The sequence below is a fragment of the Rhinoderma darwinii genome, chromosome 4 (genome assembly GCF_050947455.1).
Source record: "Rhinoderma darwinii isolate aRhiDar2 chromosome 4, aRhiDar2.hap1, whole genome shotgun sequence".
NCBI classification, from domain to species: domain Eukaryota; kingdom Metazoa; phylum Chordata; class Amphibia; order Anura; family Rhinodermatidae; genus Rhinoderma; species Rhinoderma darwinii.
Window position 1 is genome coordinate 22,120,134 of NC_134690.1, and position 72,089 is coordinate 22,192,222.

At 42.3% G+C, this 72,089-nt stretch overlaps 1 protein-coding gene across 1 annotated transcript; it reads right to left on the reverse strand.

The window, feature by feature from the left end:
* Positions 1-14,280: 14,280 nt before the first annotated feature.
* On the reverse strand, positions 14,281-30,116 carry LOC142760629 (cysteine-rich secretory protein 1-like). Its single transcript, XM_075863820.1, has 4 exons — positions 30,014-30,116; positions 21,035-21,129; positions 16,867-16,958; positions 14,281-14,469 (listed from the first exon to the last, which is right to left on the reverse strand). Exons 1-4 carry the CDS (start codon positions 30,035-30,037, stop codon positions 14,342-14,344), a joined length of 339 nt encoding a protein of 112 aa, XP_075719935.1. The 5' UTR covers positions 30,038-30,116; the 3' UTR covers positions 14,281-14,341.
* Between the last annotated feature and the right edge of the window lie 41,973 nt (positions 30,117-72,089).

Genomic DNA, 72,089 nt, shown 5'->3' on the forward strand with positions numbered 1-72,089 from the left:
AAACAAGACTTAATACTTGGTGGCAAAACCCTTGTTGGCAAGCACAGCAGTCAGACGTTTTTTGTAGTTGATTACGAGGTTTGCACACATGTTAGATGGAATTTTGGCCACTCCTCTGCAGATCATCTGTAAATCATTAGGATTTCGAGGCTGTCGCTTGGCAACTCGGATCTTCAGCTCCCTCCATAAGTTTTCGATGGGATTAAGGTCTGGAGACTGGCTAGGCCACTCCATGACCTTAATGTGCTTCTTTTTGAGCCACTCCTTTGTTGCCTTGGCTGTATGTTTCAGGTCATTGTCGTGCTGGAAGACCCAGCCACGAGCCATTTTTAATGTCCTGGTGGAGGGAAGGAGGTTGTCACTCAGGATTTGACGGTACATGGCTCCATCCATTCTCCCATTGATGCGGTGAAGTAGTCCTGTGCCCTTAGCAGAGAAACACCCCCAAAACGTAATGTTTCCACCTCCATGCTTGACAGTGGGGACGGTGTTATTTGGGTCATAGGCAGCATTTCTCTTCCTCCAAACACGGCGAGTTGAGTTAATGCCAAAGAGCTCAATTTTAGTCTCATCTGACCACAGCACCTTCTCCCAATCACTCTCAGAATCATCCAGATGTTCATTTGCAAACTTCAGACGGGCCTGTACATGTGCCTTCTTGAGCAGGGGGACCTTGCGGGCACTGCAGGATTTTAATCCATTACGGCGTAATGTGTTACAAATGGTTTTCTTGGTGTCTGTGGTCCCAGCTGCCTTGAAATCATTAACAAGTTCCCCCCGTGTAGTTTTTGGCTGAGCTCTCACCTTCCTCAGGATAAAGGCTACCCCACGAGGTGAGATTTTGCATGGAGCCCCAGATCGATGTCAATTGACAGTCATTTTGTATGTCTTCCATTTTCTTACTATTGCACCAACAGTTGTCTCCTTCTCACCCAGCGTCTTACTTATGGTTTTGTAGCCCATTCCAGCCTTGTGCAGGTCTATGATCTTGTCCCTGACATCCTTAGAAAGCTCTTTGGTCTTGCCCATGTTGTAGAGGTTAGAGTCAGACTGATTAATTGAGTCTGTGGACAGGAGTCTTTTATACAGGTGACCATGTAAGAGCTGTCTTTAATGCAGGCACCAAGTTGATTTGGAGCGTGTAACTGGTCTGGAGGAGGCTGAACTCTTAATGGTTGGTAGGGGATCAAATACTTATTTCTCTGTGCACAATGCAAATAAATATATATAATTTTGACAATGTGATTTTCTTTTTTTCTTTTTTTATATAATCTATCTCTCACTGGTAAAATTAACCTAGCCTAAAAATTCTAGACTGTTCATGTCTTTGACAGTGGGCAAACTTACAAAATCAGCAAGGGATCAAATACTTATTTCCTCCACTGTATATATATATATATATATATATATATATATATATATATATATGTATATATATATATATATATATATATATATATATATATATATATATATATATATATATATATATATATATTGTCGGTTACCAATTTAAGAAAATGTCTATAGCTGCTTGCTTACTTATCTACTTTTACACAAATAAAACAAATCTAAAAACCATTCTAAAAAATGTAACACATTAATAAAACAGGAATAAATAAGATTAATTAATTAATTAATTAATTAATATGAAATAAACCCAAGCATCTTAGATTTGTAACTCCAGTACTGTTGACTGGTGAGGTTCTCCTGAGAAATCATTGGTGGACATACGTTATCTATACCTATCAGCAGCACTTCTGTAGACTGGCAATTGATAATGCCAGTTAGTCTCCGCTCACATCTGCGTTGGATTCCGTCGGATCTGTCAAAACGATGGACAACATGACGGAACCCAACGGCCCCTATTATATGGATCTGTCATACAATGGATTCAGCAATGTGCCGTGCCGTCCGTTATAATTGGAAGTCATGACGCAGATGTGAATAGAGCCTTACCCAGGTGTTGGGTACTCCGGCATTGTCTCTTACTTTCTTCTGTGCTGGCTGCTTGATAGGAGCCCAAATATTTTTGACACATTTTCTAGCAAAGAATTATTCATAATGGAGTCCATATTTATTTTCCTGGAGTTCCCCCTTAAGGGTGCTTGGTAGTGAACTGACAAGAGTGAGTGTGCATCAATATCTAACATGTTTACAGTTTGATTGTGAATCATTGCAAAATGTATGGAAGGCCAATATTAATCGTATATGTTCAGTATCGGAATTATAGATGGAGGAGTCGAGAGAGTTGCAGCATTCCACGTTCACTTTTGGCCTGCCACAGTCTACAAGTTGTAGTCCCACTAGAAAATGTTCTCTTTTGCTTCCCCAAATATTAAAATAGCGTCAATGGTAATAAACTGGGCTAATCTGGGATTTTCTCCTTTAAGAAGATTTCCACGTGGTCCCTAAAGGGCAAAAAGGGGGATAATGTAAGTCCACTTTTGGATTGGGGACATAGACAACTTAAGGCCCACGTGCAGGAAAAACATGTGGGCCTCGTGTGTCTACTAACAAAATGCTTCTCATTCCTTCTCATCAACCCGTATGCAATAGGGAGGAGATGTAGTCCTGCATGCGCGCCGTACAACTCTACGGAAGATAAAGAAACAGACGATTTCTCTCACCGTAACTCCCGTAGAACGCCACGCCATACAAACTTCCCCTCACCACAAAAGTGGCTGGTGATAAGAAAGAGGGGACTTGGAAGCCCAGCACTGGGTAATCAATACATGTTTTTTTGGGGAAGCCCCTTTAAACTATTCTTCGGCACATAATTTGTGTGTTTTTTTTTAAGTACATACATATTTGAATTTACTTTCTAGCAAATTACTCATTATATTTTCTTTAAATATAAGAACCAAACTTGGACAATAGGAACAGGGGAAAGTTACATGTTGAATTATCTTCTACTTTCGCTTGTATTGAATTTTAGGTGATTACCATTAAGGTCGGGGGAGTTGGAAACATTTAGAATATGCCAGGAAAGGTATAGTGGACATCATTATTGTACTCAGCACCTCCAAACCTATCGTCCCTCGTGAACTGTCCAAAGGAGAATCCCATACGTAGGGAGAGATCAGTAAATGCGAATAGATAATGATTTCTTGTATTTGCGGTGAACCAGATGGAAGCTTAGTATTGCTAGCTATAAATATTTGCCTACATGTATAATGAATTGCTTGAGTAACAATTTGCTAATATACTTAAACCACTTAAAGGGGTTCTCTAGTTTAGAGAGCCCACTTTCCAATACCCTAAAGGGGTCCTCTGTTCAGGATCCTCATCTTTTGGCCAGAGTAGAGAGCGGTAACAAAGAGTATCTGTCTCCCTAGAGGACCTGTCATGTCCTGCATTACACAGAAATCTTATAGATTTGAATGGGCACTGTGTAACGCTTCATTTCTCCTGTGGGGGCGCTGCAGGAAAATTAAACGCTTATTGGCAGGTTTTTTACATAAATTACAGCTAAACGCTAGAAATCCCAGCAAGTGGACACTTTGCGATCAGCTTTTTTTTAAAGGGACCTTTGTAACAAGTAGGGACTGTCGAAAGTGGACAACCCTTTTAAGGACTGAGCCTATTTTTGCATTAAGGATCACAACAATTTTTCAGTTTTTGCCTTATGTGTTCCGTCGGCATGAGTTTAGGATTTTTTAGGTGCCATTTTGCGGAATTAATAAATTGGCATTTAATACAGAATATAAGGCAAAATGCATAAAGAAAGCAATTCAACAAAAATTTTTTTATTTTTTTATGAATTTCACTGTAGCTGGGCTTTTGGCTCAGCTTCTTTGCCCGCGAGCTTACTTTGACTTACATGTACTGTATGTAGGAGAGGTAGACCTTAGCTGACTTGGTCCCCAGAGAAAACAGTAAGGGGGGATGTTTCTGCTATTTCCCTAAGACTCTCCCATTGTGGGCTGCCTGCCAGTCATCAAAAAGTAGTCTAAACCCTATAGTTTTGCAATAGTCTTCAAGAGGAAGAATCCTAGGATACACGTGTATATATAAAACATTATTAATTTTCTAATGCCAAATATTCTCTAATAGGGTATATAAAAATGGGTTTTCTAAACTGAACAACCCTTTAAGGAAATGTTATTAACATACGGCTGGCCCTAAGTTGTTACAATGTAGAAACCATACTGTAATAGTGAATACAGGAAGCCAAAAGCTTTATAATGAACATCTAGAGAAGTCACACATACGCTGCATGAGAGGTGATTACTGTACTTACAGAATAGGAGGTTGCTCCGAACCCCCTTTATCATTAGTACAGGGGAGTCCCTCATTCCTTCTCATCAACCCGTATGTAATAGGGAGGAGATGTAGTCCTGCATGCGCGCCGTACAACTCTATGGCAGATAAAGAAGCAGCCGATTTCTCTCACCGTAACTCCCATAGAACGACACCCCATACAAACTTTTCCTCATCACAAAAGTGGCTGGTGATAAGGAAGAGGGGACTTGGAAGCCCAGCACTGGGTAAGCAATACATGTTTTTTGGGGGTAGCCCCTTTAAACTATTCTTCAGCACATAATTTGCGATTTATACATATTTTAATTTTCTTTGTAGTAAACTCATTATATTTTCATTAAATATAAGAACCAAACTTGGACAATAGGATGAGGAGAAAGTTACATGTTGAATTATCTTCTACTTTCCCGGAACATAAACCTGAGTTACAATGATTTTTTTTTTTTTCTCTTTGCCTCAGGCTCCAAAATGTTTGTCATCACACTGGAGCAAGGATTAGCTGAATCCTTAAAAATATACTGTCATTTGCTTCTGCATTTAATGGCTTATGACCTAACAACCAAACAAATTGTGCTGGTTATTTGACCATAGAGTTTTCTCTGTTTAATGCCTTTTTACAGTGTGTTTTATGTGCTTTTTATGGCTTTGTTTTATGATTTTTCTTCTATAGCGATTATAAAGTCTGTGCATTTTTTTTATATCAAACATCAGATTAAAATGTTATATTTTGACAACAGAAATATTTAAACATGAACATTGTGTTACGGAATTCATTTTGGAATTTACATTTGTCATATTCCTATTTTATTAATGGGTTCAAAGATGTATGCACGATTTTGTCAAGGGGGAGGTTTCATGGACGCATATGTGGCACAAAAAATACCAATGCCCTCATTATAAAGTGAATAAATAATATCTGCATACAGTGTATGTATTATATGCTGCCATACTGTACAAATAAATAATGCCACTATATATAGTGAAAATACATAACACTGCCATATTGTACACATGACTAATGTCACCATACAGTACTCATAAATAATGGTGTCATATTGTACATATAACTAATGCCACCATACAGTACATATAAATAATGCTGTCATATTGTACATATAACTAATGCCACCACACAGTACACATATATAATGCTGTCATATTGTACATATAACTAATGCCACCATACAGTACTCATAAATAATGCTGTCATATTGTACATATAACTAATGCCACCATACAGTACACATAAATAATGCTGTCATATTGTACATATAACTAATGCCACCATACAGTACACATAAATAATGGTGTCATATTGTACACATGACTAATGCCACCATACAGTACTCATAAATAATGCTGTCATATTGTACATATAACTAATGCCACCATACAGTACTCATAAATAATGCTGTCATATTGTACATATAACTAATGCCACCATACAGTACACATAAATAATGCTGTCATATTGTACATATAACTAATGCCACCATACAGTACACATAAATAATGCTGTCATATTGTACATATAACTAATGCCACCATACAGTACACATAAATAATGGTGTCATATTGTACACATGACTAATGCCACCATACAGTACTCATAAATAATGCTGTCATATTGTACATATAACTAATGCCACCATACAGTACACATAAATAATGCTGTCATATTGTACATATAACTAATGCCACCACACAGTACACATATATAATGCTGTCATATTGTACATATAACTAATGCCACCATACAGTACACATAAATAATGGTGTCATATTGTACATATAACTAATGCCACCATACAGTACATATAAATAATGGTGTCATATTGTACATATAACTAATGCCACCATACAGTACACATAAATAATGCTGTCATATTGTACATATAACTAATGCCACCACACAGTACACATATATAATGCTGTCATATTGTACATATAACTAATGCCACCATACAGTACACATAAATAATGCTGTCATATTGTACACATAACTAATGCCACCACACAGTACACATAAATAATGGTGTCATATTGTACATATAACTAATGCCACCATACAGTACACATACATAATGCTGTCATATTGTACATATAACTAATGCCACCACACAGTACACATACATAATGCTGTCATATTGTACATATAACTAATGCCACCACACAGTACACATAAATAATGGTGTCATATTGTACACATAACTAATGCCACCATACAGTATACATAAATAATGCTGTCATATTGTACATATAACTAATGCCACCATACAGTATACATAAATAATGGTGTCATATTGTACATATAACTAATGCCACCATACAGTACACATAAATAATGGTGTCATATTGTACATATAACTAATGCCACCATACAGTACACATAAATAATGGTGTCATATTGTACATATAACTAATGCCACCATACAGTACATATAAATAATGGTGTCATATTGTACATATAACTAATGCCACCATACAGTACACATACATAATGCTGTCATATTGTACACATAACTAATGCCACCACACAGTACACATGAATAATGCTGTCATATTGTACACATAACTAATGCCACCACACAGTACACATAAATAATGGTGTCATATTGTACATATAACTAATGCCACCATACAGTACATATAAATAATGGTGTCATATTGTACATATAACTAATGCCACCATACAGTACACATAAATAATGCTTCCATATTGTACATATAACTAATGCCACCATACAGTACCCATAACGAATGGTGTCATATTGTACATATAACTAATGCCACCATACAGTACATATAAATAATGGTGTCATATTGTACATATAACTAATGTCACCATACAGTACACATAAATAATGCTGTCATATTGTACATATACCTAATGCCACCATACAGTACTCATAAATAATGGTGTCATATTGTACATATAACTAATGCCACCATACAGTACACATACATAATGCTGTCATATTGTACATATAACTAATGCCACCATACAGTACACATAAATAATGGTGTCATATTGTACATATAACTAATGCCACCATACAGTACATATAAATAATGGTGTCATATTGTACATATAACTAATGCCACCATACAGTACACATACATAATGCTGTCATATTGTACACATAACTAATGCCACCACACAGTACACATAAATAATGCTGTCATATTGTACACATAACTAATGCCACCATACAGTATACATAAATAATGGTGTCATATTGTACATATAACTAATGCCACCATACAGTACACATAAATAATGCTGTCATATTGTACATATAACTAATGCCACCATACAGTACACATAAATAATGCTGTCATATTGTACATATAACTAATGCCACCATACAGTATACATAAATAATGCTGTCATATTGTACATATAACTAATGCCACCATACAGTACACATAAATAATGCTGTCATATTGTACATATAACTAATGCCACCATACAGTATACATAAATAATGCTGTCATATTGTACATATAACTAATGCCACCATACAGTACACATAAATAATGCTGTCATATTGTACATATAACTAATGCCACCACACAGTACACATATATAATGCTGTCATATTGTACATATAACTAATGCCACCACACAGTACACATAAATAATGCTGTCATATTGTACATAGAACGAATGCCACCATACAGTACACATAAATAATGCTGTCATATTGTACATATAACTAATGCCACCATACAGTACACATAAATAATGCTGTCATATTGTACATATAACTAATGCCACCATACAGTACACATAAATAATGCTGTCATATTGTATATATAACTAATGCCACCATACAGTACACATAAATAATGCTGTCATATTGTACATATAACTAATGCCACCATACAGTACACATAAATAATGCTGTCATATTGTACATATAACTAATGCCACCATACAGTATACATAAATAATGCTGTCATATTGTACATATAACTAATGCCACCATACAGTACACATAAATAATGCTGTCATATTGTACATATAACTAATGCCACCATACAGTATACATAAATAATGCTGTCATATTGTACATATAACTAATGCCACCATACAGTACACATAAATAATGCTGTCATATTGTACATATAACTAATGCCACCACAAAGTACACATATATAATGCTGTCATATTGTACATATAACTAATGCCACCACACAGTACACATAAATAATGCTGTCATATTGTACATAGAACTAATGCCACCATACAGTACACATAAATAATGCTGTCATATTGTACATATAACTAATGCCACCATACAGTACACATAAATAATGCTGTCATATTGTACATATAACTAATGCCACCATACAGTACACATAAATAATGCTGTCATATTGTATATATAACTAATGCCACCATACAGTACACATAAATAATGCTGTCATATTGTACATATAACTAATGCCACCATACAGTACCCATAAATAATGCTGTCATATTGTACATATAACTAATGCCACCACACAGTACAAATAAATAATGTTGTCCTATTATACACATAAATAATGCAACCATGCAGTACACATACATAATGCTGTCATATTGTACACATAACAAATGCCACCATACAGAACCCATAAAAAATGCTGTCATATCGTACACATAACTAATGCCACTATACAATACACAAATAAAGTTGTCATTTTATACACATAACTTTTGCTACTATTCAGTACATATAAATAATGCTGTCATATTGTGCTCTCTATTGTGCTTTCTATTGTACACATAGCTAATGCAACCATACAGTACACATAATTAATGCTTTCTATTGTACACATAGCTAATGGTGTCATATTGTACATATAACTAATACCACCATACAGTACACATAAATAATGATATCATATTGTACACATAACTAAAATAACCATACAGTACACATAAATAATGCCGCCATATTGTAATAATAAATACTGCCTCTATACAGTACACAAGTAACCCTTGATAATTAACCATTGACGGTCTCACAGAAGACTTAATTAATAGTGCCATTAGTCAGTAATTTCCCCCAAATAAATGGTTCTAAGTGCCATTCCTACAGAAAAGTGCCAACCTACAGTAGCAGTATAATCTCAGGTATTTGGGGCAGTAAAATGGTTAATGGGTACATCCCTGGTGGTCTAGAATACTGGGGATGTGGTTAGCATGATAAAGCCAAAATTTTTTGCTAATAAGTCTTATGAAATATCTTTATAGAGGTTACAGATATCTACAAATATCTTTTTTTCTTTACACAACTGGACATTCTTGCTGTTTACAGCTACCATTAGAGCATACTTGCCAACTTTTCTGAAAAGGGGCAGGCAGATTTTTTCCTGATTTACCCAAAACTACAGTATTTAAATCACAAATAGTGAATATCACCCCCTGCATCACACCCCAAAATGAATACAAACCCCCGACCCTCTTTACTATTACAGACCTCAGACAATACAAACTACCTAAATACAGACACCAGACCAGACCAACTAAATAACTACAGATCCCAGAACAGACCCCCTAAATAGAGACCATTGACCAAATGTGCAGATACTCACCTCTCCCCGTTCCTGCAAACCCTTCCACTCCCGGGCACAGCTGCAGATAACATGCTGATGCCCGTCCCGGGAGTTCATAAGGCTAAGAGTCAAGGAGAAGAAATGCTGTAAAAGTATTAAGCAACCTCATAATCACCACCTTGGAAACGCCCATAAATGGAGTTGACCCCATTGGGCAACCTCTATACCTGTGGCTGATCCCATAGCGTACAGCTGAATGTGGGGGTTCCCATTTCTGGGTTATCGTCCACTATGAATACATTGGTGCTTCCGTGAAAATGGAGCATTACACAACACTAAAGTTATTGGACTATCTTTGCAATGAATGGCTGTATTGGGTCTTCCCGAGTATGGGTCACCCATCAGTTTTTAGTTAATTACTATCAGGTTTTAAAGTTGGAGTCCAGGTGACGTTCTCCTCATGACACCTTATTCTTCTCTGTGCGCTGGTATATGACAGTATAAGCATTAATAAAGGGACCTCGTGTGGATCCAAATCACCATCCACATCAATGTAAAAACATATACACAAATCAGCACGGTGGCTCAGTGGTCAGCAGTGCTTCTTTGCAGCGCCGGAGTCCTGGGCTGCAAGGAGTTTGTATGTTCCCCCTGTGTTTGCTTGGGTTTCCTACCACACTCCTTATGATGCTTCCTATGATATTGACCCTAGTTCGTCTTACATCGGGAAATTTTAGCGAGAGCCCCATTGGGGTCAGGATTTGATGTGTACGATGACAATCTCGGTACAGTGCTGCGGAATATGTTGACACCATTAGGATGTTGTTATTGATGTGGATAGTGATTTTAGGGCACAGGGCTGAATGTGTTGTCATGGGCGCACAATGCCGGTAGAGCTACAAGCATTGAACATGTAGATTCGAGCACTGGTGGTCGGAAAGAAATATTATTTTACAACCACATTAACAGGGATTTAAGATCTCCTTTAAATTCTACCTGCAGTTTCGTGAAAGCCAGAGAAGCAGCCGTAGTGTGGTCTATAGTGTATTTAATAATGCACAGTACATGACATCCAGGCAGCCAGGACTGTATACACACAGAGACCTGTAGGCACATGACCTTTGGAGCCACAGATTTTCCCATAGGTTATTTTCTAGTTTTTCCTCTTTTTTTTTTTAGATTTTTAGCTGCAGAAAATGTCACAAACGGTGAAAATGATGTGAATGATGTATGACTTCTTTTTATAGGAAATTTCTTTTACGATTTAATTTTTTTTCTGTACAGATGTAGCCAAGTTTATCTTGACTCTGATAACTTGCTGCAGCGTGATACCGCACAACAAAAGCCATCGAAAAGTCATTGAAAAAGTCAAGTTAATGTTTCTTGTCACTGTGTATTTAGTGAGTTAAAAGTCAAGATAAAGATGGCTGCATCTGTACATGTTTCATGGGGTTATTTGAGCTGCTGCTCTGAGCTGTGCACAAAATCTGCAAAGATTTGCGTTACAGCGGAACTAAGACATAAAAAACCTCTGTCAGAAAACATTTTTCTATGGGAGAGTGTAGTGAGCATGCTCGGTGACGTGCTGAAGTCACTGTGCAGGGAGAGGGAGGAGAAACGAAGCTGTCCCCAATACAAATGATCAATAGTGTGATCCAGTATTATCTGCCTCCAGCTTTATAATAGTTACCTTTCATTGTAATCCCACCTATGAAGATAATGACATGGCTACTGACTCTGCCCCCAGTGTACACAGCGCAAGCCGAAGTGGCAGGAAGAGCTCCGTAGGCACCATCGTTTTTGGAACTTCTTTTGTGATTTTCTGTCCTATTACTATATTAGGGGATACAAAACTGCCGTAATAATCTAGATCATTCCTCACAGGGCTGTAGTAAGGTTTATGTTATTTCGCTTGTACTTAAATGTACACCATTGTGGATGATGCAGAGCCCGCAGTGTACTACATTGCTCCGACAAACTTGTACGGTTTATTTGCAATGCTTGAATTTGCCTTATGTATCTTTTTTGCCTTCTAATGCCTGAAAGTTTGGATTAAGATGACTCATTTTGTCTCCACTGTGGATAATGTGTAATCAGTAGATATTCTAGGTCCTGTAAATTGCAAGGAGGGGCCTTCATTAATCAGATCTGGGGAATTGGGAGGTCAAGTGTCAAGTCAACACCTTAAAGGGTTATCTGTTATTTGTTGCTAAATGGTGCAGTTCAAACCTGGTGAATTGTTCCCGGAAGTCCTGGAGCTTTTCTAATATTGATGACACGCCACCACGTGACTGAGGGCCTGCTGTTTGTGTCGGAGTGTTATCAATGGCATGACGGCAAGGGACAGTCACATTACCTATTGCTGGAGTCCCCGAGCAGAGCATCAGCTAATACTTCTCCCGACATCAGCTGATGCTCTGCTCGGGGACTCCAGCGATAGGAAACCCCTGAAGTCACTGTCCATATATGGACAGTGACGTCGGCAGCAGTAGTGAAGTCCCCGAGCAGAACATCAGCTGATGCTCGACTCGGGGACTCCAGTGATGGGTAAACCCTGAAGTCACTGACCAAATGTGGGGAGCAGTGCTGGAGTCCTGAGCACAGCGCTCGCTGATGCTTTGCTCGGGGACTCCAGCAATAGGCAGTGTGACAGCCCCCTGCAGTCATGTCATTGATAACACGCCGACACGAACAGCACAGGAAGCAAGCCCTCAGTCACGTGGGGCCGTGTCAGCGCGTCATCAATATTAGAAATGCTCAAGGACTTCCGGAAATAGTTCACCGGGTTTGAACGGCACCATTCAATACAGAATTTTTAATTAAAGTATATTAGTAGGTGACTTCTTTTTACATAAAAATATGAATGCAAAGCAATTTTTGACATTTTTGGTTCCCGGATAACCCCTTTAAACTCTTTGTGATTTTCCTCAAAACATTCCTGAAAACTTTCAGCATTGTGGCATGGGCATTATCCTGCTGAAAAAAATCCATTGTCTAGGAAAATAGATATGGGATTTATAGATAGATGGATGGATGGATGGATGGATAGATAGATAGATAGATAGATAGATAGATAGATAGATAGATAGATAGATAGATAGATAGATAGATAGATAGATAGATAGATAGATAGATAGATAGATAGATATGAGATAGATAGATAGATAGATAGATAGATAGATAGATAGATAGATAGATAGATAGATAGATAGATAGATAGATAGATAGATAGATAGATAGATAGATATGAGATAGATAGATAGATAGATAGATAGATAGATAGATAGATAGATAGATAGATAGATAGATAGATAGATAGATAGATAGATAGATAGATAGATAGATATGAGATAGATAGATATGAGATAGATAGATAGATAGATAGATAGATAGATAGATAGATAGATAGATAGATAGATAGATAGATAGATAGATAGATAGATAGATAGATAGATATGAGATAGATATGAGATAGATATGAGATAGATATGAGATAGATATGAGATAGATATGAGATAGATATGAGATAGATAGATAGATAGATAGATAGATAGATAGATAGATAGATAGATAGATAGATAGATAGATAGATAGATATGAGATTGATAGATAGATAGATAGATAGATAGATAGATAGATAGATAGATAGATAGATAGATAGATAGATAGATAGATAGATAGATAGATAGATAGATAGATAGATAGATAGATAGATAGATAGATATGAGATAGATGATAGATAGATAGATAGATAGATAGATAGATAGATAGATAGATAGATAGATAGATAGATAGATAGATAGATAGATAGATAGATAGATAGATAGATAGATATGAGATTGATAGATAGATAGATAGATAGATAGATAGATAGATAGATAGATAGATAGATAGATAGATAGATAGATAGATAGATAGATAGATATGAGATAGATATGAGATAGATATGAGATAGATATGAGATAGATATGAGATAGATAGATAGATAGATAGATAGATAGATAGATAGATAGATAGATAGATGATAGATAGATAGATAGATAGATAGATAGATAGATAGATAGATAGATAGATAGATAGATAGATAGATATGAGATTGATAGATAGATAGATAGATATGAGATTGATAGATAGATAGATAGATAGATAGATAGATAGATAGATAGATAGATAGATAGATAGATAGATAGATAGATAGATAGATAGATATGAGATAGATAGATAGATAGATAGATAGATAGATAGATAGATAGATAGATAGATAGATAGATAGATAGATAGATAGATAGATAGATAGATAGATAGATAGATAGATAGATAGATAGATAGATAGATCTAAGTACACAACTGAGCAGGAGGAAAGAAGTATACGCCATGACTACTGTGACCTTCAGTTAGAATATATACATCTTTATTCAGCAATATACAGTATGTCTCATCGTTGGCTGATCAGCTACAGACAAATCGCTTCAGATGCTAAACACAGAATATCAGAACCACGAGGAATGAAGAAAGTCGAACATTGGGGTTAAAAAATTTGATTAACACATTCACAGGTAGCTCTACACAACAATTTTACTCGAGGATGAGGACATAAATTGTAATATTTCGCTTTCAGACAGTTTATTGCTCGATCTGCATGTGGACAATAATTCACTGTGGGGAAAAAAGAGAGATCCATATCAGGATTTATAAATGAATCCACATCATAGAGCTTTGTACAATGTCTGACATACGATAGGGTCACCACCGGGCGCCCCCAGAGGGCTCTTTAACATGTCGCTTCCCACTCAGATATTACGGAATCGCATAGACAGCATTTTCCTAATATGATGTCATTTGACACCTTTGAAAGGGATCTGTTTTTGTAAAATGAACTTGTTGACGGGAATCCTTCATTCGTTAGCTGCCCTGTAGGATATTTTCAGAACACTTCAGATATTAAGGGAAGTGATTTTTCTAATAGAACTAAAATATGGAATTTCTGCTTATTAAATAAAAGATATAAAATATTTGCTTCGGTTTCGGTAGACGTTGACCTTCGCTTTAAAAGGGTTTTCTCATGAAGACAGCCCTTTTTAAAATGGAAGCCAACGCGACAGGTCAAGCTCCTCTAACCCCTGGTGATTAGCTGTTATCACTGGAGGAATCCGCCACTGGTCATACAAGTTCCCTGCAGCGCCCACTTCTGGGTAAATGTAACATTACATGAAACCAATTTAAATGAATTGTCGTCCATGTAATACATGGACGGAACAGGCACTTACAGCGAAGCTCTCTGTTCTGGCTCAATGAGGGGGATCTCAAGCAAGAGCATATGGACAGGGATCGTCTGCTTAAGACAACCTCTCTAATACATGTGAAGAATGAGATCTTCTCACTTACTGGTCCATCACAGAAAACGTTCTAAAAAGAATGTATCACTTTACTTTTGTTACTAATTAAAAATACTGTACATACTGGAATATACTTTAATGATACTTTTTTCCTAATTCATTTTTATTTTCTCACTGAGCTCTACTGGACGACCTAGACTACTACTAATGTGTACCTATGGAGAGTGCATAACTGTGTGATTGATTTTATGCAACTGTTTTTAATGGGTCTGGCTGACATAATTTGGGAGTATCCACATACTTTTGGCCATAGAGTGTAGATAGACAGACAGACAGACAGACAGACAGACAGACAGATAGATAGATAGATAGATAGATAGATAGATAGATAGATAGATAGATAGATAGATAGATAGATAGATAGATAGATAGATAGATAGATAGATAGATAGATATGAGATAGATAGATAGATAGATAGATAGATAGATAGATAGATAGATAGATAGATAGATAGATAGATAGATAGATAGATAGATAGATAGATAGATAGATAGATAGATAGATAGATAGATATGTGTTGTTCAAACTTTTGTGTTTATGTGATTCATACATGTGGGGTTGGTGACTGCCTCCACTTTTGATCTTGCACTCCTCCCATTCTGCCCTGGGTGATTTTATTAGTTTAATGCTGGTTCCTACCATCCCCAGATATATGTAGGCTTAGCCCCAGTTCTGGGTGTATGTGCAGCGTAGGTTCCTACCTCATAGAGGTCGCCTTGTCGTGGCAGGTGGGCTCCCACAATTTGATCAAAATGTGCGTTAAGAACCTCCCTTTTTTATGTAGACTTAGCAGTAATGCATATTTATTTATATTTAGTGGCTTAGGTGGCATTAGTGTTCACAGTGTGCTGTCACCATTTTTTGTGTGATAGATAGATGATAGATAGATAGATAGATAGATAGATAGATAGATAGATAGATAGATAGATAGATAGATAGATAGATAGATAGATAGATAGATAGATAGATAGATAGATAAATTTACACACCAGGGTTCATGCCTTGAGCTTACCAGAAAAGGCACATGTAGCTGGGACTAAGGCTACTACAGTATTAATTCCACCGCTGAGTTCTGTTACACAGTTCGTTTATGGTGTACACAAGGTGCATGCTGACAATTATTTTCATTGTGTAGCATATACCCTGGTCGGTTGTTCAGCGGACATTTTTATATTAATAAGGACATTGGATTTAAAGGTGGCAATTTTTTATGATTTTTTTCTTTGTTCTTGCATGTCTGTAAAGCTCGGCCCACAAATAAAATATGTGATGTCCTACCCCATGTACTACCATTACAAACCCAGCCGCTATGAAAACAAATAGTATTGAGTTCTACTTGTCCAATTGTATCTGTTTTCAGCACTAATTCATGTGATCGTTTTGACTCGCAGCACACCATGTGTTCAGGCATGGTATTGCAACAAAAACTTAGTGGGTTTTGTGTTGGTGTCCTCTGTTTCTGCACATTATGTCACTGTGGTTTGCACTAAAATAAAAGTTGGCTTTAGATTTTTGCTGTCTTTCCTGTCGAGGTACCAACTCAATCCCACAAAATCATCACCTGCTTTGCTGAGTCCAGAGAGCCAGCACTCACATTTTTGTCTAAATTGAACATTGATAAATCATAAGGAGGAGTGGGCAGGATGTAATACTTACAGCAGAGCTTTTGTCCATCACAGGCAGCTTTACATTTGCGGCATGGTTTCCCTTGAATATATGGCGTGTACAATGATGCAGCTGCATTTCCTCTAAAAAAAGAAGAAAGGGTTCAAATGATACAACTATTATTGTATAAATACATTGTAATATTATAGACTATACACCATCCAGCCATAACATTAAAACCAGCGACAGGTGAAGTGAAATACACTGATGATCTGGTTACAATGGCGTCTGACATATGGCGTCTGACACGGGGGGAGGGGGTATATTACGCAGCAAGTGATAAGTCAGTTTTTGAAGTTGATGTTGGAAGCTGAAACATTTTTTCAAGTGTAAGGCCGGGTTCACACAGAGTTTTTTGCAGGAGGGAATTCTGCCTCAAAATTCCATTTTCATTGCGTTTTTCGCCCCGCGGCCATTGAGCGCCGCGGGCATAAAACGCTGCAAAATACGCTTTCTCTTTCTCCCATTGATGTCAATGGGAGGCATTTTCGGCCGCCAAAAAACTCGTCAAAATACTTTGTGTAAACTCACCCTAAGAATCTGAGTGACTTTGTCAAGGGCCAAATTGTAATGCCTAGATGACTGGGTCAGAGGAACTCCAAAATGGCCGGTCTTCTAGGGTGTTTCTGGTTTGCAGGGGTTAGTACTTACCAAAAATGGCCCATGAAAGGACAACCGGTGAATGATAGACAAGGTCATGGGTGTCCAAGGCTCATTGATGCGAGGGGGGAACAAAGGCTAGTCTGTCTGGTCCAATCCAACAGAAGAGATACTGTAGCCCAAATTGTGAAAAAGTTACTGCTGGCTATGGTGGAAAGGTGTCAGAATATACAGAGCATCGCAGCTTGCTGCATATGGGGCTGCATAGCCGCTGACCGTTGTCACCGCCAAATCTGCCTAGAACCGGACCTAGGAGCTATGGAAGAAGGTAAAAACACCGAAAAAGGCCATACTTACAAATGGACACAGCCAGGTCAGAAACGCTGATGAAGGCGAGTGAGCAGGTGCTTTAAATAATAATAGCCACTCCCACTAGTCTTGAGGGGAGTGGTATGTGGTGCATGGGATGTGTAGTAAGAAATAATAAATGAATAGTGTATGTGCAAGTGTAATAATGTAAGTGAAATATAGGGGGCAGTAATGAGTAAAGTGCCTAAAAAATAAATGAATAATGGGATGCAAGTGTGTGAAACATGGAGGGATAGTGTGTACGTCATGAGGCGCAACGTGACTAGCCAGGTAGAAGCCTATTTGTGATGCCTTGATAATTCATAGAGCGGGCTACCCTGCTTGCTAGGCCAAACAACAACACACCATGCTCTCCCAGCATCAAAGACCTGGCTGTGTCCAAAAGAAGCGAATATACATAATAATGAAAAATACCTGGGGTATTAGTGATCATTTTGGCCAAAAGGACGCAAGCTCGCAATCCACGACAAGGATCCCCAGACTTGCGAGGGCGTCACAAATAGGCTTCTACCTGGCTAGTCACGTTGCGCCTCATGACTTACACACTATCCCTCCATGTTTCACACACTTGCATCCCATTATTCATTTATTTTTTAGGCACTTTACTCATTACTGCCCCCTATATTTCACTTACATTATTACACTTGCACATACACTATTCATTTATTATTTCTTACTACACATCCCATGCACCACATACCACTCCCCTCAAGACTAGTGGGAGTGGCTATTATTATTTAAAGCACCTGCTCGCCCTTTCATCAGCGTTTCTGACCTGGCTGTGTCCATTTGTAAGTATGGCCTTTTTCGGTGTTTTTGCATAAATGTCCTTGTTTTTATCTGCTATGGAAGAAGGTGCCTGGTCTCCTGAATCACGTTTTCTTTTACATCATGTGGATGACCGGATGCACGTCATGTACCTGGAAAAGAGATGGCACCAGGATGCACTATGGGTAGATGACAAGCCGGCGGAGGCAGTGCGATGCTCTGGACAATGTTCTGCTAGGAAACCTTGGGTCCTGGCATTCATGTGGCTGTGACACGTACCACCGACCCAAACATTGCTGGAGACCAAGTACAACCCTTTATGGTAACAGTATTCCCTAACGGCCGTGGCCTCTTCCAGTAGGATAATGCCCCTGCCACACTGCAAACATTGTTCAGGAATGGTCTGAGAAATATGTCAAATAGTTCAAGATGTTGACTTGGTGTCCAAATTCTCCAGATCTCAATCTGTTCGAGCATCTGTGGGATGTACTGAAGAAACAAGTCCAATCCTTGGAGGCCCCATCCACAAATTACGATAAGACCCTTACCACAGGACACCTTCTGTGGTCTTGTGGAGTCCATGCCTCAACGGGTCAGAGCCGTTTTGGCCGCATGAGGTCAAACTATACAATATTATCTTGTATGCTTACATGGTTTTAATGTTATGATTGTATGGTGCATAAAGATGTGTCCTTTCTTACCCTTTATCTCATCTCAAAATATCCTAAGATGTGTTGCACTAGATGACTGGCGTTTAGAACAAAAGTGATTTTGCAGTCACGAGATGGCTATGCTATATTTGTTTATGTGTGTTTTGCTAGTATGTCACGATAATGTATAGTCCTTAACCAAATTCAAGAAAACGTAATGGCGGACACATCTGTTTTTGCCTTCCAAACTTTTGCTTTAAACAGGTAGACACATTTTTTTTAAAGGGGTAGTCTAGTTGGATTTCCCATTTTTATATACTCTATTAGAGAATTCTTAGGTAATAGAGAGGGAGGTACCCCAATCAGGACCTTCATCAATTTGCCAGAATGAATAGAAGCTTCAAAGAACATCTCACTCTGGAGGACCGTGGATGTCCATGCTTTACTTGATCTGAATGGGCACAGTGTAATGTTTCATTTCCCCTGTGGTGGCGCTGCAGGAAAATTGAACAGTTGCTGTCAGGTTCCTCCACTGATTAGCACTGATCACTGGGATCTGTGCAGCAGTGTGAACTCATCAGCTTAACATCGGGGGACCCTTCTAACAAAAATGGAATGTACAATGCAGACAACCCCTTTAAAGTGTAGCTAAATGTTTGACAAACTTCTGACATGTCACAGTGACATGTCAGAAGTTTGGATTGGTGGGGGTCCGAGCACTGAGACCCCCACCAATCGCTAGAACGAAGCAACTGAAGGTCTCGTGTGAGCGCTTAGCCGATTCGTGTCTGTTCGGCTTTTTCCGGAAAGCCGATGTATCGGAGTACGGGCTCATAGACTTTCTATTGATTTCGTACACCGATACATTTATTTCCGGAAAAAGCCGAACAGACACGAAGAGGCTGAGCGCTCACACGAGCGCTTCAGCTACTTCGTTCCAGCGATTGGTGGGGGGCACGGTGCTCGGACCCCCACCAATCCAAACTTCTGACATGTCACTATGGCATGTCAGAAGTTTGTCAAATGTTTAGCTACACTTTAAATATTGTGGGTCCCAGCCTGGGGTGGAAACTATACATGGGAAGGGACCATAATCCATCCACCAATAACCTCATATGATGATATCAAATAATATAAGATCTAGGGATGCAGGAGTTATCCTCTAAATGTTTTTCACAGACAGGAAGTGCAACTTCCCAAATGACACTGGAACAATTCAATTTTATTGGTCTTATGAGCAAAAAAATAGTGAGGAAAGACACAAGAACATAAGATCATTGACCAGCACATCACAATATCATATGAGCTGGCCCATAAAGTCTATAAAAATCTTATCTAATCATCCAAGCCAGTAGTGAGCAATCACAGGGATTTTCCCACTAAAATCTTGGGTGCTGGCCCTTTAAATCTATAGAACGTTTGTCAAGTCATCTAAGCCAGTAGTGGTCTAATGGAGAAGTTTTTCCCACTACAATATATCAATATAATCTGAAATAAATTTTTGATGGATTAGAGACCTGCAGAGAATGCTGGGACTCTCAACAATCATAAAACAAAAGCCCTTTCATATACATCTAAGAAAAAGTATACTAAGATATATCAGTCCGGCGGATGACAAAATGACTCTTTCAGCATCCGCTGGACCAATCGATGTCTATGGATCCATTAGGCTTACGCACCAAAAGCATTTTACAGCAGTGTTCAGTGTGAACCGTGCAATAAGGTGTACAAAAGTCAAAACTAATGGTAGCTTTAATTTGGCACATACTCACGCAGTATAATAATGACAGACATAGAAGCAAAAATTGGGGTCCCCTGGGCATTCAGCAACTGCACATCCGACAGAAAATGTGTTATCTGCGACAAGCTGTGGAGGGGAAAGGTAAAAACATTGAAAGTAGGAGAAATTAGGTACGCGGTCTCCTCACTCTAAATACTTGCAGAGAGGCGTATCTAAACGTCTACTTCTTCCTCAGCAGAGATAGTTATGGGACAGAATGGAGCCCCCACGGATTCCTGAGTTTTGGTATTGGACCCTATGATTTCTAAGTACCATGCTTGAACTTGTTTCACAACTCTTTTGGAAAACCCTCAGGACTAATATTACCTTTTTCAGATTTTATCTGGGCTCATCAGGGACGTTGCTACGGTATTAAAAGATCAGGGGCACAAGCCCCAAGACATATGTTTACTCCCCCCCTGAAAATAAAGATATACAGTATATCTCGGAGATATCTATAAGACCCTATAGTTACCCCCTGTAGATTGTGCTACGCGCACACACACGCACTGTAGATAGTGCTACACACTGCCCCTGTAGATGGTGTCACACACTCTCCCCTTTGTAGATGATGCCACACGCCGAGACAGGGCCCTTGTGTAGGCCGGCGTGATTCAGTGACGTCATCAGGCCGGCCTGCGCAGGGATCCTGTTCCAGCCTCTTATAGGCTGCAGGCATGGGTTGGCTGGCAAATTTTAGCCTGAGGGGTAAGAAAACTGCACTGGCACATAAGCAGCGTCCCATCCTTACCCTCTTTACCTCCACCTGTCATATAAAGGCGGCAGGGGTAACTGTGCTTAGAACGATGGGGCGGCGGCTGGTGGTAAAGTTTTCATGCTGAGATCACACGTTTTATTTTTTAAAGCTCATATTAGCAGAATATGAAAACAATAAAAAGGTCAGAGTCATTCACTTACGTTGCTGATTCTTGGCTGTTCCACCACTGATGTTTTTCTGGGTCCCCTGGTGCTATATTTTTTTTTATAACCTCATACCCTAGTGCCATTAAGTATCATCCATAACAATCCAACATTACCACAGCGTGATGTGACAGTGTTAGGCTATCTGAGCAGTGTATGCATTACTTAGCTGAGCACTGTATGCATTAGTTATCTGAGCACTGTATGCATTAGTTATCTGAGCACTGTATGCATTACTTAGCTGAGCACTGTAGGCAGTAGTTATCTGAGCACTGTATGCATTACTTAGCTGGGCACTGTATGCATTAGTTATCTGAGCACTGTATGCATTACTTAGCTGGGCACTGTATGCATTAGTTATCTGAGCACTGTAGACATTAGTTATCTGAGCACTGTATGCATTAGTTATCTGAGCACTGTATGCATTACTTAGCTGGGCACTGTATGCATTAGTTATCTGGGCACTATAAGCATTAGTTATCTGAGCACTGTATGCATTACTTAGCTGAGCACTGTAGGCAGTAGTTATCTGAGCACTGTATGCATTACTTAGCTGAGCACTGTATGCATTAGTTATCTGAGCACTGTATGCATTAGTTATCTGAGCACTGTAGGCAGTAGTTATCTGAGCACTGTATGCATTAGTTAGCTGGGCACTGTATGCATTAGTTATCTGGGCACTATAAGCATTAGTTATCTGTGCACTGTAGGCAGTAGTTATCTGAGCACTGAATGCATTACTTAGCTGGGCACTGTATGCATTAGTTATCTGGGCACTGTATGCATTAGTTATCTGGGCACTATAAGCATTAGTTATCTGTGCACTGTAGGCAGTAGTTATCTGAGCACTGTATGCATTACTTAGCTGGGCACTATATGCATTAGTTATCTGGGCACTATAAGCATTAGTTATCTGGGCACTGTAGGCAGTAGTTATCTGAGCACTGTATGCATTACTTAGCTGAGCACTGTATGCATTAGTTATCTGAGCACTGTATGCATTAGTTATCTGAGCACTGTATGAATTACTTAGCTGAGCACTGTATGCATTAGTTATCTGAGCACTGTATGCATTAGTTATCTGGGCACTATAAGCATTAGTTATCTGAGCACTGTAGGCAGTAGTTATATGGGCACTGTAGGCATTAGTTATCTGAGCACTTTATGCATTACTTAGCTGGGCAATGTATGCATTAGTTATCTGGGCACTGTAAGCATTAGTTATCTGAGCACTGTATGCATTACTTAGCTGGGCAATGTATGCATTAGTTATCTGGGCACTGTAAGCATTAGTTATCTGAGCACTGTATGCATTAGTTATCTGGACACTGTATACATTAGTTATCTGGGCACTGTAGGCATTAGTTATCTGAACACTGTAGGCAGTAGTTATCTGGGCACTGTAGGCAGTAGTTATCTGGGCACTGTAAGCATTAGTTATCTAGGCACTGTATGCATTAGTTATATGGGCACTGTATCCATTAGTTATCTGAGCACTGTATGCATTAGTTATCTGGACACTGCATACATTAGTTATCTGGGCACTGTAGGCATTAGTTATCTGGGCACTGTAGGCATTAGTTATCTGGGTACTGTATACATTAGTTAGCTGAGCACTGTATGCAGTAGTTATCTTGGCACTGTAGGCATTAGTTATCTAAGCACTGTATGCAGTAGTTATCTGGTCACTGTAAGCATTAGTTATCTGAGCACTGTATGCACTAGTTATCTGGGCACTGTAGACATTAGTTATCTGAGCACTGTATGCAGTAGTTATCTGGGCACTGTATGCATTAGTTATCTGAGCAGTGTATGCATTACTTATCTGAGCACTGTAGGCAGTAGTTATCTGAGCACTGTATGCATTAGTTATCTGGGCACTGTATCCATTAGTTATCTGGGCACTGTATGCATTAGTTATCTGGGCACTGTAAGCATTTGTTATCGGAGCACTGTAAGCAGTAGTTATCTGGGCACTGTAGGCAGTAGTTATCTGGGCACTATAAGCATTAGTTATCTGAGCACTGTATGCATTACTTAGCTGAGCACTGTAGGCAGTAGTTATCTGAGCACTGTATGCATTACTTAGCTGAGCACTGTATGCATTAGTTATCTGAGCACTGTATGCATTAGTTATCTGAGCACTGTAGGCAGTAGTTATCTGAGCACTGTATGCATTACTTAGCTGGGCACTGTATACATTAGTTATCTGGGCACTGTAGGCATTAGTTATCTGGGCACTGTAGGCATTAGTTATCTGGGTACTGTATACATTAGTTAGCTGAGCACTGTATGCAGTAGTTATCTTGGCACTGTAGGCATTATTTATCTAAGCACTGTATGCAGTAGTTATCTGGGCAGTGTAGGCATTAGTTATCTGAGCACTGTATGCAGTAGTTATCTGGGCACTGTAGGCATTAGTTACCTGAGCACTGTATGCATTACTTAGCTGGGCACTGTATGCATTAGTTATCTGGGCACTGTATGCATTAGTTATATGGGCACTGTATCCATTAGTTATTGTGCACTGTATGCATTAGTTATCTGGACGCTGTATGCATTAGTTATCTGGACACTGCATACATTAGTTATCTGGGCACTGTAGGCATTAGTTATCTGGGCACTGTAGGCATTAGTTATCTGGGTACTGTATACATTAGTTAGCTGAGCACTGTATGCAGTAGTTATCTTGGCACTGTAGGCATTAGTTATCTAAGCACTGTATGCAGTAGTTATCTGGTCACTGTAAGCATTAGTTATCTGAGCACTGTATGCACTAGTTATCTGGGCACTGTAGACATTAGTTATCTGAGCACTGTATGCAGTAGTTATCTGGGCACTGTAAGCATTAGTTATCTGAGCAGTGTATGCATTACTTATCTGAGCACTGTAGGCAGTAGTTATCTGAGCACTGTATGCATTAGTTATCTGGGCACTGTATGCATTAGTTATCTGGGCACTGTAAGCATTTGTTATCGGAGCACTGTAGGCAGTAGTTATCTGGGCACTGTAGGCAGTAGTTATCTGGGCACTATAAGCATTAGTTACCTAGGCACTGTATCCATTAGTTATCTGGGCACTGTATGCATTAGTTATCTGGGCACTGTAAGCATTTGTTATCGGAGCACTGTAGGCAGTAGTTATCTGGGCACTGTAGGCAGTAGTTATCTGGGCACTATAAGCATTAGTTATCTAGGCACTGTATGCATTAGTTATATGGGCACTGTATCCATTAGTTATCTGAGCACTGTATACATTAGTTATCTGCACACTTTATACATTAGTTATCTGGGCACTGTAGGCATTAGTTATCTGGGCACTGTAGGCATTAGTTATCTGGGTACTGTATACATTAGTTAGCTGAGCACTGTATGCAGTAGTTATCTTGGCACTGTAGGCATTATTTATCTAAGCACTGTATGCAGTAGTTTTTCTGGGCAGTGTAGGCATTAGTTATCTGAGCACTGTATGCACTAGTTATCTGGGCAGTGTAGGCATTAGTTATCTGAGCACTGTATGCACTAGTTATCTGGGCAGTGTAGGCATTAGTTATCTGAGCACTGTATGCATTACTTAGCTGGGCACTGTATGCATTAGTTATCTGGGCACTGTATGCATTAGTTATATGGGCACTGTATCCATTAGTTATTGTGCACTGTATGCATTAGTTATCTGGACACTGTATGCATTAGTTATCTGGGCACTGTAAGCATTTGTTATCTGAGCACTGTAGGCAGTAGTTATCTGGGCACTGTAGGCAGTAGTTATCTGGGCACTATAAGCATTAGTTATCTAGGCACTGTATGCATTAGTTATATGCGCACTGTATCCATTAGTTATCTGAGCACTGTATGCATTAGTTAGCTGAGCTCTGTATGCAGTAGTTATCTTGGCACTGTAGGCATTAGTTATCTAAGCACTGTATGCAGTAGTTATCTGGGCAGTGTAGGCATTAGTTATCTGAGCACTGTATGCAGTAGTTATCTGGGCACTGTAGGCATTAGTTATCTGAACACTGTATACATTACTTATCTGGGCACTGTATGCATTACTTATCTCGGCACTGTAAGCATTAGTTATCTGAGCACTGTAGGCAGTAGTTATCTGGGCACTGTAGGCAGTAGTTATCTAGGCACTGTAAGCATTAGTTATCTAGGCACTGTATGCATTAGTTATCTGGGCACTCTATGCATTAGTTATCGGAGCACTGTATGCATTAGTTATCTGGGCACTGTATACATTAGTTATCTGGGCACTGCAGGCATTAGTTATCTGGCACTGTAGGCATTAGTTATCTGGGCACTGTATGCATTAGTTATCTGGGCACTGTATGCATTAGTTATCTGGGCACTGCATGCATTAATTATCTGGGCACTGTATGCATTAGTTATCTGGGCACAGTATACATTAGTTATCTGAGCACTGTAAGCATTAGTTATCTGGGCACTGTAGGCAATAGTTATCTGGGCACTATATATATTAGTTATCTGGGCACTGTAGGCATTAGTTATCTGGGAACTGAAGGCATTAGTTATCTGAGCACTGTAGGCATTAGTTATCTGGGCACTGTATACATTAGTTATCTGGGCACTGCATGCATTAATTATCTAGGCACTGTATGCATTAGTTATCTGGGCACTGTATGCATTAATTATCTGGGCACTGTATGCATTAGTTATCTGGGCACTGTAGGCATTAGTTATCTGGGCACTATATTACATTAGTTATCTGGGCACTGTAGGCATTAGTTATCTGGGCACTGTAGGCATTAGTTATCTTATCACTGTAAGCATTAGTTATCTAAACACTATGCATTAGTTATCTGAGCACTGTACGCTTTAGTTATCTGGGCACTCTATACCTTAGTTATTTGGATACTATATGGAACTCTTCATATAGGCATTGTATAGCACTATTACTTGTACAGGACGCTGTACAGCAGTAAATAATTGGGCACTATAGCAGTTAATATATGTAAATATATCAACAGGAATGTTTTTGAAGATGTGGCCCAGAGTTTCAGGGGCATTGTTGAAGGAACAACATCTGGACAATATATATGATTTTAAACATTGCGTACAAAACAAATGTATTTGGGTTTCCTGTTATTATCTGGTACATTTGGAATAGTTTAGTTTTATTCATTGCATTGGAAAGGGAATCCCATTCTTTGACAAATCCTTACAAATAAAATCCCTCATAGCGGTTAGAAAAAGAAATCATATAAGCTAAAGCAAGACCTTAGGCCGATGTAGGGTGACAGAGCGTAACCATTAAAAGCCTTTTTTTAATCACATGTGGCAAACTGCATCCATAAGCTACAGTGGAAGCAAATGTAAGGATGTACAACTTATAGAAGATGCTAGTATGTGAATTAGTACTCCATTATCCCCAGATCATACGAAACGCATGGAATACTGTTCAACACTTTAATGATAAAATACAATTCATCTACAGTACATAAAAAGTTAGCTCATATTGTGAACACATCACATTACTATCTTGTACTGATCCTCAGCTACAACCTGTATTCCAGTATAGCGGCATTCACAATTCCACTGGCTTCAGAGCTGAAATCGCCAAACATTTCTTTCAGGCTCAATGTCTGGGTAGCGTTTGCTTTGATAATCTGTATTAATTTTTACACCGGGCTCTACAAATATATATATATATATATATATATATATATATATATATATACACTACCGTTCAAAAGTTTGGGGTCACCCAGACAATTTTGTGTTTTCCATGAAAACTCACACTTATATTTATCAAATGAGTTGCAAAATGACTAGAAAATATAGTCAAGACATTGACAAGGTTAGAAATAATGATTTTTATTTCAAATAATAATTTTCTCCTTCAAACTTTGCTTTCGTCAAAGAATGCTCCATTTGCAGCAATTCCAGCATTGCAGACCTTTGGCATTCTAGCTGTTAATTTGCTGAGTTAAACGGGAGAAATTTCACCCCATGCTTCCAGAAGCCCCTCCCACAAGTTGGATTGGCTTGATGGGCACTTCTTGCGTACCATACGGTCAAGCTGCTCCCACAACAGCTCTATGGGGTTGAGATCTGGTGACTGCGCTGGCCACTCCATTACAGATAGAATACCAGATGCCTGCTTCTTCCCTAAATAGTTCTTGCATCATTTGGAGGTTTGCTTTGGGTCATTGTCCTGTTGTAGGATGAAATTGGCTCCAATCAAGCGCTGTCCACAGGGTATGGCATGGCGTTTCAAAATGGAGTGATAGCCTTCCTTATTCAAAATCCTTTTTACCTTGTACAAATCTCCCACTTTACCAGCACCAAAGCAACCCCAGACCATCCCATGACCTCCACCATCCCGGAGTCGCCTCTTCACTGTAGACGTTGACACTGGCATTTTGCGGGTACTATTTAATGAAGCTGCCAGTTGAGGACCTGTGAGGCATCTATTTCTCAAACTAGAGACTCTAATGTACTTGTCTTGTTGCTCAGTTGTGCATCGGGGCCTCCCACTTCTCTTTCTACTCTGGTTAGAGCCTGTTTGTCCTGTCCTCCGAAGGGAGTAGTACACACCGTTGTAGGAAATCTTCAGTTTCTTGGCAATTTCTCGCATGGAATAGCCTTCATTTCTAAGAACAAGAATAGACTGTCGAGTTTCACATAAAAGCTCTCTTTTTCTAGCCATTTTGAGAGTTTAATCGAACCCACAAATGTAATGCTCCAGATTCTCAACTAGCTCAAAGGAAGGTCAGTTTTATAGCTCCTCTAAACAGCAAAACTGTTTACAGCGGTGCTAACATAATTGCACAAGGGTTTTCAAGTGTTTTCTAATCATCCATTAGCCTTCTAACACAGTTAGCAAACACAATGTACCATTAGAACACTGGAGTGATGGTTGCTGGAAATGGGCCTCTATACACCTATGTAGATATTGCATTAAAAACCAGACGTTTGCAGCTAGAATAGTCATTTAGCACATTAACAATGTATAGATTGTATTTTTGATTAATTTAATGTTATCTTCATTGAAAAAAACTGTGCTTTTCTTTCAAAAATAAGGAAATTTCTAAGTGACCCTAAACTTTTGAACGGTAGTGTATATATATACACTGCATATACTTTCAAATGGATGGAATGTACGTTTAAACAATGGCTCTGCATTATACATGCATTTTTGTATGCCTAGTTGGTTCTGTTTAAAAAGGCCTAGAAGTTTTCCACTTGCTTGAGCCAGGGGGCTTTTATCTCCTTTTAGCCCACTTTTTTTTATTTCTTCTTTTTAAAGCCCGAGATTCTGCTTTTTGTCACACAAAAGACATATAAAAATGTACGCAAAGATGCGCTCCTTCTCAACTCATCTCCAAAATGGGAATGACCCCAACCTCCCAAGTCAGAAGACCTCACAAGTGTCAGGAATAAGTGGCCGTCCATCGCTGAAGCTTAGGGAGGCCCATCTCTCGTTTGCTCAGACAGCTGCCAAAACATCCCCTAGTGCTCAAATTATACATTTGTGTCCCAAAGCGGGAGCTGTGTTGTACAACCTGCAGCCCCACCCCGAGACTATCAGGAGGGGCATCCCACAAGGGCACAATATCCTGATATATCCTCATGACAAACAAGCATGAAAAGTGACACAAACCTTATTGCGTACTTAGTAGTGGGACCTCCCAATCCCTACCTCCAGAGAGCCATGGTTTCTATACAGTATCTTGCAATGATGAAGGTTAATAAGTTGTACACATGCTTTGTACTTATTAGCCTGCCTCTGTTATATACACCAGCGGGTCTGGCTACAGAGTTGGCCAATAAGGGCATAAAAATAACAATTTGCTTGCCGCTGCCCTTTATCCCAGAATGAAGATTAATTTCCTTTTTGTCTGGTCGTAAGAATGTAAATATCTTCTGTTTTAAGAAGGCCTTGGTACATGCCAAATTGCTTGGGTCAGTTGGCTTTTTGGTTCTTTTTAGACCTCCTTACCCAAACCTGAGGCCTCCATGATTATGGAGTATAATCAGCCGATACAAATTGTAAACCTTGTGCCTGAATACGTATAAATGCTCACCTGAGTGTAATGTGCGACAATCATGTCTTTTATAGCGCCTATTGAAAAGTTAAGAAATTCTTTCTCAGACTCCCATATGCGAATGACATCTTCCCAGGACAAACACGCTGGTGAAATCAGAATATTTTCTCCACAAGGGCTTCCTTCAAAAATATAAATTGAAAAAGAATATATTTACACTGGAGTGGAAGCAGGGGCGTAGCTAGGGGGGGGGGGGGCAAGCGGGGCATGTGCCCCGGGCGCAGTTCAGAGGGGGGCGCCAGCGCCACCTCCTCCTGCACTATAATTGTACCTGTGTCGCAAGGACACAGGTACAATTAGAAGCAATGAATGATCGGGCACGTTCCGTGCCCGGCCATTCAGCGCCTCTCCACGAATGAAGCAACTGGTACCTTTTGTACCAGTGACGCTTCCGTCGATGAAAGACGCTGACTGACTGACAGGGAAAGTCATCCTGCCTAGCCAATCAGCGCCTTTCATAGACGCTGTGTTCAACCCCCTGGAGACCTGCGCAGAAGAGAGCAGGTCTCCATTGCTGCCGGACGGCGTGGGAGCGGGAATAAGGTGAGTTTGAATTTTTTTATTTTTTATTATTATTTTTAAATTGTAATAGAAGTGCGGCTGTATCTGCGGGGGGGACTTTGTCTACACGGGGGACTTTATCTACGGGGGGACTAAATCTACAGGGCTGGGCTATATACAGGGGGACTATATCTACAGGGGGTGGGCTATATACAGGGGGACTATATCTACTGGGCTGGGCTATATACAGGGGGACTATATCTACAGGGCTGGGCTATATACAGGGGGACTATATCTACAGGGGGTGGGCTATATACAGGGGGACTATATCTACAGGGCTGGGCTATATACAGGGGGACTATATCTGCTGGGCTATATACAGGGGGACTATATCTACAGGGGGGCTATATAAAGGGGGACTATATCTACAGGGCTGAGCTATATACAGGGGGACTATATCTACAGGGGGTGGGCTATATACAGGGGGACTATATCTACAGGGCTGGGCTATATACAGGGGGACTATATCTACAGGGCTGGGCTATATACAGGGGGACTATATCTGCTGGGCTATATACAGGGGGACTATATCTATAGGGGGACTATATCTACAGGGGGGCTATATACAGGGGGACTATATCTACAGGGGGACTATATCTACAGGGGGCTATATACAGGGGGACTATATCTACAGGGGGGCTATAAACAGGGGGACTATATCTACAGGGCTGGGCTATATACAGGGGAACTATATCTACAGGGCTGGGCTATATACAGGGGGACTATATCTGCTGGGCTATATACAGGGGGACTATATCTACAGGGGGGCTATATACAGGGGGACTATATCTACAGGGGGCTATATACTGGAGTGGGCTGTCTATAGAGCACCATATACAGGGGTGGTCTATATAGTATATAGCATCCTGTAGATATAGCCTACCCCTGTATATGGTGCTCCATAGATAGCCCACCCCAGTATATAGCCCCCCTGTAGATATAGTCGCCCTGTATATAGCCCAGCCCTGTAGATATAGCCCCCTGTAGATATATTCCCCCTGTATATAGCCCACCCCTGTAGATATAGCCCCCCTGTGTATAGCCCCCCTCTGTAGATAGACACCCCCCTGTGTATAGCCCACCCCTGTATATATAGCCCCCCTGTGTGTATCCCAGCCCAGTAGATATAGCCCAGCCCTGTAGATATAGCCCACCCCTGTAGATATAGCCCAGCCCTGTAGATATAGCCCAGCCCTGTAGATATAGCCCAGCCCTGTAGATATAGCCCACCCCTGTATATATAGCCCAGCCCTGTAGATATGGTCCCCCTGTAGATATGGTCCCCCTGTAGATATGGTCCCCCTGTATATATGGTCCCCCTGTAGATAGCCCACCCCTGTATATAGTCCCCCTGTAGATATAGCCCACCCCTGTATATAGTCCCCCTGTAGATATAGCCCACCCCTGTATATAGTATCCCACAAATAGCTCCCCCCTATAGTGCTCCACAGAATGCCCACCCCTGTATATAGCCCCTTGTACATATAGCCCACCCCTGTATATAGCCCCTTGTACATATAGTTCACCCCTGTATATAGTGCTCCACAGATAGCCCACCCTTGTATATAGTATATACAGGGGTGGGCTACCTGTGGAGCACTATATACAGGGGTGGACTATCTAGTGGAGCACTATATACAGGGGTGGACTATATGTACAGGGGGGCTATATACAGGGGTGGGCTATCTGTGAAACACTATATACAGGGGTGGACTATATGTGGAGCACTATATACAGGGGTAGGCTATATCTACAGGGGGGCTACATACATGGTTGGGCTATCTGTAGAGCTCTATATACAGGGGTGGGCTATATCTACAGGGGGCTATATACAGGGGTGGGCTATCTGTAGAGCACTATAGGGAGAGTTATTTGTGGGACACTATATACAGGGGTGGGCTATATGGGGGCACTATCTACAGGGGCTCTATGGCAGGCACTATCTACAGGGGTCACGGTGTGTGTGGGACACAGTGTATGGTGCTATTATAACTAGAGGTGCAGTGTTTGGCGTTATTATATTTAGGGGTGTAGTGTGTGGTATAATGATAACTTTATATTTATTTATAGGTGCAGAAATGTTGGAAAAGTGAGAAGCTGAAGACATGTGAGCGGCAAACTGCAGAAATGGACCGGGAGAAGTCATCATAGAGGTCTGGACCAAATGGAGAAAAAGAACTAGAATCTGAGACGTCACCGGTGAGTCACTTAATGTAAATGTTCATTCTGCCTCTAATCAGCACTGTAGTCACTGTATGATCTGCAGCGAGATGATGGGTGGTTTGATTATGATAGGATTTATTTTTTGTGAAACGGCATCTCCCAGCATATCCTTACCATTGTTCGGGCCATGCTGGGAGCTGCAGTTTTACGCCGTACAAACCTATACGGCAGGGGTTGCACTAAATTGAGCTGTATTTGTGCTGGTGTTGTATATATGTAGTGTGCTTGGTTCTGGTGTTGTGTATAGAACCATATTGCTTGTGAAATGTACAAATAATTTTATGCTCGCGTTACATAAAAAGAAATGACACGTCAATTGGTAGAGAAAACAAACACGGCGAGGGGGAAGGAGATGTCGGGAAAGAGGTTGAGGGGGGGGGCGCCAAACTGAATTTTTGCCCCGGGTGCTGGAGAACCTGGCTACGCCTCTGGTGGAAGCATCACTAAAAGTTAGCGCTTCACCCTCCGCCGTCCATTTCTGCTAGTGTCAACTTAAGGCAGACCGATTTTTTTAATTTAAAGGCACAATTTCTAGAAGATCCAGCAGCAGAAGGGACGGCTCCATTGCTGAGGCAACCATAGGAGCGGCAGTGCAGAAGAATTTTCAGGTATCGTCTCTGTATTTCTATTGTTTCTAACTCAAATCCAAACACCCAAATAGGACAATTCGACTAGCCATTGGTAAAGGATGGAAGAGTACAACTCAAAGAATTTACTAGTAGACGTCATTGGTTATTATACTTTTTTAAAAATACAAAAGGCCAGACTTGTGTTTAGAATAACCCCAAAACACTGCGCCATAGGGAGCTTCATACAGCCGTACACAGAGTGCCTATGATTTGGGAATAGAGCGCCACTGGGACTTTATGTGTCGCCATACAGCACCGTGCACCAAGGCCTTAGTCGGAAGGGAAATTATGGCCCACAATACCAATTCTTCTAAATAAATAATATGCCCAAGTCTAATACGTATTTTTAACCATAAATAAAGTTGTTCTTACCATCAATTGTTCGATAACTTACAGTACTGTGATTTAAATAGCAGAGATCTGCCCATTTTTTTGCTGATATTGCCAGTTGTGGGCTCCAATTCTTGTAGAGAAAATAAAACGTAGCATTACATTGTAGGAATGAAAAAGAAGAAGACAAGAAGAAATATAAAGACTATACAAAGTAATGCAGCATAACATATGACTCAGTAACAGACATTAATTAAAGACGTGACCGGTTTGTTGGCGCAGAATATTTGTGTACATGTAAAGCAACTTTGGGGAGGTGTAAGGAAGAGGAATTTGTCTGTGGATTGAAACCAAGTCTATTATGCCATTTTCACAGTTTTGACAATTTTGGCACAATTTGAGGCATCTCCGTTGTGTTCTTATGCATGAATCCTACTACACGCTTGTTAAATCACTTCCTATGGATATAGAGATTTGTATTTCTGCTTCTATACTGACTTCATCTCTTACCATTTTTAGCATATTCGAAGCTGGTGGCTTGACTCGTCTTCTGACAAGATTGTGATAATTAGTTATTACTTTCTGTACCTTCGCATCATTAGTAGTAAGATCTTCAAATGGTACAATGTGCTCCTTCAAAATAACCTAGGAAACATTTACATGAGGTATTTGAATGAAAATAAAATCTCTTGTTTTTTTATATAGATAATAATCCATTATCATAATAGAAATTCATCAGAAAATTAGACATCTTAACCGTCAATGTAGATATCGGAGTATATACTTTTTAACATCTACATTTTATAATTTTTTTGAAAGGGGCTGTATGAACAGTGCCACTCTTGACCACTGGTGGTGTCTGGTATTACATTATTCACTTGTTTGTGGCTGAGCTGCAATACCACACACATTTCATGGACATGGGTGGTCCTGTTTTTGAAAAAAGAGCAGATCTTTTCTTCTAATCTCATACAATCCCTGTAAAACATTGGATTGTACCAAAAAAATAATTAGCAATGGAAAATTATCTGATACATTTTCCAACAGATTTCCATTTGCTAAAAAATGACAGTTATCTGTAGCCAGCTTAAAGGGATATGCCATAAATGCGTAATAGGAGCATGTCCCACTTATGGAACAATTGTCTACCGAAAGACCAGTTTGACTCTTTCTCTAACCTCCATAAACTCTAATCAGCTCCATCACCTCCCTTGTAAATGGCCCCACACAACACACCTCTCCCTTGTACTTAGTGCCACATAACCTCCCTGAGGCCTCCCCCTTGTACTTTGTGCCAATCTGCTGCCAGAGCGGTAGAGGTAGCCTACTGCTACCACTCTCCGCTCTGCCTGACGTCACTGACCGTTAGGAGAAGGCAGGAGGTCTTGCAGCAGCGTTCTGACTGGGGTCGATGCTGGCCCGGGAGTAGACCAGTCCAGTCACCTGACCTGTCACCTGACAGGTGAGGTCAGATGACAGGTAAGATGACTGGACTGGTCCACTCTCAGGCCGGCATCTACCCCAGTCAGAACGCTGCTGCAAGACCCCCTGCCTCCTGACGCTGATTGCTGCTGCTTGTCCAGCATTCAGGGCGCCTGTCAGCAGCGATCAGCGTCAGCTGCTCTGCGCCCCCCTATCTTCTCTACCTCCGAGTTGACCGTGGCGCCCAGCGGGACAATTTTAAGACCGCCCGGGACTGACCCGCCGCATCCGGGATAATTGGGAGCTATGGCTTAGTGACCGGCCGATGCCAGACTGGAGGAGGCCAGTGCGCATGCGCAAGGGACAATGTCAGCTGCGAGACTGCCTCACGTTGTGGACCTGCTATATTTTAGAAACTCTTGTTTTTTAATATGTTTTGTTGTTCTTATAAAATAAATACGTTTTACCAAACATCCGATTGACTCGTGGAGGTTTTGCGCCTGGATGGTGTCGCTTTCTTACAGTGGATCCTACCTGGTCTCCATTTCTTTAATCTACCTATAGACTTTAATTGGGAGGGTCTTGTGTGAGTGTAATCAACTCTCCATTGAATTTGATAGGGACAAAGACCACACAGCGTCAGCAAATGGGGGTCAGGAGACACTGTCCTGCCGATAGGTAAGGTGGGACCCGCAGGATCAGGCAAGTAGCTGGGTTAATGTAGTTAGGGGCAGTAGAAAGGGGTCCAAGAAAAGGAAGGCCAATCCTGTTTCTGACATTCCAAGCAAAATTGCCAAGTTGGGTGATGATGCGAGGGTGTTGGTCTCAGAAATGGCAGCCCTAGTGGATACCGATCTCCATAACAGCCGGGAGAACAGCCCAGCTAGTAGTCGGTGTAATGGTAATGCAGGTAAGCCAAGACAATTGATAGTCGTAGGGGATTCTATAATCAGGAAGACGGATAGAATAATTTGTAGCCAAGACCACCTCAACTGAATGGTTTGCTGTCACCCTGGTGCCAGTGTTCGGCATGTGGTGGAACGGGTGGACAAACTGCTGGGAGGGGCTGGTGATGATCCAGCTGTTGTGGTCCATGTCGGTACCAACGACAGAATAAATGGTAGGTGGAGGAGCCTTAAGAATAATTTTAAAGAACTAGGCTACAAGCTGAAGGGAAGAACCTCCAAGGTAGTATTCTCAGGAATACTGCCTGTGCCATGCGCATCACAGGAAAGACAGCGAGTGATCGCTGAAGTCTTGGTGTAGAGGAAAAGGCTTTGGGTTCCTAGAGCACTGGGCTGACTTTTCATTGGGGTACAAACTGTATTCTGCAGATGATTTGCACCTAAATGGAAGGGGGTCCGCTGTGCTGGGGGAGAGAATTCTAGCTGGGGTGGTGGAGTATTTAAACTAGGGCTCAGGAGGGAGGTCAATGTAGAAAAAAAAAGGGGTAGTCAGGTTAGAGAGGGGTCAGACTATATTGGTGGGGGGACAAACAGACTGTGGGGAGAGGACTAGACAACAAGATAAGGAGATCCTTTCGTTACAAAACATCAGTGTAAATAAAAATGCCCAAATAATGACAAATCACATTTCTGATAATAAAAGTGAAAAACTGACAGGCAAGTTAAAGTGTATGTTCACAAATGCCAGAAATCTAGCAAGCAAAATGGGGGAGCTGGAGGCCTTGATACTGGAAGAAAATATAGATATAGTTGGTGTTGCTGAAACATGGCTGGACTCTTCACATGACTGGGCTGTAAATCTACAGGGTTTTACACTGTTTCAGAAAGAGAGGGTGAATAGGAAAGGTGGTGGTGTATGTCTGTATGTGAGAAGCGATATGAAGGCGAGTGTGAATGAGACAATAGTGGGTGAATACTGTGAGGAGGTTGAAACCTTGTGGGTGGAACTAGAAAGGGAGGTAAACACTGAAAAACTTTTGGTGTAATCTATAGACCCCCCAATATAACTGAGGAGATGGAAGGTCAGCTATATAAACAGATGGAGCGGGCTGCACAGGCGGGTACTATAGTAATAATGAGAGATTTTAATTTTCGGGATATTAATTGGTGTCATGGTTCGGCTTCAACTGCAAAGGGGAGACATTTCCTCAACCTGTTGCAGGAAAATTGTATGGGCCAGTTTGTGGAAGACCCGACTAGAGGTGAAGCTCTGTTGGATCTGGTCATTTCTAATAATGCAGAGCTTGTTGGGAATGTCAATGTTCGTGAAAACCTCGGTAACAGTGATCACAACATAGTTATATTTTACCTATACTGTAAAAAACAAACGCAGGCTGGGAGGGCAAAAACATTTCATTTTAAGAAAGCCAATTTCCCCAGGATGAGGGCTGCAATTCAGGATATGGACTGGGAAGAACTAATGTCACAAATGATAAATGGGAGCTTTTCAAATCTACTTTGGGTAATTATAGTGCAAAATTTATTCCTATAGGTAACAAGTATAAATGACTAAAATTAAACCCCACATGGCTTACACCTTCTGTGAAAGGGGCAATACATGACAAAAAAAGGGCATTTAAAAAATACAAATCTGAGGGTACAGCTGTAGCCTTTGTAAAATATAAAGAGCTTAATAAAATCTGTAAAAATTTAATAAAATGAACAAAAATACAAAATAAAAGGCAGGTGGCCAGGGATAGTAAAACAAATCCCCCAAAATTCTTCAAGTATATAAATGCAAAAAAGCCAAGGTCTGAACATGTAGGACCCCTAGATAGTGGTAATGGGGAGTTGGTCACAGGGGATCAAGAGAAGGCAGAGTTACTAAATGGGTTCTTCAGCTCTGTATATACAACAGAAGAAAGAGCAGCTGATGTAGCTGGTGCCAGTGCTGTTAATATATCAGATGATATACTGAATTGGATGAATGTAGATATGGTCCAAGCTAAATTAAATAAAATAAATGTGCACAAGGCCCCGGGACCAGATGGTTTACACCCTAGAGTTCTTAAGGAGCTTAGTTCAGTTATTTCTGTCCCCTTTTCATAATATTCAGAGATTCTCTAGTGACTGGAATAGTGCCAAGGGACTGGCGCAGGGCAAATGTGGTGCCTATTTTCAAAAAGGGCTCTAGGTCTTCCCCGGGTAATTATAGACCAGTAAGCTTAACATCCATTGTGGGGTAAATGTTTGAGGGGCTATTGAGGGACTATATGCAGGATTATGTGACAAAAAATTGTATTATAAGTGACAGCCAGCACGGTTCTACTAAGGACAGAAGTTGTCAAAAGAGGTGAGCAGAAGCCTAGACAGAGGGGCCTCTGTGGATATAGTGTTTTTGGACTTTGCAAAGGCATTTGACACTGTCCCTCATAGACATCTAATGGGTAAATTAAGGACTATAGGTTTACAAAATATAGTTTGTAATTGGATTGAGAATTGGCTCAAGGACCGTATCCAGAGAGTTGTGGTCAATGATTCCTACTCTGAATGGTACCCGGTTATAAGTGGTGTACCCCAGGGTTCAGTGCTGGGACCACTGTTATATAGAGGATGGGATTAATATCACTATTTCTATTTTTGCAGATGACACCAAGCTATGTAATATAGTTCAGTCTATGGAAGATGTTCGTGAATTGCAAGCGGATTTAAACAAACTGAGTGTTTGGGCGTCCACTTGGCAAATTAAGTTTAATGTAGATAAATGTAAAGTTATGCACCTGGGTACGAACAACCTGCATGCATCATATGTCCTAGGGGGAGCTACACTGGGGGAGTCACTTGTTGAGAAGGATCTGGGTGTACTTGTAAATCATAAACTAAATAACAGCACAATGTCAATCAGCTGCTTCAAAGGCCAGCAGGATATTTTCGTGTATTAAAAGAGGCATGGACTCCCGGGACAGGGATGTAATATTACCACTTTACAAAGCATTAGTGAGGCCTCATCTAGAATATGCAGTCCAGTTCTGGGCTCCAGTTGATAGAAAGGATGCCCTGGAGTTGGAAAAAATACAAAGAAGAGCAACGAAGCTAATTAGGGGCATGGAGAATCTAAGTTATGAGGAAAGATTAAAAGAATTAAACCTATTTAGCCTTGAAAAAAGACGACTAAGGGGGGACATGATTAACTTATATAAATATATTAATGGCACATACAAAAAATATGGTGAAATCCTGTACCATGTAAAACCCCCTCAAAAAACAAGGGGGCACTCCCTCAGTCTGGAAAAAGAAAGGTTCAACCTGCAGAGGCGACAAGCCTTCTTTACTGTGAGAAAGGTGAATCTATGAAATAGCCTACCGCAGGAGCCGTCACAGCAGGGACAGTAGATGGCTTTAAAAAAGGGTTAGATAATTTCCTAGAACAAAAACGTATTAGCTCCTATGTGTAGAAATTTTTCCCTTCCCTTTTCCCGTCCCTTGGTTGAACTTGATGGACATGTGTCTTTTTTCAGCCGTGCTAACTATGTAACTATGTAACTATATAACTATATGTAACTATGTAACTATATAACTATGTAACTATGTAACTATATAACTATATGTAACTATGTAACTATATAACTATTTAACTATGTAACTATATAACTATATGTAACTATGTAACTATATGTAACTATGTAACTATGTAACTATATAAATATGTAACTATGTAACTATATAACTATATAACTATATGTAACGATGTAACTTATGTTACATTTAAGATGGGAATACCTCTTTTTATTTTTATTTTTTTTAGTTACTATTATTACAAAATAATTCACAATTCTTGTGTAGTTTATTAGGTTTAGAGATTTACCTTACTTACTGTGACAGCTGCAATTCCTTCCCAATGGCCTTGCCAGCTAAGGGCAGCATTCCAACCATCCATAAATGGACCAATAAATTTGGTCTTCCAACTTATGTACACCATTCATAGACAAACTAACAACCACCTTCCCAAACTTCGTATCCAACCTATTATCACCCAAACAGATCCCTAAACTTTTGTCTAAGCTTTGTCATAAAAACCTCTCCCTAGGTTCTTTCTCCCAATGAACCCAATGTTTCCTGCTACAGGAGAACTCTTAGAAATGACCTAAATTTGTGTAAGACCCCTTAATAAGACCCTTACCATCAACACATGTTAGAGATGCCACACTAGGTCAATATCTCCCATCTTCCTGAGTAATGGACCAATATAGAATAATATTTAATATTTTTTTAAAATTTTATTTTATGCATACAAAATAATTTTTATATACATATAAAACAATATTTTTAGATTATTACGACATTAAAATGTCAAGAGTAAAGACTGAAAAGAACAAGGGTTTTTAGGTTTACTATCCATTATCTAAAGCTAAGTCATCCATCCAGCCCATTTATTACGAAAATCTCTAATTCGGGGAACCTTATTTTCCTCCATACAAAGTTCATAAAGGGGATATTGAATATGGCCCCATGCACACAAACTTATTTTTGCGGCCGCAATTCACCCGCAAATGTGCGAGTGAATTGCAGCCCCATTCATTTCAATGGGCCCATTGACACGACCGTGCATTGTCCAGGAGCCTGGACCGCAAAAAGATCGGACATGTCTTATAACGGCCGCATTTTGCGGTCCAGGCTAGTTGAAATTAATGCACATAGCAATGTGGACGGCCCGTGATTTGCAGACGGCCGCCAGTGACACTCCGCGGCAGTCCGAGAAGCAAGTCACGGCATGTGCACAGCACTACAATGGTGTTCATGAGGCCTATCCACCCTCCCTATTTTAGGAAAGATCTTGGCTTTCCAGTTAGATGCCAGTTCCGATCTAGCTGCCGTAGGAACCCTATTGATGACCCGTGTACATTTATATGGTATCAGTTTAAATATAAGGTTAAGAAGTGCTAGCTCCGGAAGAGGGGCAAAAACGTTCTAAAAATTAAACTAAACACTCTTTGCCGAAAGTTAACTATTTTGAGTATTTTCCACCACTGGCGCCAGAATAGTCCAGGATAGCCAGGGTAGGATTTGGCTGATCTAACTGGAGTTAGATGCCGTCATAGCCTCTAACTGGTTTATACAGATACAGTGTGCATATTTACTTGACCACTTCAAAGCTTGATGCCAGCTTGGTAAAGATTTTTTTTCTAATTTAAATCATTCTCCCATGTGGTCATTTAACCCAGTTTGCCCCTAGATTAGAGAGCATGATTTCAGCATATGGGATGGAGAAACCTCCCCTAATTTTATTTTTAAAATGCATAGAAATACTACATTTAGGAAATCTGTGTGGTTTAAATAATGTTATAACTATATGATACAGGTTGTTACGATACCATACATAAGTTTTTGAGTTTTTTTTTTACACTTCTTCAAAACAAAACCATTTTTTGGGGGCAATTTTTTTCTTATGTCAACACTTATTTTTGTTAACTTTATTAAATTTATATTTCCGTCCCAATAGGGGACTTCACAATATATTGTTTTAGTAACAAACTAACAGGCAATCTATTAGGCCGTGGCTTCAGCATGGCCTTATAGGCATACAAAAATGGCAGGCATAGGGGCCTTTGTAAGGGCCCTGGTTGCCATAGCAGTATATTGGTGCACCGATCATGAAAAGCCCCAAGCCCCTCCTTCTATCTAACCTCCTAGGTGCCACAGTCGCTATTGATCACGGCATCTAAGCAGTAAAAAGACTGGGATCGGCGGTAACTCCGATCCTGGCCGTTCCAGCAGGATGTAGGCTGTATATAACAGCCTGGACTTGCTGTGGAAGGCACGGGCACAGATCCTGTGTCCGTGCCATCCACTGGACGTAATTCTCCATCCATCCGGAAGGCAGGCAGGGTTAAACATTGTATCAACATACCATATAGGTTTTTAGCGACAGCTTTAATAAATAAATAATGTAGTTGAAACGTACCCATTCCATAGAGAATTGCACCATTAATGCATAGAGAAGAGGAGGTAGAAGAATATGGTAACAAGGCTTCATCTCTGTAGGGTGACACTCGTAGCATAAAAGGACATTGTTAGTATTTGCCATTAAAAATCACCTATTTTGAAATCAACTCTGTGACTATATGCAGGGGTTGCACACAGGCCCTGATATTTTAGGTGGCCCAAATGCCCCTCTGACACATAAGATAACACCAGTATTATAAATGATCTGATTGGTTCTTAGAAAATGTCTACTAAGATGCCTGAAGTACAGTATATGTACACTATATATGCCCATACTGTCATCATACAGGCATATCATTTAATAAATGTGCCACAAATATTTTTAGCTATTTTTGCCACATTCAAGACAATTTAGGCTCAAAGGCGTGGTCAAGAAGAGCGTATGAAGCATCATAGATGTGGGTCCCCGCTTGAGACCCCACTCTATGCGCCAGAATGAGGAGCAATGGACCTGGCATGTCCATGTATTGCATGGTCGGCCATTATTTTATGTAAGGTTCAGCTGATCACTGGGGGTTCCTGGGAGACAGATCTACTGCAATCAACTGATCACCAGGGCAGCTTCATGAAAAAATCCCTTTAAACACCGATCACCATTTTAGTGTCTATCTCTTTTAATGGTGAAAATAGAGTTTGTTAAGAAAACATACGTGAAAATCGCCAATAGGAAAATTGCGTACCTGCAAAAACCGCTCATCTGTACATACGGGTGCATAAATGTAACTACCGCTGATTACCAATATACTAGATGTCACAAGTCATGAAGAAGATCCTCTCTCCTAGTCTGTCACAGCTCGGAGAGAGGATCTCACTGTTTTAATTATTAGGTCATTATATTTTGTGGCAATGAGGAAAAAGCCTGCCAAGATTCTCATGAAAACTCCCCACCAGAAAAGTGAAAATAATATAGCACTTAAAGGTCCTGTCCCCCCCTCCTACAAATAACACCACTCTAGACAATGAGTTGTTTCTGGTATTCAATTGAATAGGTGTTGACCTGCAATACCAGACTCAGCCAATGGAAAAGAGTGGCACTGTTTCTGGAAAAAATTCAAACCCTTCCTTTTAATCCCAGATATTATTTTAAAGTGCGATATATTTAGTAGCACATATAGTTTTTATATCAAGGCAGATAGGCGTCAAAATCTTACCTTCGGCAAATCAGATAGCACACCAGACTGAAAACCTGAGCTCTCTCTCCTTGTCATGGATTTATATATACGTTCTTTTTTTGCCATCTTTTGTTTTTTTTCATGTCACAGTTTGCAAACGGCGCCAAGTAATCATGAAAACATTGTGCACCTTACTATATTAAATTCTTCTAAATTATGTTAGTGTTGGCTCGTAGCCCTGAAAGTAGACGCCATGGTATGAAAATCAAGCACGAGGAACCCATGTAAACACAATAAGTGTAGAAATGTTGATGAGGAAAACATGAGTTTAATCTGGCAGCCGTCTAAAGTTTTTTTACCTAATATTATTGATCACAGAGCACCGTCATGCCCAGCAGGTGGCGGTGTTGTAAAATGATGCAGCACCATCTGATAACATGACATCGCCATGTGGCAGCCATTTGGGACACATGGGCCTGGGACTGCAGGGAGTGAGGTAGGGGTTAATATTAGGTTACAGGAAACGAGCTGAAGGTGGTAACTTGGGGAGAGGAGGGCCACACAGGAGTGTTATGTTTCTTCATTCCTGGACCTCTCTGCACACAGTGTGTATTTCTGGTAGGCCGTACCTGCAGCCTGGCAGCACAAAAACCTCTTCTTTTGCAGCTCATGGAACGGATGAGCAGGAAAAGTCTGAATGGCGTTGCCAAATTATGATCTTTACTTCCATTAGCCCATACCCTACTCTGTGAGGAATACTGGGCCTGGGTTTCTCTATACTGAGAATGGACATGCATGTTCCCAGAGCTAGTCTATGCTTGCTGCTATTACCAAGCCAGGGTGAAGTAGGAGGATATCCATTTTTTGAGGCACCAGAGTTTTTTGCCCCTCCTCCATTAGCTGGGCAATGCCTTCCTGCAGGGTTTACGATAGCCCTCCGTGCCACCCTGTAGATGTTTGTGATGCACACGCTGGGGCTGGCACACAGGTTTGGGCATGGGTCTCATATGGACACAAACGTTCTAGGTGAGGTTATCATAAATGGTTTTGTTGTTATAGGCAATCTAGATCATCTGTCCACCATCATGGGCGCAGGTCTGCCAGGGACTCTCGTGTGTCATCCTCCAGAAGTAGCTCCACCTCCTCTTTTTCCAGCTTTCACAGTCCGCCTAAGGAAATAAGTAGTTGTCGTCAGCAGAAGGGAGTTCCAGTCAGCAGAATATTTTTTATCTGTTTCAGCTCCTCCACTACCTCTTGCACAAGGTCTGCCTCCTCCTTTGATACAACCGTCTGATGAGTCTGATTTCCTTCGGGCGTAGGGGAAAAGTGGTTCTGAGAGTGGGCGTCTTTTGGAAGTGTTTTTATCCCTTTTGGGCAGGCTAGGATCTCCGGGTAGTCGCGTCACTGCATCTTCCGGGATTTCATCCTCTCCAGAACCCCTGCCTCATCTGGGTCTTCTTAACCCTATAGAGTTTATGTTTTTATGATTGGCTCTTCAGGATACCCTATTTTGTAGGGTTGCTCCGCACTTGTCCAAGAGATAAGGGGAAAGTGCGTGGATATTTGGTTCCTCCTTTCCACAGACTAGGTGACGGGGGACAAGGAATCTCGGTTTGAAAAAAAAAGAGTTAAAAAGAAGCCAGAAGTGGTAAAAACTTTCAACAATTGGGTTCAGGCTTTTGCAATCCTTTGGTGCATCATCGGGCAAAAACAACCAAAGCGTTGAACTCAATTCTTTGTGCATATTGACACTAGAGATGTAGCCGCCTTTACCTTGACTTTTAACGCATTAAATACACAGTGGCAAGATCCTTTATCTTGAGTTTTTCAATTACTTTTGTCGTGTGATATCACGCTGCAGCAAGTTGTCAGTCAAGATAAAGATGGCTACATCCGTATTTTAGAGCACGCACGGTAGCTTTGGTTGGCAATGCTATAATGAGGAATACCATAGGAGCGTGATGGATTGGGATTAACAGGCTACAGATCCATCTGATGTTGGGTAAGAGGTCTGCAAAGCCTTTTTTTTCCAGGTGCCGCTGCAACCAACCCCAGAACTTCCTCCGGAATCGCAGCAGCATGTGGATCTGTGACTTATTGGTTATACAATGAAGGGAACGTCCGGTTCTATAATTCATGCAATTTCAAGCATGTATTCTCCTTCAGCAGAGGTGCTTACTCAGCAGTCCCCATAGTAGTGGTGGGAGAGAGTGTGTTGTTGCGCGTTTAAGAGAATGAGCCATGGCCCACCTACTCCTCAACGAAGCCAAGAGAATGCCCTCATTAAAATACGTTTTTGTTTTGGCTTCTTTATTAATTTTGTTTACCGACCTGATCTAACAGTTGAGCCATAGGGTGAAGGGCAGGAAGGTGTGCTTTTGGGCTGATTACCTTAGTATGGTTTATGGTATTAATTCTTTGCCATCCATCTCTCTTCCGGTCCTGGGTCTTTACCTTTACTTTGTCTTGCTTTCTTTGCAATTAATATTTTATTCCGTGCTCGCCATGTCCCGGTTGTTGAAAATTGTATTGTACTGCATTATCTCGCTCCAAGTGGCCCTCCAAGCAAGAGAGGAGTACCTGCCCTCATTCTGAGCACCGGTGGACAAAAATGTGGCCCCCTCTACGTGGCCCTAATATAGTAGGGTCTGGGATGTTTCTCTTCAGGTGACGGGTCCAGTTGCGCTCAAGACAGAACCTGTGGTGTGTTTTCAGGCCTTGATTCACTATTTTGCTGGGCTGTGTCCCCATGGTGTCTTTTCCAATGTTGATCAGTGGCGTTTGTGCATGCTGGCCTTTTTTTTTTACAAAATGCACGGTTGGTAGGATCACACTAAGGTTGGATTGTCATAAGACAGGATTGGCGAAAAGAGGCAGCAAGTCTCGGCATCCTATTTTTTTTTTTCTACTCCTTTGTCTTTTGATGTACAGCCTATCAACTGTTTGTATTTCGGAGTATGAGATTCTGCCTTTCTGTGTAGCTTTCTCTTAGGACTTTGGCGGCTCATTGTGGATCAGTCAATTACTTCTTCCAAGTGTGGTCAAGAATGACGGCTTAAAGGCGTTTAAAGTCGTTATCCGTCCCTGTCCGGTTCGCTTATTCTTTTGTAAGTCAAAGACTGCCATCGGTGGGCGTCGATGCATGGGTTCTGCTTTTTTAAATAGGGTAGCGCTTGCCCAGTTTCAATTTCACGTTCCCTTTTGGCCTTTCAGACTTCAGGTGATTGTTTTTTGTTACATTTGGATCTTTCGCAAGATTTTATCGTCCCTTAGCATTAACCCATTGTATTCTGTACGGATTCTTTTCATATAGCGGATGCGAGGGTGACAAATGACTTGGGTTTATCTAAAATTACACAGTTGGGTAGTTGGTGCTCTGCGTGCTTTTATAGTTATGTTCGTCCAGAATTACTTACTGTGTGATTTTTTTTTTTGCAGACCATCGGTTTGTGTGGTGGGTCACTCCTACATCTTCTGGGCCGCACAATGGACTGGTGGTCATCAACTGGGCTCTATGGAGGCTGAAGTTTATTGATATGGTATCCGGGGCTCGTGGTGACTGCAAGTACTGTCCATTGTGATTGATCTTATTCGGAGCCACGCTATCGCTCTGGGGTTGGTAGTCCATGTGGGGAGAAATTATCTCTGCCATATGCAAAGGCCATTTTTTGTTTTTAAAGTCAGACATTGAGCATTTTGCTTCTTTTTTTTCAACAGTTTTCATATGGTGTCAGATTGTTCCTTGTGCCTTGGTACTCTAATAGAGTTCAGTGGGCTAAGAAACTTTTGAACACTAGGGTCTCTTGTTTCTTTAGAGCCCATGGGGGAGTTGTGGTAAGACACTGTCAGTTGGATGGTGATAACTGGAGGCTGTGGCCGATTCAAGCTTACATAAAGTCATTGTAATATCTTTATTTCACTGCAATTGTGCTTTAGTTTTATTGTATTTATACCCCACCCCACCCTTATGGTAATAGTTCTTTATCTACCTGCAGTCATGACATCTGTTGTCCGCAGGGAGGCATGGTACTATATAAAATTAGCATATCCCATGAAAAAGGAGATATATTGGTAGTAAATATTTTTGCTTTCCATTTTATTGGTAGATTCTACCTAAAAGAGAAAATGTAATAATGGATTATTACGCAAAGAGTGCATTCTGTGTATGAGATCTACAAAACATCCCAACACATGACTATTGAAAAACTAGTTTTGGGTTCTCTACAGCGGTGGTATTTTTTCAGATTATTTTGGGCTAATAGTCTTCTGAAAATAGTCTTCCACGGAATCTAGAGAATTCCTTTATTGGGCCTCCAGATTTTTGCTTATAAAATGATATAAGGTTAGATGAAGCCTCCAATAATAGATACTTCGATTTTCTGCCTGATCTATTTGCGTTATCAGTAGTGCTGCTTCCATTATACTAGGAGATTTTTCCAGTATAACAAATCCCTATCTGTATTTTATTATTGTATTTTCACCCATAGCGACTTCACATATTAATTTCCCTCCCAGATATCATCACATAGGGTGAGCTTTAGAAAGGAATTGGCAGACTGTACCCCTGAAGCTTAGGCGTAGCTATAGTACAGTCCATATTTCAGTGGTCCCCATGTTGACAAATTTGTCTATGAATATTATAAATTTAAATTCTTCAATTACTAAGGAATCTGCAATTTGCACACATGCACTTTATAAATTGCAAAAAAGACACATAATCCTAGTTCAGTCTACTGTGTTAATGTTGTGTTGGTCCAGAAGAAGAAAAAAAATAAAGCCCCCAATCAGTCTATTGCAAATTTGTCACAAACATATGGTTCAAAATTATTAGCACCCTTAAGGAAAATTTTAAATTAAATCAAATAAATCTGCATTTTTGGGGGTATAAATAGGAGGTCTCGCACATGTAAAACTTATTTGTCTTCCTTTAGCATAGTAAAATCAAAGAGAGATCAACTCATATAAGACAGAAGGGTAAGGACCTGCACAGATTTGATGATGGTTTAAGAAAAATAAGATACCACCACCCACCTACAGCTGAGCAGAGCTGAGCATATTGTCCCACATACACCAGAGGAGGCCGGAGCCTACTGCCCCCACATACACCAGAGGAGGCCGGAGCCTACTGCCCCCACATACACCAGAGGAGGCCGGAGCCTACTGCTCCCACATACACCAGAGGAGGCCGGAGCCTACTGCCCCCACATACACCAGAGGAGGCCGGAGCCTACTGCCCCCACATACATTAGAGGAGGCCGGAGCCTACTTCCCCCACATACACAAGAGGAGACCGGAGCCTACTGCCCCCACATACACCAGAGGAGGCCGGAGCCAACTGCCCCCACATACACCAGAGGAGGCCGGAGCCTACTGCCCCCAAATACATTAGAGGAGGCCGGATCCTGCTGCCCCCACATACACCAAAGGAGGCCTGGGCACACTGACCCATGTAATGCAGGGGAGGCCTGAGCATACTGCCCCCACATACATCAGAGGAGGCCAGAGCCTACTTCCCCCACATACACCAGAGGAGACCGGAGCCTACTGCCCCCACATACATCAAATGAGGCCAGAGCCTACTGCCACCACATACACCAGAGGAGACCGGAGCCTACTGCCCCCACATACACCAGAGGAGACCGGAGCTTACTGCCCCCACATACACCAGAGGAGGCCGGAGCCTACTGCCCCCACATACACCAGGGGAGACCAGAGCCTACTGCCCCCACATACACCAGAGGGGGCCGGAGCCTACTGCCCCCACATACACCAGAGGAGGCCAGAGAATACTGCCCTCACATACACCAGAGGAGGCCAGAGCCTACTGCCCCCACATACACCAGAGTAGGCCGGAGCCTACTGCCCCCACATACACCAGAGGGGGCCGGAGCCTACTGCCCCCACATACACCAGAGGAGGCCAGAGAATTCTGCCCTCACATACACCAGAGGAGGCCAGAGCCTGCTGCCCCCACATACACCAAAGGAGGCCTGGGCACACTGACCCATGTAATGCAGGGGAGGCCTGAGCATACTGCCCCCACATACATCAGAGGAGGCCAGAGCCTACTGCCCCCACATAGACCAAAGGAGGTCTGGGCACACTGACCCATATAATGCAGGGGAGACCTGAGCATACTTACCCACATACACTAGAGGAGGCCGGAGCCTACTGCCCCCACATACACCAGAGGAGGCCTGGGCACACTGAACAAATGTAATTCAGGGGAGGCCTGAGCATACTACCCCCACATACAAAAGAGGAGGGCTGAGTATACTGCCCCTACATACACCAAAGGAGTCCTGGGCACACTGACCAATGTACTGAGGGAAGTCCTGAGCATACTGCCCCCACAAACACCAGAGGAGGGCTGGCAAACTACCCCCACATGCACCAGAGGAGGCCGGAGCCTACTGCACCCAAATACACCAAAGGAGGCCTGAGCACAATTTCAACATGCATAGCAGAGGAGGCCTAAACCCAGAACCCAATGTACTTTAAAGGAGGTCTGAACATACTGACCCCACATATAACAGGGAAGGTCTGACCATACTGCCCCCATATATAACAGAGAAGGTCTGAGCATACTACCCCCACATATAACAGAGAAGGCCTGGGCATACTGCCCCCACATTTACCAGAGAAGGTCTTAGCATACTGCCCCCACAAGTAACAGAGAATGGTCTGAGCATACTACCCCCACATATAACAGAAAAGGTCTGAGCATACTGCTCCACATATAACAGAGAAGGTCTGAGCATACTGCCCTGACATATAACAGAGAAGGCCTGAGCCTACTGCCCCCACATATAACAGAGAAGGTCTGACCATACTGCCCCCATATATAACAGAGGAGGCCTGAGCATACTGCCCCCACATATAACAGAGAGGGTCTGAGCATACTGGTCCCACACATAACAGAGAAGGTATGACCATACTGCCCCCATATACAACATAGTAGGTCTGAGTCTACTGTCCCCACATATGATAGAGAAGGTCTGAACATACTGCCCCCACATATAACAGAGAAGGTCTGACCATACTGCCCTCACATATAACAGAGGGGGCCTGAGCATACTGCCCCCACATAGAACAGAGGAGGCCTGAGCATACTGCCCCCACATACACCAGAGGAGTACTGAGCATACTGACCCAACATATAACGGAGAAGGTCTGAACATACTGCCCCCACATATAGCAGAGGAGCCCTAACCATACTTCCCCCATATTTAATAGAGAAGGTCTAAGCATACTGCCCCCACATATAACAGAGGAGGTCTGAGCATACTACCCCCACATACACCAGAGGAGGCCTGAGCATACTGACCCCACATATAGCAGAGGAGCCCTAACCATACTGCCCTCATATATAATAGAGAAGGTCTAAGCATACTGCCGCCACATACACCAGAGGAGGCCTGAGCATACTACCCCCACATATAACAGAGAAGGTCTGATCATACTACCCCCACATATAACAGAGAAGGTCTGACCATACTACCCCCACATATAACAGAGAAGGTCTGACCATACTACCCCCACATATAACAGAGAAGGTCTGACCATATTGCCCCCATATGTAACAGAAGGTCTGAGCATACTACCCCCACATAAAACAGAGAAGGTCTGACCATACTGCCCCCACATATAACAGAGAAGGCCTGACCATGCTCCCCCACATATAACAGGGAAGGTCTAAGCATTCTGACCCCACATATAACAGAGGAGGCCTGGGCATACTGCCTCCACATATAACATAAAAGGTCTGAGCCTACTGCCCCCATATATAATACAGAAGGTCTGAGCATACTGCCCCCACATATAACAGAGGAGGCCTGAGCATATTTACCCCACATATACCAAAGGAGGCCTGAGCATACTGCCCCCACATACAAAATAGAAGGTCTGAGCCTACTGCCCCACATATAATAGAGAAGGTCTGAGCATACTGCCCCCACATATAACAGAGGAGGCCTGAGCATATTTACCCCACATATACCAAAGGAGGCCTGAGCATACTGCCCCCACATATCACAAAGAAGGTCTGACCATACTACCCCCACATATAACAGAGAAGATCTGAGCATACTACCCCACATATAACAGAGGAGGCCTGGGCATACTGCTTCCACATATAACATAAAAGGTCTGAGCCTACTGCCCCCATATATAATACAGAAGGTCTGAGCATACTGCCCCCACATATAACAGAGGAGGCCTGAGCATACTGCCCCCACATACACCAGAGGAGGCCAGAGCATACTGACCCCACATATACCAGAGGAGGCCTGACCATACTGCCCCCACATATAACGGAGAAGGTCTGAACATACTGCCCCCACATATAGCAGAGGAGCCCTAACCATACTGCCCCCATATTTAATAGAGAAGGTCTAAGCATACTGCCCCCACATATAACAGAGGAGGTCTGAGCATACTACCCCCACATACACCAGAGGAGGCCTGAGCATACTGACCCCACATATAGCAGAGGAGCCCTAACCATACTGCCCTCATATATAATAGAGAAGGTCTAAGCATACTGCCGCCACATACACCAGAGGAGGCCTGAGCATACTGACCCCACATATACCAGAGGAGGTCTGAGCATACTACCCCCACAAATAACAGAGAAGGTCTGATCATACTACCCCCACATATAACAGAGAAGGTCTGACCATACTACCCCCACATATAACAGAGAAGGTCTGACCATACTACCCCCACATATAACAGAGAAGGTCTGACCATATTGCCCCCATATGTAACAGAAGGTCTGACCATACTACCCCCACATAAAACAGAGAAGGTCTGACCATACTGCCCCCACATATAACAGAGAAGGCCTGACCATGCTCCCCCACATATAACAGGGAAGGTCTAAGCATTCTGACCCCACATATAACAGAGAAGGCCTGACCATGCTCCCCCACATATAACAGAGAAGGTCTGACCATACTGCCCCCATATATAACAGAGAAGGTCTGAGCATTCTGCCCCCACATATAACAGAGAAGGCCTGACCATGCTCCCCCACATATAACAGAGAAGGTCTGACCATACCTCCCCCATATATAACAGAGAAGGTCTGACCATACTACCCCTACATATAACAGAGAAGGTCTGACCATACTGCCCCCACATATAACAGAGAAGGCCTGACCATGCTCCCCCACATATAACAGAGAAGGCCTGACCATACCTCCCCCATATATAACAGAGAAGGTCTGACCATACCTCCCCCATATATAACAGAGAAGGTCTGACCATACTACCCCTACATATAACAGAGAAGGTCTGACCATACTGCCCCCACATATAACAGAGAAGGCCTGACCATGCTCCCCCACATATAACAGAGAAGGCCTGACCATACCTCCCCCATATATAACAGAGAAGGTCTGATCATACTACCCCTACATATAACAGAGAAGGTCTGACCATACTGCCCCCACATATAACAGAGAAGGCCTGACCATGCTCCCCCACATATAACAGAGAAGGTCTGACCATACTGCCCCCACATATAACAGAGAAGGTCTGACCATACCTCCCCCATATATAACAGAGAAGGTCTGACCATACCTCCCCCATATATAACAGAGAATGTCTGAGCATACTACCCCCACATATAACAGAGAAGGCCTGAGCCTACTGCCCCCACATATAACAGAGAAGGCCTGAGCATACTGCCCCCACATATAACAGAGAAGGCCTGACCATACTGCTCCACATATAACAGAGAAGGCCTGACCATACTGCTCCACATATAACAGGGAAGGCCTGACCATACTGCCCCCACATATAACAGAGAAAGTCTGAGCATACTGCCCCCACATATAAGAGGGAAGGTCTGACCATACTACCCCACATTTAACAGAGAAGGCCTGAGCCTACTGCCCCCACATATAACAGAGAAGGTCTGACCATACTGCCCCAACATATAACAGAGAAGGTCTAAATGTAAGGACAACACAATTACCACAGGTACAAGTGTGCAACTGATCACTTGGTGGAATAATCAATGTGGTGTGACGAGACATATAAGTGGACTTGCATAAACAGGATGCATGTAAAAAAGCAACATACCCATGTGGCACGCTCTGCACGGAGAGAGACGTCAGACCTGACCCGCGTTTCGGCGAAATGCCTTCGTCCCGGGATGGCGTCTCTCCAGTGGAAGCCTCCATTTAAATTCAATTCACCCAATCAGGCGGGATAAGAGCGGTCCTATCAGGCCATGTATTTTCCTGTATTGGCGTCATACGCCAGGTATAGAGATAGCGACGGCACACTTCCGGTCCCGCGTCATCGAGGTGGGCGGGCGTCAATGGCGTCTGACGTTGCGAAACCACGCACACCGAGATACAGACACGTGGACCGCAAGATAGCCCAGCCACTCCCCCTGGCGTAATCGCACGGCTCAACATGCATGAATATATAGGTAAGTATGAGTAAAGATATCCCTGATTGAATGATGTCACAAAGGGAGAAATTTGACACGAATGTAATGAAGAGAAGGCAATTTAGAAGCAGCGATTTAATTATAATTGCAGATATATACAGAACACATGATAGTAAAAAAGACAATAAATATAAATATATAATGATGGTGTAGTTATAGGATAAATCAGTGATATTAAATAAGAGGAGGGGGAGGGGGGAAAATGCATGATTAGACCTGGTGTGACGTATTGTATCGACCATATGCAAAAGAGCATATGTAATGTGCAATTGTACATGTGATATAAAAACGTGAACAAAATTTAAAAATTCCATATATATAAGTCAAACGTGAAAAAATACATATACTTGTGCAAGGGATAATTGAGTAGACATCTGTGATTTAATGGATATGCATGCGTGTATGGTGCATATGCACCTGGAGAAATTAATACCACATAACACCAGAGATGGCCTAAACATACTACCCCCACATATAACAGAGTAGGCCAGAGCATACTACCCCCACATATAACAGAGTAGGCCAGAGCATACTACCCCCACATATAACAGAGGTCTGACCATACTGCCCCCACATAACACCAGAGAAGGTCTGACCATACTGCCCCTATATGTAACAGAGAAGGTCTGACCATACTACCCCACAAATAACAGAGAAGGTCTGACCATACTGCCCCCACATATAACAGAGAGGGTCTGAGCATACTGCCCCCACATGTAACAGAGAAGGTATGACCATACTGCCACCATATACAACATAGAAGGTCTGAGCCTACTGCCCCCACATATAACAGAGAATGTCTGACCATACTGCCCCACATATAACAGGGAAGGTCTGACCATACTGCCCCACATATAACAGTGAAGGTCTGAGCATTCTGCCCCCACATATAACAGTGAAGGTCTGAGCATTCTGCCCCCACATATAACAGAGAAGGTCTGACCATACTGCCCCCACATATAACAAAGAAGGTCTGAGCATACTGCCCCCACATGTGACAGGGAAGGTCTGACCATACTACTCCACATATAACAGAGAAGGTCTGACCATACTGCCCCCACATATAACAGAGAAGGTCTGAGCATACTGGTCCCACACATAACAGAGAAGGTATGACCATACTGCACCCATATACAACATAGAAGGTCTGAGCCTACTGCCCCCACATATGATAGAGAAGGTCTGAGCATACTGCCCCCACATATAAGAGAGAATGTCTGACCATACTGCCCCACATATAACAGAGAAGGTCTGACCATACTGCCCCCACATATAACAGAGAATGGTCTCACCATACCGCCCCCACATCTAACAGAGAAGGTCTGACCACACTGCCCCACATATAACAGTGAAGGTCTGAGCATTCTGCCCCCACATAAAACATAAAAGGTCTGAGCCTACTGCCCCCATATATAATACAAAAGGTCTGAGCATACTGCCCCCACATATAACAGAGGGGGCCTGAGCATACTGCCCTCACATATAACAGTGAAGGTCTGAGCATTCTGCCCCCACATATAACATAAAAGGTCTGAGCCTACTGCCCCCATATATAATACAAAAGGTCTGAGCATACTGCCCCCACATATAACAGAGGGGGCCTGAGCATACTTCCTCCACATATAACAGAGGAGGCCTGAGCATACTGCCCCCACATATAACAGAGAAGGTCTGAACATACTGCCCCCACATATAGCAGAGGAGCCCTAACCATACTGCCCCCATATATAATAGAGGAGGTCTAAGCATACTGCCCCCACATATAACAGAGGAGGTCTGAGCATACTACCCCCACATACGCAAGAGGAGGCCTGAGCATACTGACCCCACATATAGCAGAAGAGCCCTAACCATACTGCCCCCATATATAATAGAGAAGGTCTAAGCATACTGCCGCTACATACAACAGAGGAGGTCTGAGCATACTACCCCCAAATACACCAGAGGAGGCCTGAGCATACTGACCCCACATATACCAGAGGAGGCCTGAGCATACTGACCCCACATATAACAGAGAAGGTCTGACCATATTGCCCCCATATGTAACAAAGAAGGTCTGAGCATACTACCCCCACATAAAACAGAGACGGTCTGACCATACTGCCCCCACATATAACAGAGAAGGCCTGACCATACTCCCCCACATATAACAGGGAAGGTCTAAGCATTCTGCCCCCACATATAACAGAGAAGGCCTGACCATGCTCCCCCACATATAACAGAGAAGGTCTGACCATACTGCCCCCATATATAACAGAGAAGGCCTGAGCCTACTGCCCCCACATATATCAGAGAAGGTCTGACCATACTGCCCCCATATATAACAGAGAAGGTCTGACCATACTGCCCCCACATATAACAGAGACGGTCTGAGCATACTGGTCCCACACATAACAGAGAAGGTATGACCATACTGCCCCCATATACAACATAGAAGGTCTGAGCCTACTGCCCCCACATATGATAGAGAAGGTCTGAGCATACTGCCCCCACATATAACAGAGAATGTCTGACCATACTGCCCCACATATAACAGAGAAGGTCTGACCATACTGCCCCCACATATAACAGAGAATGGTCTCACCATACCGCCCCCACATATAACAGAGAAGGTCTGACCATACTGCCCCCACATATAACAGAGAATGGTCTCACCATACCGCCCCCACATATAACAGAGAAGGTCTGATCATACTGCCCCACATATAACAGTGAAGGTCTGAGCATTCTGCCCCCACATATAACAGTGAAGGTCTGAGCATTCTGCCCCCACATATAACAGAGAAGGTCTGACCATACTGCCCCCACATATAACAGTGAAGGTCTGAGCATTCTGCCCCCACATATAACAAAGAAGGTCTGAGCATACTGCCCCCACATATAACAGGGAAGGTCTGACCATACTGCCCCCACATATATCAGAGAAGGTCTGACCATACTGCCCCCATATATAACAGAGAAGGTCTGACCATACTGCCCCCACATATAACAGGGAAGGTCTGACCATACTGCCCCCACATATATCAGAGAAGGTCTGACCATACTGCCCCCATATATAACAGAGAAGGTCTGACCATACTGCCCCCACATATAACAGAGAGGGTCTGAGGATACTGGTCCCACACATAACAGAGAAGGTATGACCATACTGCCCCCATATACAACATAGAAGGTCTGAGCCTACTGCCCCCACATATAACAGAGAAGGTCTGAGCATACTGCCCCCACATATAACAGAGAATGTCTGACCATACTGCCCCACATATAACAGAGAAGGTCTGACCATACTGCCCCCACATATAACAGAGAATGGTCTGACCATACTGCCCCCACATATAACAGAGAAGGTCTGAGCCTACTGCCCCCACATATAACAGAGAAGGTCTGAGCATACTGCCCCCACATATAACAGAGAATGTCTGACCATACTGCCCCCACATATAACAGAGAAGGTCTGAGCATACTGCCCCCACATATAACAGAGAATGTCTGACCATACTGCCCCACATATAACAGAGAAGGTCTGACCATACTGCCCCCACATATAACAGAGAATGGTCTGACCATACTGCCCCCACATATAACAGAGAAGGTCTGAGCATACTGCCTCCACATATAACAGAGAAGGTCTGAGCATACTGCCCCCACATATAACAGAGAATGTCTGACCATACTGCCCCACATATAACAGAGAAGGTCTGACCATACTGCCCCCACATATAACAGAGAATGGTCTGACCATACTGCCCCCACATATAACAGAGAAGGTCTGAGCATACTGCCCCCACATATAACAGAGAAGGTCTGAGCCTACTGCCCCCACATATAACAGAGAATGTCTGACCATACTGCCCCCACATATAACAGAGAAGGTCTGAGCATACTGCCCCCACAAATAACAGAGAGGGTCTGACAATACTGCCCCACATATAACAGGGAATAACAGTGTGTTATAATATGGGTAATCTGCTCTCACTCAACTGCATGTGCACTTTATATTAATGAATTATGCATTATCAAATGTTAGGCTACATTAATGAGTATAACCATATACTATCATTTGGGACCTTACACAAGCCCCTTTTTTGATAAGCATACCCAGGTGTTAGTAATTAATTAATTTATATATTTATTAATCCATTTATGTACCTTGGTCTTGTATATATCCTTTATTTATGCATATGCTATTACAGTAGCCCCATTATATACATGTGTCTGGCTTCTTTTTCCACACTGTGGTAGTCATCCTTGTCTTTTTAAACTTGTGAGTAAATATATTTATTTCTTTTGTTGTGCAATAATAAAATTATAATTCTTTATTAAAATGTGGTCTTTGACTCAATTCTTTTAGGTTGTTGTTCTTATACCTCATATGAGTCATTGCTACTGTTACCAGTAGTCATGGGTATTCACTGTGTTACATGCCCTTCCCCCCATTTATTATATATTATTTGAAGTAATTTACTTTGTATGACCTTCAAAGGGGTATTTTGGTTGTCCTCCGCATTGGTTGTATATAACAGAGAAGGCCTGAGCCTACTGCCCCGACATATAATAGAGAAGGCTGACCATACTGCCCCCACATATAACAGAGAGGGTCTGAGCATACTGCCCCCACATATAACAGATAAGGCCTGAGCCTACTGCCCCCACATATAACAGAGAAGGTCTGACCATACTGCCCCCACATATAACAGAGAGTGTCTGAGCATACTGCCCCCACATATAACAGATAAGGCCTGAGCCTACTGCCCCCACATATAACAGAGAAGGTCTGACCATACTGCCCCCACATATAACAGAGAGGGTCTGAGCATACTGCCCCCACATATAACAGATAAGGCCTGAGCCTACTGCCCCCACATATAACAGATAAGGCCTGAGCCTACTGCCCCCACATATAACAGAGAGTGTCTGAGCATACTGGTCTCAAATATAACAGAGAGGGTCTGAGCATACTGGTCCCACATATAACAGAGAAGGTCTGAGCATACTGCCCCCACATATAACAGAGAAGGTCTGACCATACTGCCCCCACATATAACAGAGAAGGTCTGACCATACTGCCCCCACATATAACAGAGAGGGTCTGAGCATACTGCCCCCACATATAACAGATAAGGCCTGAGCCTACTGCCCCCACATATAACAGAGAAGGTCTGAGCATACTGCCCCCACATATAACAGAGAGTGTCTGAGCATACTGGTCTCAAATATAACAGAGAGGGTCTGAGCATACTGGTCCCACATATAACAGAGAAGGTCTGAGCATACTGCCCCCACATATAACAGAGAAGGTCTGACCATACTGCCCCCACATATAACAGAGAAGGTCTGACCATACTGCCCCCACATATAACAGAGAAGGCCTGGGCATACTGCCCCCACATATAACAGAGAAGGTCTCACCATACTGCCCCCACATATAACAGAGAAGGTCTGAGCATACTGCCCCCACATTTAAGAGGGAAGCTCTGACCATACTACCCCACATATAACAGAGAAGGCCTGAGCCTACTGCCCCGACATATAATAGAGAAGGCTGACCATACTGCCCCCACATATAACAAGAGAGTGTCTGAGCATACTGGTCTCACATATAACAGAGAAGGTCTTAGCATACTGCCCCCACATATAGCAGAGGAGGTCTGACCATACTGGTCCCACATATAACAGAGAAGGTCTGAGCATACTGCCCCTCCCTTATAACAGAGAAAGTCTGACCATACTGCCCCCACATATAACAGAGGAGGCCTGACCATAGTGCCCCCACATATAACAGAGAAGAAGACTTAGAGAAAAAAGAAGTCATTACGCCACAGGTATAGTAAAAAATTAACAAATTTTATTAAGGACATACAATACAAAATACAAACATATAAAATTCAAAGAAGGATCCGAATAAAAGAAGGAACGCAGTGTGATGGCTTCAAGAAAAATAAGAGTTGGGGTATGGAGCCCACCACAACAAAAGTTCTCTGGCACAAATTCGCTATCAAATATAGATCACAGGTGGTATGGTCTAGATGATATAATGTGTAACTATAGGTTAATAATAGTAGCAAAGTGTACATAGGGAGAAAAATCACTCTAAAACCATATGTATCCAAACTAGCTGGAGTATAAAGGATTAGTTACCATAGTTAGTTATTCATATAAGTATAGACCAAGACCGAAGGTATCGTAATAGGGCTAAAGTTGCCAGGGAAAAAACATCAAATATGCATAGCCTGTATAGATCAAAAAGAGTCTACACAGGACATGAGAAGTAAATGAAGGGAGGCTTACCCATGAAAGTGACCGTTGTAAACGCCCCACACTGCAGCCTGAAAACATATAACATATAATAGAGAAGGCCTGAGCATACTACCTCCACATATAACAGAGGAGGCCTGAGCATACTGCCCCCAAATATAACAGAGAAGGTCTGTGTATACTACCCCCACATGTAACAGAGAAGACCTGACCATGCTACCCCACATATAACAGAGAAGGTCTGACCATACTGCCCCCACATATTACAGTGAAGATCTGAGCATACTGCCCCCACGTATAGCAGAGGAGGCCTGATCATACTGTTCCCACATATAGCAGAAGAGGCCTGATCATACTTCCTCCACATATAACAGAAATTGTCTGACCATACTGCTGCCACATATAACAGAGATCTGAAAATACTGCCCCACATATAACAGTGAAGGTCTGACCATACTGCCCCCACATATAACAGAGAAGTTATGAGCATACTGCCCCCACATATAACAGAGAAGGTCTGACCATACTGCCCCCACATATAACAGAGTAGGACTGACCATACTACCCCCACATATAACAGAGAAGGCCGGAGCATACTACCCCCACATATAACAGAGAAGGTCTGACCATACTGCCTCCACATATAACAGATTAGGCCTGGGCATACTGCCCCCACATATAACAGTGAAGGTCTGACCATACTGCCCCCACATATAACAGAGAAGTTATGAGCATACTGCCCCCACATATAACAGAGAAGGTCTGAGCATACTGCCCCCACATATAACAGAGTAGGACTGACCATACTACCCCCACATATAACAGAGAAGGCCGGAGCATACTACCCCCACATATAACAGAGAAGGTCTGACCATACTGCCTCCACATATAACAGATTAGGCCTGGGCATACTGTCCCCACATATAACAGAGAAGGTCTGAGCATACTACCCCCACATATAACAGAGAAGGTCTGAGCATACTGCCCCCACATATAACAGAGAAGGCCTTAGCATACTACCCCCACATATAACAGAGAAGGTCTGACCATACTGCCCCCACATATAACAGAGAAGGTCTGACCATACTGCCCCCACATATAACAGAGGAGGCCTGGGCATACTGCCCACACATATAACAGAGAAGGTCTGACCATACTGCCCACACATATAACAGAGAAGGTCTAACCATACTGCCCCCACATATAACAGAGAAGGTCTGAGCATACTACCCCCACATATAACAGAGAAGGTCTGAGCATATTGCTCCCACATATAACAGAGACGTTCTGTGCGTTTCGCCTCCATGTACATTACAATAATCTGGAGAATACCCTTCCTCCATATTTTAAAGTATGGAGGCTATCAAGAGAGGCAAATTATAAACCAAAGATCTCAAATACAGGCCTGCACAGTTTAGTTGAATCTTGAGATTTTCCATTTTTAATGTCCACTCTCAAATGTCATCTCCATGACCAGAATCGTCTTGGAAGAGCGCTTGAGCTTTACAAAATGTCATGTGAACTATAAATGGAATCATGTAATACAGGACAAGACAGGTCCTCCAGATCTCCCTCTAATAACTCGAAATATGATTTATAATAATGGGCTTTCAAAACTAGTCAACTCCTTTAAAAGGTTATGTAAACCTTTTTAAAGGAATTTTTTTTAAATAAAAAGCTCAATCAGTGTGTAGAACAAGGGGGAGGAAACCTCCAGCTCACCAGCCCAACGCCTGATAGTCCTGCTTCGCTCGGATCTCCGCAACGGTCCACGGTAGGCAGTAGTACAATAGAAAAGATTGGATCCAGCGCTGCAGTAGTATGGTTAAAAAGGAACGTGGTCCCAATTTTATTTGTATCAAAAAGACTTGTTTAAAATTCGGTAACAGGCTTGGCATCAAGGCAGTAGTCGGTAGGTATAGTGGGCCTACGCGTTTCAAGCACGTCAAGTGCTCTTAGTCATGGCATTCATTCACTCAAGTCTTTTTGATACAAATAAAATTGGGACCACGTTCCTTTTTAACCATACTACTGCAGCGCTGGATCCAATCTTTTCTATTGTACTCAATCAGTGTGATTAGTGCAACTTTATGATAATGTTTTTATTACAAATTATTTTTACTTTTTGAGATACAGCTGCTCTGTATTCTCTATACAGAGCAGCTGTAACGTGCACTAAATCCTGTTACCGTCAGGTCCACAGGACTAACGGGTTCAGTGAAAGCGTGTTCTGTGTCTCTGACATGCAGGACCCTTCTGTAATTTTTTACATCTAAGTTCATAACTTAGATGTGATAGATGGTGTGGGATGAATGTGTGATGCCTCCTGTTCATCGACGTGCCAGTTATCGCCACTTGTCGCGAACTGAGAGGGACAGAATCCTTGAACTGAGAGACCTTGGTTTATCACTCCGGCAGATCGCTAGGCGCCTAGGCCAAAATGTCAGCACTGTTCCTTGTTGCGTGTCCAGGAGGTTGGGAGAACAACAACGAACGGGAATGACAGCAAGAGTTGCGCGGAGGTGAACCTCTGCATGGATGGATCCTCTAAATAAAAGAATAGCGCGTAGTGATCCATTCTGTACTGCAAGTGAAATTGAATGTCACATCCCAAGCCTAGGGCGGCAACCAGTGGCGACACAAACCATCTGAAGACATTTGCAAGGCATTGAGCTACGAGCCAAATGTTCAGCTACAGGTGTTCCATTGACCACACACCATCACTCTCAAAGACTATCATGGTGCTCAGCAAGACGGCAATGGAGGCTGGAATCGAGGTCTATCCTCTTCAGCGATGAGTCCCGCTTTTGTCTCGGACACAATGAGAGCCAGAGATTGGTCTGGAGACCACGTGAGCAACGCAATGAATTGACCTTCACAAGGGAAGTCTCACCAGTCCTACTCCTGGGATTATGGTGTGGGGTGGCATAAAGTAGCCAGACCCCTCTAGTCTTCAATTCAGGTACACTAGCAGCTCGGTGTTACATTGATTTGGTTGTGGAACCAGTGGTACGGCCATTTCTCCAAAGTGTCCAAGAAGCCGTTCTTCAACAGGACAACGCCAGGCAGCATGCAGAGGACAACATCAGGCTGCATATTGCTTGTGCTACTATGAGCAGCCTGCGTGGCTTGAACGTGCTACCATGGCCTGCAGCGTCTCCGGACTTGACTCCCATTGAGCACATCTGGGACGTCATTGGTCAGCAATAGCAAAGGGAGCTGCCAGCAGCCAATCTTGATGATTTGCGTGCCCAAGTTCATTCATTGATACATACATACATACATAAATACATACATACATGCCAAGGCGTGTAAGTGCGTGTAAGCGTGCGCGTGGCGATCATACTTGATACTGAATAAATGTTGGGAACATTTTGTTTCCATTTTTCCACTATTTGCATATCATTAAAATGTCTATCCATCCTTTGATTTCCACAATGCCAAAATGTTGAGGAGCATATATATATATATATACCACTTCTAGAAATGCAAATAAAAAGTACGATTGAGATATATAATAAAACATTGAGATGGGTCATGGCTATTAGGGTATGTGCACACACACTAATTACGTCCGTAATTGACGGACGTATTTCGGCCGCAAGTCCCGGACCGAACACAGTGCAGGGAGCCGGGCTCCTAGCATCGTACATAAGTATGTAAAAACATGATTACAGTACGGGACAGTTGTCCTGCAGAGAGGCAGGGACTCCTAGCGTTGTACATAACTATGATGCTAGGAGCCCGGCTCCCTGCACTGTGTTCGGTCCGGGACTTGCGGCCGAAATACGTCCGTCAATTAAGGACGTAATTAGTGTGTGTGCACATACCCTAACACATATTGTTATTTTAGTGTGAATATTGCTGTTATATATTTTGATTAGGAGCTCCTGTTTGCTTAAGGCCCTGTTCACAAAGAATATTTTGCTGGCAGAAATAATCTGCCTCAAAACTCCTTCAGGAATTCTTGCTGCGGGTTTCGCAAGTGTTTTACGCCGCGGCCATTGAGCGCCGTGGGCAAAAAAACTAGCGAAAAACGCTTTCTATGCCTCCTATTGATTTCAAAGGGAGGTCCAAGATGGAAAGAAAAACGCCTCCGCCTCTCATTGAAATCAGTGGGAGGTGGTTTTGTGCTTTTTTTTTTGTGCTGATTCTGACACGATTTCCGCGTCAAAATCAATGCCAAACAACTAAGTGTGAACAGGGCCTTAGAAAGGATAACTATTTACTGTGTTAAATTGCGAGTATCCCAAATATTTATACACCAATCCCGCAGGAGAGAGAACTAATGATATAAAAAGTCTCACAGCACATTACAAGAAAACATTCAATGACACTTTTCATTTAGGGCTGGTAGATGTTATTGTGGAGATCCAATACACCTCTCTTTGGAGAAGTCGGATTTTAACCTGTTCGTCATCGTCACCCTTGATTTCTTCGAGGATTCACCATTTTAAGGTCTGATTCACACGGACGTGTCTGTTTTGCATCCGTGTGTGTTCCGTGGGGCATCAGTTGTCTTTATTTTTATTTCTCTTCATTTCTTATGAAATTGTGCGTGAATCACGGACAACACACGGATGTGCGTCCATGTGCTGTAAGTGATTTTCACGCACCCATTGACTTGGGTGCGTAATGCGCAAAAAGACACACAAGAATAGGACATGCAGTGGGTTTAACGCAACAGAAACACAATGCTTTGTGTTTAATTTCATAGAAAGGTATAGCAACAATGGTTTTGCTGTATTTCTTAGGGCCTGTTCACATCACCGTTGCTTTCCATTGAGGGGTTCCATCTGAGCTTTCCATCGGGGGAACCCCTCAACGTAAAGGAAAACGGAAACCTTAGCTTCCGTTTGCATCACCGATGCCAAGTATATATAGTTTTTTTCTATATTTGACTACTTTTACAAGTAAAAACCTAAGTGTAAAAAAGAACATTTATTTTGTGTCGCCAAATTCCGAGAGCCATAACTTTTTTCTTTTTCCGTTGATTAACTCCTTAACGCCGAAGGACGGATATATCTGTCCTCAGCAGCTGCTAGTCGAATATATCCGTCCTGTGATGGCGCGGGTACTGAGACTGTACCCACGCGATCAGCGGCAGGAGCACGGCTGTTATACACAGCCTGGCTCCTGCTGCAACTGCCGGAATCGAAGCGCGCTCCGATTCCGGCAGTTTAACCCATTAAATGCCGCTGTCAATAGTGACAGCGGCATTTAATGTGTTTGACAGAGGGAGGGAGCTCCCTCTGTCACCCCATCAGCGCCCCCGCAAAGAAATCGCGGGTCGCCGTCGGGTTTCCATGACAGCCGGGGGTCTAACAAAGACCACCAGGTCTGTCTTCAGCATCTGCCTGTTAGTGGATGCCGGAGGCATGACCTAACAGGTTGCCTGTCAGTTTTACACTGACAGGCAATAATGCTTCGGTATACTAAGTATACCAAAGCATTATATATGCGATCGGCACATCGCATAGTGAAGTCCCCTGGTGGGACAAAAAAAAAAATGTAAAACAGTTAAATAAAGTTTGTGGAAAAAAAATAAATAATTACAGTCAAAGTCAAATAAAACTACTTTTTTGGCCCAAAAAGTGGTTTTATTTAGTAAAAGTGTCAAAACAAATCACACATACACATATATGGTATCCCCGCGATCGTAACAACTTGACCAATAAAATGAACGCATTAATTAAACTGCCGGATGAACGGCGTCCAAAGAAAACGCAAAAAACAACGGCAAAATTATCTCTTTTCTCCAATTCCCCCCATAAAAAATAAAATAAAAGTTAATCTATAAGTCCTATGTACCCCAAAATAGTACTAATGAAAACTACACATTGTCCCGCAAAAATCAAGCCCACGTACGGCCACATCGACGGAAAAATAAAAACGTTACGGCTTTTGGAACGCGGCGATGCAAAAACAAGTAATTTTTTTCTAAAAGGCTTTTTATTGTGCAAACGTAGGAAAAACATATAAAACCTTTACATATTTGGTATCCCCGTAATCGTGCCGACCCATAGAATAAAGTGAACATGTTATTTATGCTGCATAGTAAACGGCGTAAATTTATAACGTGAAAATCAATGCTGGAATAGCTGCTTATTTTCAATTCTCTCGTAAAATAAAGTTAATAAAAGTTAATCAATATGTTATAAGCATCTAAAAATGGTACAATTACAAAATATAACTCGTCCCGCAAAAAACAAGCCCTTATACGGCGATGTCGGCGGAATAAAAAAAAAGTTACGACTCTTGGAATGCGACCGTGAAAAAACAAAAAATAATCCTTGGTCATTAACGTGCAAAATGGCCCGGTCATTAAGAGGTTAAGTGGCATGAGGGCTTATTTTTTGCGGGATAAGCTGTCGTTTTTAATAATACCATTTTGGTGTACATGGGACGGTTTGATCACTTTTTATTTCATTTTTTGTGGGAGATTAGGTGACCAAAAAATAGGCATTCTGGCATTTACAATGTTTTTTTTTACGGCGTTCACCGTGCGAGTTAAATAATGATATATTGTGATAGTTCAGACTTTTACGGACTCGGCGATACCAATTATGTTTATTTATTTATTTTATTTTATTTACTATGCTCTAGGGGGGAATGGGAAAAGGGGGGTTTTTTGAACGTTTAATTTTCTTATTTTTTTTTTACACAAAAAAAAAGTTTATTTAACAATTTTTTTCTTTTTTTTATTAGTCCCCCTAGGGGACTTCAACCAGTGATCGTTAGATCGCTTGCACGATATACTGCAGTATACTAATGTATTGCAGTATATCGTGATTCTGACAGGCACCTATTAAGCCCTGTTGGAGGCAAGGCTTAATAGGTGTACAAAGATGGCGGACCTGGGGGCGTTCATTAAGCCCCCAGGCAGCCATAGCAACCATCGCCACGCCCCCCCCCCCCCCCCGCGATTGCATTGCGGGGGGCACGATGAGCTGTTAGAGGGGGTCGCCCCCCTCCTTCTGACGATTTAAATGCTGCATTTAACAAGTTAAACTAGCGGGACTGCGCTCGAGCGCGATGCCGCTAGGTACTCTGAAGTGTCGGCTGTAACTTACAGCTGACACCGGCATCGTATGGAGCGAGTTAACTGCGTGAGCCCGCTCCATACTTCCCGTACCCGACTTTGGCGTATGGATACGTCAAATGTCGGGAAGGGGTTAATGTTTGTATATCCTTTTCTTTAATTTTTTGTTTGTTGATTTTTTGTTCATATGTCCATATGGCTGAACAATGTTCGTTCGGACGTGTTTTAACTCCTTAACCCCTTCCCCCTGTATGCATTCTGGGCCTTAATGACCAAAGCAAAATAAGAAGTTTCACTAGGTCTTTATTTAATTGGTTATAACGTTGTAGGAATCGAATGTATCCCTACAAATTTGGTATGGTTTTATTTCAGCAAAAACAGGGCTTTATTTTGGTGCTATATACTATAAGTTTTCTTTTTTTTTTCAAAATCTCAAGTTTTTAAATAAATCATGTTTTTACTTTTGCATGCCTGTAGATTTATTTCTGAATTTGTTCTGATTGCTTGGATACGAATATGTTGGTGTATGTTATCCCACGGGCACTTGGCAAGGCCTCAAACTAAAGGTGTCCAATTTGGCCTTGGGCCTCATGCACACGACCGTATTTTTTCCCACCCGTAAATACTGGCGTAAATACGGGTCCGGTGTCACACGTATTCCACCCGTTTTGCACCAGTATTTACGAACCCGTGCTCGTAAATATGGGTCCGGTGTCACACGTATTCCACCCGTATTTACGAGCACGTTTTTGGCGGCAAAATAGCACTGCACTAATCGGCAGCCCCTTCTCTCTATCAGTGCAGGATAGAGAGAAGGGACAGCCTTTTCTGTAATAAAAGTTAAAGAAATTCATACTTACCCGGCCGTTGTCTTGGTGACGCGTCCCTCTCTTCACATCCAGCCCGACATCCCTGGATGACGCGGCAGTCCATGTGACCGCTGCAGCCTGTGATTGACCTGTGATTGGCTGCAGCGGTCACATGGCCTGAAACGTCATCCAGGACGTCGGGCCGGATGTCGAGAGAGACGCGTCACCAAGGCAACGGGCGGGAGACCGGACTGGAGGAAGCAGGAAGTTGCCGGTAAGTATGAACGTCTTTTATTTTTATTTTTTACAGGTTTATACTGATCGGTAGTCACTGTCCAGGGTGCTGAAAGAGTTACTGCCTATCAGTTAACTCTTTCAGCTCCCTGGACAGTGACTATTTACTGATGTCGCTTAGCAACGCTGCCGTAATGACGGGTGCACACATGTAGCCACCCGTCATTACGGGAGCTCCATAGACTTCTATGGACTGTCCGTGCCGTTATTACGGCCTGAAATAGGACATGTTCTATCTTTTTCAACGGCACGGGCACCTTCCCGTGAGAAAACGGGAAGGCACCCGTCGCCAATAGAAGTCTATGAGCCCGTTATTAGGGGTCGTAATTACGACCCGTAATAACGGGAGTTTTTACGGTCGTGTGCATGAGGCCTAAGGATGACTGTTTCCAAAGCTGATTTTTAGGCACCAGAGAGTCTTTGCAGAGGCCCTGTGGTGTCGGATCATAAAAATACACTTAAAAATTACCCAATCTGGGAAAGAAGACCCCACAGGGTTTTTACCTATTGGTATAGTTTGTACCTAGGCCTTTCAGTTTTTTTCTGATTTTTGTTGAAATCTGACATAAAATATATAAAATGTTTATGACACTATGTATTATCACAGACCTGAAGATATTCATCTAGGGGTATAGTGAGAATGAAAAAAGAAAAAACATTTTTCCCTACAGATGTAAAGACCCCCCACCCAGAATTATCATTCTGATAGGTTCACTTTCGCATAAGGATCCCTCCCTATTTTGGCTTTCCCTAAGGCCGGATTCACATGATCACATGCGTTTTGCGCGTGCAAAAAAAATGCGGCAAGAGGTCCTGAAAAGCTCCGTGTGTCATCACCATATGATGCGCGGCTGCGTGATTTTCGCGCAGCCGCCATCATTATGACACTCTGTTTTTATGCTTGTGAACAGAAAAGCACGTGGTGCTTTTCTGTTTTCATTCATAGTTTTGACTACTGTAGCGCGCATCACGTGCAGCACACGGAAGTGCGTCCGTGTGCCGTGCGCAGTTTTCACGCACCCATTGACTTCAATGGGTGCGTGAAGTGCGAAAAACGGGCAAATATAGGACACGTCGTGAGGTTTACGCAGCGGACACATGCTGCATGAAATTCACTGACCGTCTGAACGGCCCCAAAATCACGCGCGTAGCACGGACGTATTATACGTTCATCTGAATAAGCCCTAATTCAGTAATTTGCTACTGTATGGTAGGTCTCAAAGCGTGGGTAATTACACAGTCCTGGTTTTGAAGGGCAAAAAAAACGTGTATCCCTTCTTCAGCTATTTTTTCAGCAAACTCTGCATCTCTTCTGCGGATACCTTTGCGTCTCAGTGGCAGGGACAGGATGTAAAAAGTGACGCTCCGTGAGTCCTACTTCCTCTCCTTCAAATAAAAGATGTTCAATAATTTTTTCTTGGAATTCCAGATATATCATGGTTCCCTGGGCCTTTTTGAATATTATATAGGACTTGAAAGTAGAAACCTGCATCAGATATATTGCCACTTTCTTGTACCAGGCTCTAGTTTTCCTTTTAATCAAATGCGGTTGGAGAGCCTGGTCTGAAAGGTCGACGCCACCCATGAACCTGTTGTCCTCTGTAATACAGAGCGGTTTCTGCCTGTCCGCAGTAGCGCCTCTCTCTGACAGTGACCTTGGTGTCCGCAGTAGCACCTCTGTCTCTGACAGTGACCTTGGTGTCCGCAGTAGCGCCTCTGTCTCTGACAGTGACCTTGGTGTCCGCAGTAGCGCCTCTCTCTGACAGTGACCTTGGTGTCCGCAGTAGTGCCTCTGTCTCTGACAGTGACCTTGGTGTCCGCAGTAGCGCCTCTCTCTGACAGTGACCTTGGTGTCCGCAGTAGCGCCTCTGTCTCTGACAGTGACCTTGGTGTCCGCAGTAGCGCCTCTCTCTGACAGTGACCTTGGTGTCCGCAGTAGCACCTCTGTCTCTGACAGTGACCTTGGTGTCCGCAGTAGCGCCTCTGTCTCTGACAGTGACCTTGGTGTCCGCAGTAGCGCCTCTCTCTGACAGTGACCTTGGTGTCCGCAGTAGCGCCTCTGTCTCTGACAGTGTCCTTGGTGTCCGCAGTAGCGCCTCTGTCTCTGACAGTGACCTTGGTGTCCGCAGTAGCGCCTCTCTCTGACAGTGACCTTGGTGTCCGCAGTAGCGCCTCTGTCTCTGACAGTGACCTTGGTGTCCGCAGTAGCGCCTCTCTCTGACAGTGACCTTGGTGTCCGCAGTAGCGCCTCTGTCTCTGACAGTGACCTTGGTGTCCGCAGTAGCGCCTCTGTCTCTGACAGTGACCTTGGTGTCCGCAGTAGCGCCTCTCTCTGACAGTGACCTTGGTGTCCGCAGTAGCGCCTCTGTCTCTGACAGTGACCTTGGTGTCCGCAGTAGCGCCTCTCTCTGACAGTGACCTTGGTGTCCGCAGTAGCACCTCTGTCTCTGACAGTGACCTTGGTGTCAGCATGTTTAGTGCTCAGCATAAAAACCTCTCTCCGACCATTGCACTTAAGTGTAAGAAGTTCATCACCTGCGAAAGCAATTGATTCCCCCTTTGCCAGGCGCATTGAGAGAAGTTGTGGTGGCAATCCTTTGCGGTTTCTGCGAACTGTCCCACAGGCCCCTGTTTTGTCAGCGTGAAGACTTTTGAAAAGTGGCACACTAGAATAAAAATTGTCAGTGTATACTCTGTAGCCTTTTTGAAGGAACGGCTGCATAAGGTCATAGACGATTTTTCCACTGGCACCAAGGTTTTGTGGGCATCTTGGGGGATTTATTTCTCGGTCTCTGCCCTCATATATATTGAAGCCGCATGTGTAACCGGTCTTACTCTCACATATTTTGTATAGCTTTACGCCATATCTCGCTCTCTTTGATGGTATGTACTGCCTAAAACACAATCGCCCCTTAAAATTTACAAGGGATTCATCCACACTCAAGTTCACGTCAGGAGTGTAGGATTTTAGGAATTAGTATTTTAGCGCAGTAATAAAGGGCCTCAGCTTGTGAAGGTGATCGTGCCCGGGATCACTTCTTGGCAGGCTTTCTAAATTGTTACTAAAATGCAGGAAACGCATTAATGCCTCATACCTGTTCCGGGACATTATTGATGAAAAAACTGGGGTTTCATGAATAGGACTTGCTGCCCAGTAAGAACGGGTGGACGTTTTTTTTTACAATGCCCATATTCAGAATGAGCCCTAATTTTTTTTTTATCTCTCAGACATTGGTAGGAACCCAGACCCTTGCATAACCACATGCGGGCTTTTCCATCAAAAACTGCCTCGCATAAAGGTTCGTCTGGTCCACAATTAATTGTAAAAGCTCATCCGTAAAAAAAATATGAAAAAATTTATGTGGGGCAAAATAATGTGGTGTCAAGGTTTATGCCCGGAGTTGACATAAATTGGGGCACCTGAGGGATAAAGTTTGCTGCAGGATCCCAAAAAATTGGCGGTACTATAGGCAATGTTCCCACTAAGTCTTGACAGCTCCTGAGCGGGGCAGTTATGGAGCAGGGCAAGTCTCCATCAATGGTGGGCGATCTGATGACCAAAAGTAATACCCCCAGTAAACGCTAATATATCGTACTACATAAGAGAATAAGAAAACTTATGTTAAATTAGTTGTAATTACTTTTTTAACCCCTTCCCGTCATTTAACGTATCCATACGCCAAAGTCGGATAAGGGAAGTATGGAGCGGACTCATGGAGTGAACCCGCTCCATACGATGCCGGTGTCGGCTGTATGTTATAGCCGACACTTCAGAGTAACGAGCAATAATGAGCACTGAGTCCAGCACAGTGTCCGAGCACGGAGACCCCCACCACTCGCTAGAACGAAGCAGCTGAAGTTCTCGTGTGAGGGCTCAGCCGCTTCGTGTCTGTTCGGCTTTTTTTGGAAATAAATGTATCGGTGCATGGACTCAATAGAAAGTCTATGAGCCCGCACTCCGATACATCGGTTTTTCGGAAAGAGCCGAACAGACACGAAGCAGCT

Excerpts from the sequence above, each read along its gene's own strand:
- LOC142760629 (XM_075863820.1), bottom strand. The coding sequence starts at position 30,037 with ATGATTGTCGCACATTACACTCAG. Across the intron at positions 21,130-30,013 it reads TTGTCGCACATTACACTCAG|CTTGTCGCAGATAACACATT; the intron begins GTGAGCATTTAT and ends TCCCCTCCACAG. Across the intron at positions 16,959-21,034 it reads GTCTGTCATTATTATACTGC|AGGAAATGCAGCTGCATCAT; the intron begins GTGAGTATGTGC and ends TTCTTTTTTTAG.